Genomic DNA, 72,089 nt, shown 5'->3' with positions numbered 1-72,089 from the left:
AATTTCAAACACATAGAAACTTATTTCATAAAACTCTGACATCTCTAGGTTGATATTTAGAGTTTTCGATTCATTTATTATTATTATTTTTTTAATTCTGGGACAAATTCTGGATTCGTCCCAGATTTGGCGACAAATTTAGAAATTCGTCCCCAAATCTGGGACGAATCTCGAATTTGTCCCAGAATTAGAAAAAATAAATTAAAAAATTGGAAGCCCTAAATATGGATCTAAAGGTGTCAAAATTTTATGAAACAAGTTTATATGTATTCTTACTTTTCTCCTGATCATAAAAAAATTATCATCCATAATTTTGACCTAATATATTAACTGTGGTGATTTTTTAATATGAATTAAAATTCATGTTAAAACATAACTACACTCAATATATTAGGTCAAAATTATGGATGATGAATTATTTAAGATTAAGAGAAAATTATGAACACATAGAAAGTTTTTAATGAAATTCTGACAACACTATATTCATATTTAGTGAAACTAATATAATTACTATTAATTATTTTAATGTTCTAACGCATATTTGAATATATGTCTAAAACTTAAAATATGGATCTAGAGATGACAAAATTATGGATAAAGACTTTTCTTAAGATCAAGTGAAAATTATGAATACATATAACCTTATTTCATAAAATTCCGACATCCCTAGGTCGATATTTAGGACTTCTTATTCATTTTTATTTTTATTTTTATTTTTATTTAATTTTGGGATGAATCCTATATTTGCTCCAGATTTGGTGACAAATTCAGGAATTCGTCCCCAAATCTGAGACGAATTCAAGATTCTTCTCAAAATTAAAAAATAAATCAAAAGCCCTAAATATGGACCTGTTGAAATTTTATAAAACAAATTTTATGTGTTCTTAACTTTTACATAATCATAAAAAATTATCATCCATAATTTTCACATAATATATTAATTATGATAATTTTTTAATATAAATTTAATTTAATTCATATTAAAAAATCATTCCAGTGCTTATTCCGTCGACTTCTGATGTTATCTTGAATTTCTTGCAATTCCATTTTTGCAAAATCCTAAATTGTTTCAGACCAGATCCATATAAAACAAATCCTTAGTTAATAGTATTGTCATATAAATTTAAATTTTTAATCTTCCTTTTAAATTTTCATCCTAGGAGACTACGTAATTATCAATTTAATTATTAAACATAATTAAATATTCAAATTGATCATGTGTCCTCATATATATATATATATATATATATATATCTATATATCTAGATAGAGAGAGAGAGAGAGGTGTAGCTTGTGAGGAGGGGTGCGAATGTCCCCTCTAGAATTAAATAGAAATATTAATAGTATATATTTGAAAAGTCCTTATTACTATTTTGACCAATTGATTCATCATGGTTCATTGTTGAAAAATTAAAATCATATATTTGAAAACCCCTTAACCTAAGTTATCCATTAGTACCATTTTTATGAGAAAATATCACATTTTAAAATGTTAAATATTATATTTTAAAAATAAAATATATAATAATAAATGAATAAATTTAAAATAGAACATAAAATGAGGGTGCTAAATTAAAATTGAATCAGATTTGAAATAAATCCAATGAGTAGGCACAGAGATAATGATGACATTGGTCCAATGATTTGATCAAATTACAACCAAACTAAATTTAAGGTTTTTTATAAGTATTTTTGAGAAATTTTCTCTTCTATTTTTTTCTCCCTATACACACTGCAGCCTCTGCCGTGTTATACGCCATCGCTGATATAGGAATGCTAAATATTATAAGAAAGTGATATCATAAATATTTTTTTGACTTTGAGTTGTAAATAAGTTCTGCGGATCGACAGATTATTGTTTCAATTAGAAATTAGGATTACTGAAGAAATTTTCAAATTTAAGTTCATTTTTGTTATCTTAAATTCAAATTTTAGATTTTAGATTGTGACAATCAACCCTAAACTTTGAAAAATTTTAAAAATCATCCCTCCTAATTTAAAATCCTAGCTATGCCATTGGATATATATATATATATATATATGGTAATCTAAAAATAGATTAATAAGCTTCAAATGTGGATATAGCCAATCGAAGTCTAGATCCTCTGGTCTATAATCTCTGGTTTTTTCTGATCTCTTTCATAATTTGTACATTGGATTAAGGTCGGAATCCAACCAAAATTAAATGTGATCTCCCCTAAATTTACCTTCTCACTTAAGTTATAGTTTTAGGTCGAGTCAAGCGGTCGGAGGCCGCTAGTAGTAGACAGACTGTATGGTTCCAAGCAGGGGTGGCCCGCTCACCGTTGGTGGTCTCCGACCGCTTGACTCGACAAAAAACTATAATATAAGTGGGAAAGTGAATCTAGAAAAGATCGAAGTCAATTTTAATTAAATTCTAACCATGATCCGATTGCACCGCGATCCGATGTGTAAATTTAAAAAAAAATTAAGAAAGAGATCAGTAATTACAAACCAGTGCAATCTAGGAAGAAAGCTGTTTTAGAACTAATTTAATTTCTTCCATCTAAATTCTTGTTGATAAGAATGAAATTGATCCATCTATAAAAATTTGTATGGTTAAAAGATTAACATTTATAATAAGTTGATCAATTGCATGATTCCTTACTTTGCTCTTTCCTTAAATTTGTTTCCTTTTTATTTAAACTTGTGCAAAGCTTTTATTTTCGTTTCCTTGATCTTAATACCATTTCTTATTCCCCATCAATATCGCTGATTCTTCCTATATAATTACTTCACAGTTATAGAATGAATATGAATTAAAATATATCAAACATAGTGAAAAGTAACTCATAATGTCTCTCTTACACTGTGTTTGGATGGGCTGAGGGAATGTTCATTAACGGAAGGGAAAGGAAAGGGAAGTGAGGGGAAGTAAAGTATTTAACTTCCCCTTGTTTGGGAGGGAGGGAAGATTTATTATCGTAGCATATGTTATTTTGTTTGGGAGGAAAGGAAAGGGAATGCAGGTTAAATAGATAAAGTTATAAAAATATCCTTACTTTTTAAATTAGATATTTCTTATAATATTAATATTTATTTTATAAATATAAATTAGATCTTTTTTAATAATAAAATTAAAATTTTATATTATCGTTTAAAATAATTATTTTTTAATATAGAAAATTAATTTTTAAAAGATAGGTTATTATCAAGTTAAGATTAACAAATAAATCTATCTACAGATATTATAAGATAGGTTATGCATTCAAAGGTGAACCTAGACTTTACATATTAAATATCTATTGTGAATTTCCATATACCTCAAATGAAAAAAACATCTACAACAAAAATAATAATGAAAACCATTCTTATTTTTATTTTATAAAACAGAAACAAAATATATCCTATTTTTATAAAACCAATCCACCATAAGTACAAAATATATTCAATCATCAAATAACAAGTCTTACATTAAATAATAATAATCTAACAAACATCCAAGATCATCCAAGTGTTGGGACCGAAATGTAGTTAGAGGGGGGGTGTGAATAGTTCGTCGCGCGCTTCGTGTTCTTCGTTGTTTGTTTCTTTGATGGTGTGCAGCGGAAATACAAGAAACAAAAACATACAACGCTAACACTTAAGGATTTACTTGGTATCCTAATCCAAGGATCCACATACGCACGCACCCTCCACTAATAAAACACTCATTTACGGTAACTACCGAAGGCGGAGAAGCCCTACAAGACTCTCAATACAAGAAGAAAGAAAAAGGGCAGTAAAGAACAAGCAAAAGCTTACAAGAAGTGTAATAAAAGTCCTAACCCTAACTTCTCTTCTTCGCCTCTTGACTTGGACAAAACTTCCAAGAATCTTCAAAATCTGGCGTGGAGAGCTCTGTGGAGAAGCTGTGGAGTCGCCTGTGAAGATCGGAGCTGTATGCGTGAAGTTCTACCGAAGAAATCGAACGCCTGCAGCTAAATACGACGCCAACAGTCGGATCCCGATCGATTGGAACGCTCCCAATCGATCGGGGAGGCTTTGGATCGATCGACCGATCGATCCAGAGCGCCTCTGTGCTCTCTGGAATAGCCTGGATCGATCGGCCGATCGATCCAGGGCTTATTGCGCGAAATCGCGCCTCCCAATCGATCTACTGATCGATTGGGAGCTCTGGATCGATCGCCCGATCGATCCAAAGGGGCTCTGTTCGTGCGACACTTCTCCCCAATCGATCCACTGATCGATTGGGATAATGCCTATCGCGGGGACTCACCCGATCGATCGACCGATCGATTGGGCATGATCCAATCGATCGGCTGGTCGATCTAGATCTTGGTTTTTGCCCAAAACCAAGTCCAAAGCCCCCTGAACCAACATCCAGTCAACCATGACTTGTTGGTACATAAAACCTAGCATCCGGTCACCCTTGACCAGTTAGGACTCTCTCACCAAGTGTCTGGTCAATCCCTTTGACCCACTTGGACTTTTCTCCTTTTGCCAAGTATCCGGTCAATTTCTTTGACCTACTTGGACTTTCACCAGATGTCTGGTCAACCTTGACCCATCTGGATTTCCCCGTGCCTGGCTTCACTCACCAGGACTTCCCTTCTGTCTAGCTTCACTCGCTAGGACTTCTCTTCTGCCTGGCTTCACTCACCAGGTCTTTCACCTAGCTTCACTCACTAGGATTTTCACCTGGCTTCACTCACCAGGATTTTCCTCACCGCCTAGCTTCACTCACTAGGTCTTTCACCCGACTTCACTCACCAGGATTTTCTTCTGCCTGACTTCACTCACCAGGACTTCCTTTGTCTAACCTCCAAGTTAGGACTTTCACCTGGCTTCACTCACCAGGATTTTTTTCCTGCCTGGCTTCACTCACCAGGACTTCCTTTGCCTAACCTCCAAGTTAGGACTTTCACCTGGCTTCACTCACCAGGATTTTTCAGTCAAGTATCCGGTCAACCTTGACCTACTTGACTCTCCATCACAATCTCCACACATGAACAATTGCACCTGCAATCTCCATGTGTTGTCTACATGTATTGTCAAACATGTATTGTCAACATGTATTGTCAAACCATCAAAACATAAACATTAAGACTCGAGCTTGACCCAATTCAAGCTCAGTCAAACTAGGTAAACCTTGACCTGGGGAATATTGCACCAATAATCTTCCAACAATCTTCCCCTTTTTGATGTTTGACAATACCTTTTTTAAGTTAGGCTAATCCCATAGCCTAAACCTCCTTCATGCCACTAGGTAATGAAGGCATAAGTTAAACCCTTCATTCTCCTCCTAAGAGGGCAAACTCCCTCTTAGATAATGAAGTCCTAACTTAAACCCTACATTTCTCCCCCTATTGGCACACATCAAAACAAACTCTCCCCCTGAAGAGTTACTCAACGTTGTTTACAACTTCACTCGTTGTGATCAACCCGATAATGAAAGTCTCATACCTTTCATTTTTCTTTAACCCTACATTCTTCCCTAATGTAGACAAATGCCCATCCTTGAGCATTTTTAACTTAAACAATGAAGATATCCACTCTCCATTGTAAACAAATGCTCAACCTTGAGCATTTTTACTAAAGAAGGTTAATCACCTTTCAAGGTGTATGAAAAATAATTTTCATGTCCTTAAAGAGTAACTCCCCCTAAAGACATGGTCGTGAACTTCTATCATTGCACCAACAATGACTTGGAATCCCTAAACCTTTAGGAAACCCAAATTTAGAAGTTTGAGGTTCAAAAATTCAATATTGAAACCAAACCTCAACCTAAACTTCAATTTAGTCTTCCTCAACTAATCCATTCTTGTTTTCAACATGAAAATACCATTTTTATGTATACAAATGTATTTTGAGGGGTTATAAATGGTTTCCTAGACTAAACTTGATTTGGAATGCTGAAATCAGGCTTTCCCAGCCAAAATCAGCTTCCTCAATCAATTGGAGTTGGGTCCCAATCGATTGAACTAGCTTGAATCGATCCACTGATCGATTCAGGAGGGCTGGATCGATCGGTGGATCGATCCAAGAAGCTTCTGTTCGCGAGAAGCTTGCTCTCAATCGATCGCCCGATCGATTGAGACCCTTCAATCGATAAGGTATCGATTAAATGCCTAATAGTTCTGAAATTCACTTGCGGTGAATTTCAGAAACTCTCCAAAAATTCCTTAAAATTATAAAAATCATGAAAATTTGTGTAGACACTATTTAGGGCATATATTATCATGGAAAAATAGTTTTATAAGAAAATACTTCATATTTTCAAAGATTTACACAAACTAGAAAACTTGCAAAAACTTTAGTGTCTTCTTCTAGTTTGTGCCTAACTATTCAATGGTGATTACTATCAAACGATAGCCTTCACCAATGGTTTTCCAAAAACATTTTAAAGCAATTTTCAAAAACCAATATCCCACCATGTTCCTTGGGCTTAATGCACATGACTTGTACATTAGCTTTCCCAATGATGGGAAAACACATAACTATGTGTTTTGATGAACTTAAAACTCAAAAGAATGCACTAAATCAACATCTTGAGTTTTGTTCATCATCCTAACATCTCACTTGTATCTAATGTGCACGAAAATACATATAAGTCACCTTATGAGTCTTTGTGAGATGTAAAGTTTGGTTTTGCCCTAATCTAGGGATCATGCATATCTATCTAGGCATTTTTGAATTATAGACATCCACCAAGGATGTTACTTGTTAATTAATGACATTAGTCCTTAATAAACAAGGAATTAAAATGATGCATGATGATGTTATGACATACATCAAAAAGAAATAATTTTCAAAAGAAAATTTCCTATAACTATATGATGTATGGATGACATGACATGGTATTTTTGTGTTTTTCATAATAAGGCATGAGTGCTGATCCTGTCCGAATCGCTAAATCAACGGACGCTGGGCACGTGGCGCTCTCCTTGTCGCTGTCGTAGATCTTCGACCGGTCGGACGGCGCTCCGGCGAACCTGCAAAGAAGTCGGGCCGGGAAGGGGTTCCCGGCGGCGACCCTCCGACGCTCAAGTCAGGTAAGCAAGTGGTGGAAAAAGCAGCTCCAAAGCTTGTAGAACGCGTACCTCCGGCAAAGTCTGCAGCTCTTTATATAGAACGGTGGAAGGGTTCCTGTGCGTCCACCGAGGCACATACATGTCCACAGCCCATACTTGGGTATGTGTCTGTCAGAAAGCTTACCTGACGATCACGTCTTCGATGGGACAACAGAACACCTCGTTGTCAGATCTAGAGTATGGCCTAGCCATAGGACTTGACGGCTGTCAGAAGATGTTCCTGTCCCCCTTTACCCCCAACAGGTCGGGACGTCTGTCCGTCCGGCTGAACGGGGAGTTCACGCGCCGGCCGGACGGACCTCATCTCATGCGCAGTCCGGGAGGCACTCTCCTCACGTCCGGACTGCCATTTGCAGCGATATGCTGGAGAGAATTTCGGTAGGGTGCTATGTAAGAACTGTTAGCAGTACATCACCTTCTATTAGGCCTTCAGCTCGGCTCTTTGCTACTGTTCCATTGAGCGTCGGAACCCCAACTTTAGTCGGGGCGCCTATTGCCTCAGTTATTCACCGGTCGGTCTGCCTAGCCGGTCGGCCACTTGGCCTTTTGACTCCAGCGTGGCATGGACCCCTCAGAATGGGGGTCCCCTGTTCTAACCGCCGGATCACTTGCCTTCCCTTCAAGTCTAGTCGAAGGAGGCGAAGTCCGACTGACTAGACTGCCGATCTGATCGAGGGACAACCGATACCTTAGTCCGCTCGGACGGGTTAATGGATGCTCAGCCGCTCGGCGATAGCTTGCCCGTGCCTAGGAATTTATGCCGAAGCTTCCGTCAACCACGCGCGTTAACCCGTAACTTGCTGACACGTGGCTACCTTTCTCTTGTCATGGTATGGCGGTGGCTTCACATCGGATGGGACAGCCGCCGTTTGAAATGAACGGCTGGATGATGACCTCGTTATCGACGACCTGGATCGGACGGTGGAGGTTGCTCCCGGGAGGCGATATAAAGCCCGCGACTCCGCTTCTGCCGCATTGTTGCTTCATCCTCCTCCGGCGCCCTTCTGCTCGTTTTCTTCTCCGGCGACCTTGCCCCTCAACTCTTCGGCAACCCCCAGGCTCCCGTCGATCATCTCTCTTGCTCGTAAGATCCTCTTTCTCGTTCCCAACGTTTTCTTCTTTCTGCTAATCGTTTCCTTCAGTCGGTCTTCCTCCATTCTTTGCTTGAACCTTCCCTTTTGGTCCCGTATTCTTGTCTTTCAACCATGACTAGCACCTCGCAGTTGACCGGCGGCGCTCCGGGTCTATGGTACACGACCATGGAGAGCCGTTTTGACGAGGAGGACGTGTTGCGTCTCACTTGGGCTTACGACATTCCTTCCGACCACCAAATAGTATTAGCCACACCGGCCGATCGGCCTCATGAACCGCCGTCCGGCACAGCTCTTTTCTTCTGAGACCAATTTTTGGCCGGGCTACGCTTTCCACCTCACAAGTTCTTCTTACAAGTCTGCAATTATTTTCGCATTCCGTTCGGCCAGGTAGTCCCTAACTCCATTAGGCTGCTGAGCGGAGTGATAGTCCTTTTTAAACTGAACAACATTCCCCTCGACCCTAAGATTTTTCACTACTTTTTTTATCCCAAGCAAGCCGAGTGGGGCACCTTTGTTTTCCAGTCTAGGATAGGTTTCGTCTTCTTCGATAACATGCCGAGCTCCAACAAACATTGGAATGAGCACTTTTTCTATGTGCGTTTTCCCGAGCTACCAACTTTTCGTACCAAGTGGCAGACGGCGATGCCGGCACAACCGGAGCTCGGCAAATTAGAGGCGACGCGACATACCTTCATGCAGCCGAACGGCTGGTCGGTCAACGCTATCACATTGACAAGTTGCTACTCCCGGGAGTAATGCACATATTCGGCCTGTCTTCTACCCCAGCCGATCTGCCCTATAGCATGAGTAAGCGATTCTTATCCCTCCTTTTTCTTTTGTTCTAATTGATTTAATCTTTGTTTCTGCAGCTGAAGTTATGTGGCGTGCTAAGGCGACCGAGAAGCTCAAATTGAAAGCCACTCAGATTGAGGCGGTGAAGAACAAAGAGGTCGCCGAGCGGGGCCTTGATCCAGCCGATCCGACCGGCGAATTAGGCGAGGGGACTCAGGATGCCCCTGAAGACTTAGCAGCTACTATCTCTCACGAGGAGGCAGCGGGCGGCACAGAACCTTCTACCCAAGCCGAGGTGGAGGGTCGTCCGGCCGATAATGTTCCGCTAATCACTCGGAAACGCCGACGACAGGAATCTGCATCGGCCTCAACTCCACTTGATGAGCCACAGCCCGAGCGGGGCGCGGATGCTCCGGTGTTGTCCGGGACGGTTTCCCTAGAGAGTACCCCGACTCCACATGGCTCTCCGAGGGCAAGCTCCGAGGTGCCGCCATCCAGCCCTTCAAGAACTCTGCGCCGTATCAGGCGTTTGGGCGAGCTTCCTTCCTCGTCCACCGGTGGGCCGTCCGGTAAGGCCGATGCTTCTCAGAGCGAGCCGGGCGGCTCAAATTTAATTAAAACCGTCCTGCGCCTCCCATCAGAGGAATACATGGCTGCTGCTGATCGGCCAGTGGTCCCCGAGCAGCAGATCACCTTGACGGGCCCTCTTGCAAAAGCTTGGGAGGACGCTCGGCGCCGAATAAAAGCGATGACTCCCGGGCAGCTCGGCGACAGCAACCTTCAACAGGCCACCGGGGTATGCTCCTTTTATTTGTTTGTGTATTTGAATTAAGTTTTTAACCTGTTCACTTTTGCTTGTAGAACTGGGTGGAGCAGATTGCCGTTAGCAATCGGTTGGCCGAGCTGGAGGATGAATTAAAAAAACTCAAGGCCGCGGGAGACAGCCGACAGTCGACGACCGCTCTGGAGAAGGCCAAAAAATTACTGGAAGCCGAACGGAAATGAGCTTCCGATCTAGCGAGCAAGGTCGTTCGGCTCGAAGCGATGATCAAACAACGGGATAAGGAGATCAAGACGGCGACCACCCGGAAGCGTCAGGCCATCGATGACATGGACCAAATGAAGGTGGAGATCAGAGGGCTGGAGCAACGCATCAAGGATCTGGATGCTCTTCTGGCCACCGAGAAGGAGAGCCGCTCGGCCGATCTTCAAAGATTTGATGGAGATTTGAAGGATCTCCAAGCTGCCAGCGACGCTGCCCACGCCGAGCTCAAAGAGTATCAAGAGGGGGAGTCGGCTCGCTCCGACGAGGTGAGGAAGACATTCGTCCGCTCGGATGCCTTTGGGGAGAAATTTACCGACAAGATCTCCCTCACCTTTGAAGAGGCGATCAAAGCGGCTGTGGATCACTTAAAGGCCAAAGGCCACCTGCCCGCCGAGCTGACCATCCCTCCCGAGGACCTCGCGACCGTGATGGGCACCATCCCTGATGCTCTTTTTGATTTCGACGCATGAGGAGTGCTTCTTATGAACTTTTTTGTATCTCCGCCGTTCGGCCAAACTTATTTTTGCTGTAACTTTTTTGGTTAGCCCTGTGCTTAATAGATAATCTTTTCCTTTCCTTCAACTTTTGTTTTGGCAAGAAATTTTTCTCTCGTCATAACTTAAGTGTTCTTTAAAACTCCTCCGCTCGGCATCACGCTCTATCAGACTAAAGTCGATTGTCTTTAATAACATCTTTCATCATGCGACTGAGCAGCCGCTCGGCGCGCGAACGTCATTCGTTCACTTGCTCGCATTTTTAATTCTAATTAACCATCTTTTGCTTTGCGCCTTGCCTCCAAAGGGGTTTTCCGTATATTTTTGATAAGCGAGCCGCTCAGCCGTATGCTGGTCTTAACGACCAGGCTATCGTTGATTGTATCATGTGGATGGCTATCCGCTCGGACATTTATAGACGCCGGCTCGTCTCTCGATATTTAACGTCGGAGCTCGACGGTCTTCCGCTCGGACGTTTATAGACGCCGGCTCGTCTCTCGATATTTAACGTCGGAGCTCGACGGTCTTCCGCTCGGACGTTTATAGACGCCGACTTGTCTCTCGATATTTAACGTCGGAGCTCGACGATCTTCCGCTCGGACGTTTATAGACGCCGGCTCGTCTCTCGATATTTAACGTCGGAGCTCAACGGTCTTCCGCTCGGACGTTTATAGACGCCGGCTCGTTTCTCGATATTTAACGTCGGAGCTCGACGGTCTTCCGCTCGGACGTTTATAGACGCCGGCTCGTCTCTCGATATTTAACGTCGGAGCTCGACGGTCTTCCGCTCGGACGTTTATAGACGCCGGCTCGTCTCTCGATATTTAACGTCGGAGCTCGACGGTCTTCCGCTCGGAAGTTTATAGACGCCGGCTCGTCTCTCGATATTTAACGTCGGAGCTCGACGGTCTTCCAGGCTAATTTCAACACGGTCCGAGCGGCACGTGGCCTTCGGTATCGAGCGTGCGGCTCGTACATATACTTCCGGCCGAACGGTCCGAGCCTTTGATATCGAACGTGCGGCTCGAACAATATACCTCCGGCCGAACGGTCCGGGGCCTTCGCTCCTCGAGCGTGCGGCTCGATCAATATACCTCCGGCCGAACGGTCCGGGGCCTTCGATCTCGAACGTGCGGCTCGAACAATATACCTCCGGCTGAACGGTCTGGGGCCTTCCCATCGAGCTCTTGGCTCGGCTTATACTTCCCGCCCGGCCGAACGGCACGGGGTCTTCCCATCGAGCCTTTGGCTCGGCTTATACACTCCCGGCCGAGCGGCACAGGATCTTTCCATCGAGCTCTTGGCTCGGCTTATACACTCCCGGCCGAGCGGCACGGGATCTTCCCATCGAGCCTTTGGCTCGGCTTATACACTCCCGGCCGAGCGGCACGGGGTCTTCCCATCGAGCCTTTGGCTCGGCTTATACACTCCCGGCCGAGCGGCACGGGGTCTTCCCATCGAGCCTTTGGCTCGGCTTATACACTCCCGGCCGAGCGGCACGGGGTCTTCCCATCGAGCTCTTGGCTCGGCTTATACACTCCCGGCCGAGCGGCACGGGGTCTTCCCATCGAGCCTTTGGCTCGGCTTATACACTCCCGGCCGAGCGGCACGGGAGTTTTTACTCAAGAAACTATAAATTTATGAGCACCAGATAATTAAAGAACTGACCGGCCGACCAGCAGGGGCTCTGACCCAATTTCTCGACTCCCGAATACCCGTGGAGTGAGGAGCATACGCTATACTCGTCGAAACTCATGGACAGGTGCCTCGTCGGATGAAGACCCCTTCGTCGGACCGGTATCGGGGCAGGAGTTGCTCCCACTTAAGTGCTGGTCGGACCCTTATTTTGCCTCCATTTCTAATGCTTCTCCGGTCGCTCCTCCTGAACCGCTCGGATATCCGCTCAGCTTGAGCCTTCTGTTTCTGTTGCTCCACGAGCTTAGCTGCTCTTGCCTCTATTAGAGCGTCGAGTTTCTCTTGGGAGAGCATCATGGTGAGGTCGTCCAGCTTCGTCCATTGTTTCTGTTCGGATGCAGGAGCGTTCCCACAGACGGCGCCAAATTGATCCTGCCCGAATCGCTGAATCAACGGACGCTGGGCACGTGGCGCTCTCCTTGTCGCTGTCGTAGATCTTCGACCGGTCGGACGGCGCTCCGGCGAACCTGCAAAGAAGTCGGGCCGGGAAGGGGTTCCCGGCGGCGACCCTCCGACGCTCAAGTCAGGTAAGCAAGTGGTGGAAAAAGCAGCTCCAAAGCTTGTAGAATGCGTACCTCCGGCAAAGTCTGCAGCTCTTTATATAGAACGGTGGAAGGGTTCCTGTGCGTCCACCGAGGCACATACATGTCCACAGCCCATACTTGGGTATGTGTCTGTCAGAAAGCTTACCTGACGCCATACTGCTACAGTCCAATCACGTCTTCGATGGGACAACAGAACACCTCGTTGTCAGATCTAGAGTATGGCCTAGCCATAAGACTTGACGGCTGTCAGAAGATGTTCCTGTCCCCCTTTACCCCCAACAGGTCGGGACGTCTGTCCGTCCGGCTGAACGGGGAGTTCACGCGCCGGCCGGACGGACCTCATCTCATGCGCAGTCCGGGAGGCACTCTCCTCACGTCCGGACTGCCATTTGCAGCGATATGCTGGAGAGAATTTCGGTAGGGTGCTATGTAAGAACTGTTAGCAGTACATCACCTTCTATTAGGCCTTCAGCTCGGCTCTTTGCTACTGTTCCATTAAGCGTCGGAACCCCAACTTTAGTCGGGGCGCCTATTGCCTCAGCTATTCACCGGTCGGTCTGCCTAGCCGGTCGGCCACTTGGCCTTTTGACTCCAGCGTGGCATGGACCCCTCAGAATGGGGGTCCCATGTTCTAACCGCCGGATCAAGTGCAAACACAAATAAATAAATATAATGTCATGGCATTTGATGGGCAAGCAAAGCATGACAAGTTAGCATAGATAAAATACCTAGATTACCTACCTAAGTATCCTTAACCCTTAGCTAACTTAAAAATTTAAACCCTAGATTGCCCACTATTTCCCAAGAAAATGTCAAAAATCAAATTTGACATTTCTTTTGCTTTTCCTAATTTGTGCCAATTTAAATTAAGCATATTCCTCAAATTTTGGCACAATTTACTCTTTTAAAGAGTAATCAATTGAGTTAAGGCTTAAATTTGCCTTTAACTTCCTAAGAACATACCAAAATCCCAATTTGGTAGTTCTTATGATTTTCTCAAATTGTGGCATTTAAAATTTCATCCAATTTCTCAAAATATGACACATTTTACTCTTTCCAAGAGTAAACCCTTTATCCTTTTCATTTTCAAAGGTTAATAATAACCTTGAAAATGCTCCTTGAGTGTCAACTTCATCATGATTGGGTTAACTACCCCTCCACTTAGAGTTGACACTCTCTAACCCATCTATGGGGTAGAGAAGATGCTCCTAGGAACCCAAAACCTATTGGCGCTCCTTGGATGCTCTAGGTACTCACTAGGAATAACTTCCCTAGATACCTTCCTAGTGATCCTGTTTGGCTTCTTAGAAGCCTTAGTCACATTTTCTAGGTCAACCCTAGGGATTGCTTCCCTTGTGACCTTTTTTGTGACTTTTTTGGACTTCTTAGAAGTCTTAGTCACATTTGTTGCAAAAATGCTCTTAGGAATAACCTCCCTAATATTCTTGACTTGACCACTAGACCTAGGGTTTGTTCCATAACTATATGGAACTCTATGGTAAGTAGGTACATCCTTTTTGGTTTTAGGTTTGTATCCCAAACCTCTATGGCCCTTGGATAACCCTTGTTGTCCTAAACCTAGATTTTGCTCATTTTGCCCTTTAAGGATATTTTCCATCCTTTTTAGGGTCTTTTCTAGATTTTTCCCTCACTAAGTCCTTAGTTTTTGGTTTTCCATTAAGTCCATGAGCATTTTTATTTCTAGGCTTGTAGCTAAAATCCTTATAGTTCTTGCCTAAAATTCCATCTACCTTCCTAACCCTAAGTGTGGTAGTTTTAGCATGGAGAGCCATGTGTTTTTCCTTAATGCTATCATGCTCTCTATTCTTATGGTAAATAGCATTAAAATGATAAAGACTTGACTTAACATGCTTTTTACCATTGTTCAAGGGAGTAGGCTCAATAAATGATACATTTCTTTTTACCTTGGAGACTCCCCCTTGAGGTGTGCTTCCTCCTTGAGCCTTGACCGCCTTCTTCTCCTTGGGACATTGACTCCGGTAATGTCCCTTTTGATTGCACAAAAAGCACACAATGCGCTCTTTGCTCCTTTTTGTTCCGGGAGCGGTCTCCTTGGGCTTCTCCTTGCCCTTTTATGCCACTTGGCCCTTCTTCTTGGCCAATTTAGGGCATTTACTTTTGTAATGCCCTTTTTCCCTACACTCAAAGCAAATGATATGATTTTTGTTATTTTCCATTGAAATTGTTATACCTTTGCTTGTAGGGGTGGCATCTTCTCCTTTTGATCCGGAGGTAGAAGCTTCCTCTTGATCCGAACTTGATACTCCTCCAATAGATTTGTCTTGACTTGTGGAGGTGGAAGCTTCTTCATCCTTTTCTTCTTTTGACCTGGATGTGGAGGCTTCTTCTTGCTCTTGATCCGGTGTCAATGAAAATTGCTCCCCCTCAATCCTAGAGGTGGAGGCTTCCTTATCCTCATCTTGTACATGGAACAAGGAGTATGCTCCGTCCTTGCCTTCTTCATTGCATTCCTTTGAAGATGAAGCTTCTTGGACTTCATCTTCTTCGGAAGTTGAGCATCTCTCAACTTCGGAGTCCTCTTGCTCTTTATTTTGATCCAATGAGTCACCCTCTTTGGATTCTTCTTGGTCTGGAGGGGATCTCGTGAATTGATGCCAATTTGCTCCAAAGCTCCTTGACATCCTTGAACTCTCCAATTTTTCCAAGAATGTGGATAGGCAATAGATTGACCAAAAGCTTGGTCACTTTATCATTGGCCTCACAACTTTGGATTTGTTCTTGGCTCCATTCGCTTTTCTTGAGGACTTTGCCCTTGGAATTTGTTGGAGCCTCGAAACCTTCCATGAGAGCAAACCATTGCTCTATATCCACTATCAAGAAATTCTCGATCCTTGATCTCCAAAGATCGAAGCTTATCATGGTGAATGGTGGAGGCACCCTCGTGTCGAATCCGAGTCCATCTCGGAATTCCATTTAAAGTTGAGCTTCTTGTGATGAAGTCTTCGACTTGTAGAATTGCTCCAACTTCTTCACCCTCTAGCTTTGCCCCTTCCGGCGATGATTCCGGTGAAGAGCGGCCTCGCTCTGATACCACTTGTTGGGATCGAAATGTAGCTAGAGGGGGGGTGAATAGCTCGTCGCGCGCTTCGTGTTCTTCGTTGCTTGTTTCTTTGATGGTGTGCAGCGGAAATACAAGAAACAAAAGCATACAACGCTAACACTTAAGGATTTACTTGGTATCCACCTCACAAGAGGTGACTAATCCAAGGATCCACACACGCACGCACCCTCCACTAATAAAACACTCATTTACGGTAACTACCGAAGGCGGAGAAGCCCTACAAGACTCTCAATACAAGAAGAAAGAAAAAGGGCAGTAAAGAACAAGCAAAAGCTTACAAGAAGTGCAATAAAAGTCCTAACCCTAACTTATCTTCTTCGCCTCTTGACTTGGACAAAACTTCCAAGAATTTTCAAGATCTGGCTTGGAGAGCTCTGTGAAGAAGTTGTGGAGTCGCCTGTGAAGATCGGAGTTGTATGCGTGAAGTTCTACCGAAGGAATCGAACGCCTGCAGCTAAATACAACGCCAACGGTCGGATCACGATCGATTGGAATGCTCCCAATCGATCGGGGAGGCTTTGGATCGATCGACTGATCGATCCAGAGTGCCTCTGTGCTCTTTGGAATAGCCTGGATCGATCGGCCGATCGATCCAGGGCTTATTGCGCGAAATCGCGCCTCCCAATCGATCGATTGATCGATTGGGAGCTCTGGATCGATCGCCCGATCGATCCAAAGGGGCTCTGTTCGCGCGACACTTCTCCCCAATCGATCCACTGATCGATTGGGACAAAGCCTGTCGCGGGGACTCACCAGATCGATCGGCCGATCGATTGGGCATGATCCAATCGATCGGCTGATCGATCCAGATCTTGGTTTTTGCCCAAAACCAAGTCCAAAGCCCCTTAAACCAACATCCAGTCAACCATGATTTGTTGGTACATAAAACCTAGCATCCGGTCACCCTTGACCAGCTATGACTCTCTCACCAAGTGTCTGGTCAATCCCTTTGACCCACTTGGACTTTTCTCCTCTTGCCAAGTATCCGGTCAATCCCTTTGACCCACTTGGACTTTCACCAGATGTCTGGTCAACCTTGACCCATCTGGATTTCCCCGTGCCTGGCTTCACTCACCAGGACTTCCCTTCTGCCTAGCTTCACTCGCTAGGACTTCTCTTCTGCCTGGCTTCACTCACCAGGTCTTTCACCTAGCTTCACTCACTAGGATTTTCACCTGGCTTCACTCACCAGGATTTTCCTCACCGCCTAGCTTCACTCACTAGGTCTTTCACCCGGCTTCACTCACCAGGATTTTCTTCTACCTGACTTCACTCTCTAGGACTTCCTTTGTCTAACCTCCAAGTTAGGACTTTCACCTGGCTTCACTCACCAGGATTTTCTTCCTGCTTGGCTTCACTCACCAGGACTTCCTTTGCCTAACCTCCAAGTTAGGACTTTCACCTGGCTTCACTCACCAGGATTTTTCAGTCAAGTATCCGGTCAACCTTGACCTACTTGACTCTCCATCACAATCTCCACACATGAACAATTACACCTGCAATCTCCATGTGTTGTCTACATGTATTGTCAAACATGTATTGTCAACATGTATTGTCAAACCATCAAAACATAAACATTAAGACTCGAGCTTGACCCAATTCAAGCTCAGTCAAACTAGGTAAACCTTGACCTGGGGAATATTGCACCAACAATCTCCCAACACCAAGTACATATAATCCAAATTCATAATACATAGCATCCAAATATATAATCCAAATACCTAACAAGCAACAAACTAATCATGTCGTAGATTCTCTCCTTCCAACATTTGAAATAACAAGTTTTTGCGATGTTCGAAGGACATCCAAGTAAAGTTCTCAACATCTTCGGGTGTTGAATAAGATACAAATAGCATGTAGATATTATATGTTGCTCAACACCTAATTTAATCAACAAACTCCACACTTCATGCTCAGGAATTGGAAGTTCATTTGACTTAACTATTTCATGTGTTGAGCTCATAATGGCTTGTGCTACATGGTCAATTGCATTGGTTATACTGTCATTATCAACATTAAATTTCTTTGCACTCTTATTCTTTGATGATGTACCAACAAAAGAGGTAGTTTGAGATTTAGTTGGTTCAGAACTAAGAGATGGAATTTGAGCGTCCTCATTAACTGCATTTGAATTGTCCAAATGGATTTCCTGTTGAGATATCATAAATTCAATTTCATCAATGGCTTCAAAATTATGTCCGCCAACATTATTCTCCATTTCCATGTTAGCTTTTCTCTTTCGCATTTCTGATGCAGTTTCGGCATGTTGTCCTGTAGCCCTATCTTTCCCATATAATTGAACTAATTTTTCATAATTTCGAATAGGCTTGTTTTTCCATTCGGCAGCTGCTGGTTTTATCTATAAGTTACAATATAATTGCATTAGATATTCATTCATAAATAGTATTACAAGAGAAAATCAATTATAGTTTTCAAATGCATATTATGAAACGTATCTCAATTAATTGTTACCAAACTTCAGGTTCAGCAATGAAGAATTCTGTGATTGGATCCCAACCAAAACCACTCATTCCATTCTTGAATATATCATAACATGAAAACCAACATCTTTTAATATGTTTCATGCGATTTTGAATCCTGTCCTTATCGATAAGTTTGTCGGGAAATTTTGCTTTCAATTCATTCACAATGTTTTCAAATGCATGTGTAGTAAAGGTTCCACCAACTCTATTACCTATATTATGTTGGTTCAAATATGTATCAATAAGAGCATCATCCATTACTTTAGTCCAGACACACTGATTATTTGTTTTGCTTGTATTTGCACTTTGCAAGTCCTTCTTTTTCGACATCCTTAAAAATAAAAATATAGTAGCAATCAAACAGACAATCACATAAACAATCATTGACATAAAATCAAGTAATATAATAAATTAACATGTCAATATTTACAATCATCCAATTACATGAGAATTTGTCAAAACCACAAGATAAACATATAAACATAAATATCTCATATTATAATCTAACCACATAGTCGCAGCTATGGAATCCCTAAGCAATTATCCCTTTCTTGCATCTTCATTGTCATCTATATTACTATGATTTTCCACTTGATGCTCACTATTATTATTAAGTTCAGCATCAACCTCGGTAAGCAATCTCTCATCTGGATCAGTATTAATCAAGTAATTGTGTAAAATACAACAACAGATAATATTTTTTTTTTGAGTTTCAATTCCATAATGTGGCTCTGTTGAACTTCTTATAATAGCAAATCTCTTCTTAACAACTCTAAAAGCTCTTTCAATTGCATTGCGCAAAGAAGAATGTCGAAGATTAAATAACTCTCAAGCATTTCGTGGTGGATTGCGACTATATTCTTTCATATGATAGCGTTCTCCTCAATATGGTGTAATAAGACTACTTTTCAACATGAATCCAGCATCAACAAGATAGTATTTTCCTAAAAAAATTGTGTTATTAAATTATAAAAGTAAGGAAAGTCTAATCACAATATATGTCATTTAATTTACCTTCTAGAATTTTAAGACAATCTTTTCTGGTCAAAGCATTTTTTATTATTCTCGAGTCAGATGCTGTTCCTTCCCACCCAGCTAAAATATAAGTGAATTTCAAATCAAATGTGCATGCTGCTAAAACATTTTGTGTTGGAAAATCCTTTCTACCGCGAAACTTTGGGGCATCAAAGGGAGAAACTTTAACTTGAATATGTGTTCCATCTATTGCTCCAACACAATCCTGATATACCATGTCTAAATTATTAATACTTATGAATATATAGACATGAATCTTTAGTACTCAAAAGATAAGAATAATATTTTCACCTTAAAAAATGGATAGAATCGATTGCTATTGAAAATTTTTGAAGAAATTTGTGACCCATCCGGTTGTTTGAGAAATTTATCCTCCAACTCCATTATAGCTCTTAAAACATTATGGAAATGACAACTCACTGTTTCTCCTGATCGATAGAAAAAGAAGCCAAGTCCACGATTTGTAACACATTGTGACCTAGTAAATAGAGTGATTTTGCTACTTGTTCTTCCACAGTGATCCTTGTTGTAGGTCGTAAACCACCTTCTTTAACTAAAAGAGTACACAATTCCACAAATGCAGAAGGACCCATTCTAATTATACTACGACATTGATCATTAGTTAACACTTTTGTCATTAATTCATTTCACACGGGTTCCCCTTCTAACAGTGCAATACAAGGAATTTTGATATTTTGTTTGTGCCTATTTTGTACATACCAAGCTGCAAACAAATAAACACTTGTGCTGCTGCGAGTTGATGCATATGATGCAACTTAATGAAATCATTATATTTCCCACTTTGATCACCCATCTATAATCAAATAAATGAAAAATAAAATAAATTACAAAGAAAACACTAATGAACATTGAAAATGAAATCACCTAGGTAAAAGAAAATTAATTTAATTATGTAAACAAATTGAATTCAATTATGTGCATGAAACATAACTTTTGTTGCATCTGCTGATCAAATCCTTAAGTGCCTTTGAAATTATATACAAGTTGATATAGATTTATAAGGTAATAATAACTTGATTGGAGTTGGCTGTATCAACTTTGTCAATAATGATGGAGCACAGATGTATTGATTAAGGAGGTCAATACATTCCATTAATAAATATGCACAGATGTATTGATTGGAATATTTACTTTATTCCAATACACAGATGTACAGATGTATTGATCTATTTACTTTAAAAAAGTAAACCAATACATCATGCACAGATGTATTGATTGGAGTTGGCTGCATCAACTTTGTCAATCACTTTTAATATGTTTCTGTGATGCATCAACGTTCACTCATTCCATTCTTTATTTGTTGAACTATTCAAATAAAGTAATGGTTTGCATTGAAGTAAAGAAAAAGGAGAAACAACGAAGTAAAGAAAAATACAAGGAGAAGAAAGAACGAAAAGAAAAATACAAAGACACGGAGAAAAAGGATAAAGACAAGGTTACTTGTCCTCGAGGTGAAACGCCGGTGTCGTGAAGTGGGAGATGTTGGAGTCGACGGTGCATGTGTGGTACCTAATAAATCAAAACAACGAATTTTATAACTAATATAATAATTGAGGGATAAAATTGGAAAATAAAGTTTTTTTAATTTTCTTTACCTTTCCTTACACCCCAAATCGGGGTGTAAGAAATTCTTTCATTTGATGGGTAAAGGAGGTTAAAGCTTACCTTTCCTTTTTCTAACTCACTTTTTCCCAAACAAGGTTTAAATTTTCCTTCCCCTTGTTTCCCCTTCCCTCCCCTCGCCTCACTTCCTCCCAAACAGAGCATTAAAATAAGATGCGTTAATTCTTAACATTTCTTATTCCCCATCTTATCGCTGATTCCACTATATAAGATGCCCTAATCCAACTTTTTCTTGATCCCCAACTCCTGATAAATCACTAATAATGTCTCTCTTAGAATAATTATATTGTTCGTTGGATATTTCATAGAAACAACTCAAGCATGTGACCTTGCATTTTTTTTTAATCCAATTATCCAATTCTTACTATCAACTAATCCTAGACTCATCTAGCCTCACGAAAGTTTTCCATCGACCATCAAAATAAATCAAAAAGTATAAATGAATCTTGATGAGATGGTCTATCATCATAAGTTTTTCAAACTTCTCTAGTATAATATATCTTAGATGAGATTTATGATAGAAGTTGTAAAATCTAAATTGCATGATCTCTAGAAACCAAATAAGAACTCAACCTAGGAATTATAATAGAAAACATGAATCTTATTTCAACAAAAACATGACATAGCAATTAAAAGCATAAATACATAGCGATAAGGAATTAGATTAAAGAGTCATTATCCTTGTACTATAGAGTCAACTGAAAGATTCAATCCTTGAAGAAGAATAAGAAGCAGAAGTAATAGGAAAAGTCTTCCAAGGGGATTAGGGTTGACAGCGTCAAATCCTCTTCATCAATGAGAAACAAAGAGACATCTCAAAAATATGATATCCTAAACCCTTGGGGACCTCCCCTTACATAGGCAACCAATCCGTTATTAGCCCAGATGATAATGAATTGGTTCTACACATTCAACTTAGATCAAATAATCTAAAACTCAATAAACTTAAGTTTGATTACTTTATATGGGTTCAATTTGTATTCATATGTATAATTTATAATTAAGCCTACTAAATAGAGATAATATCTAATAATTTTTCACTTGAGTTATATGCGAGTTGTATACAAAATACAAGTAAAATTTTAGTTGATGTCAAACTTTTTTGATACAAAATACCCTTGTAACATTCTGGTTCATTAACTTCATTAGTTTAAGACTAAAGAGGTCATAGTTATTATATATGTTTGAAACAAGCTCTAACAGTAATCATAATACTAATATCATTAATGACATATATCAAGATGTAGATGTGTAAAGTAAAAAATTATATGAAATGTGATCAGTACATATCAATTTCCAACTGTCCTAATTGATCTAAAAGGGTCTGATCATATTCGCTAAAACTATACTAGCAAATCATGATTTGAGCCTTACGATTCCTAATGAAATTCATATCATATTTACAAACACCAAATGTTAAATAACAATAGTAAATCATGATACTTTATTTCATAGTGTCAAATAAAAAAAAAATACCCATTAATATTTTGAATTTAAGTATATACAATAATCAAAATAAAATATTTGTCAAAAATTATAGAGCAATATAAATTCCCACTAGATGAATTCTTTTATAATAACTCTCATATCCACAACATGAATATGAAACACCTTAGGCATCAAACCCTTGATGAGTAGATCTGCCAATATGGAATCTATGTTGATGTGCTTTATTATGACCTAACAACCTAAATTCTTTCTTTAACTACCAGAAACTTGATGTCAATGTACTTGGACTTCGACGAATTGTGATTTTTCTTGGCAAACAATTTTACGACTTTATTGTCACAGTTGATCCTCAATGGTCTGTCAATGGCATCAACAATCTACAATATTATGATGAAGTTTCGCAACCAAATACTATGATTGGAGGCTTCATAGCATGCTACCAACTACTCTGCCTTCTTTGTAGAAGCGGCTACAAGTATCTGCTTAACGTTCTTTTAAGATATAAACCTTCCAACGAGTATAAAAATATAGTCTAAAGTGAACCTCCTATTGTCCAAGCATTCAACAAAATCGGAGTTTGAATATCCAATCACCTCCAAGTGATCTGATCTCCTATATGTGAATGGATCCTTTAGTTCTTTGTAAATACTACATTACTTTCATTACTATTTTCCAGTGCGATGGCTCTGGGTTACTTACATATATCTGTCCAATATCTCCACTATAAACGTTATATCTAGTCAAGTACAATCCGTGCATACATGAGACTTCCCATCGCTGGCGCATAAGGGAATTGTTCATCTCCTTTATTTCAAGTTTAAGACATGGACACTGCTATAAATTGAATTTGTCACCTTTAGACACAGGTGTATCATCAGATGGACAGTTTTACATGTCATACCTTATAAACACATTTTTAATATATCTATTATGAAAGTCCAAGAATGTCTCTTGAACGATTATGACGGATCTGTATGCCTAAAACAAATGATACTTCACCAAGATATTTCATTTCAAAAATACCAGAAAAAGTGGCTTGGTTTCATGCAGCAGACCCTTATTATTGCTCGTAAGCAGTATGTTATCCACATACAGAACAAGTATAACAAATTTTCTCCTACTTGATATATATACACTAATTAACAGAGTCTTCTCTAAATCTAAATGAATTGATTACTTGATCAAATTTCTGATACCACTGACGGGATGTCTGTTTCAAACCATAAATAGATTTCTTTAATCTACATACCAGGTGTTTTGAGTTTGAGAACTTAAAGTTCTCCTATTGCATCATATACATAGACTTCCCAATGTCTCTATTGAGAAATACAGTCTTTATGTCCATTTGGTATATCTCTAAATCATAATGAACTATAAGTATCATGATTACCCTTAGGGAGTGTTTCGTTGATAAGTGAGAAAGTTTTCTTGTAATCAATGTCATTCTTCTAAGTAAATCTCTTCGCAACAAGGCGAGCCTTATACTTTTCGGCATTGCTCCTCAAATTCCGTTTGATTTTAAATATCTATTTACAACCAATAGGTTTCGATCCTTCAGACAATTCAACAAGTTTTCAAATGTCATTGTCTGTCATAGACTTTAATTCTTCTTATATGTCATTAATCCACCTTTCAGGGTTAGAGCAATGTTTGACTTCTTAGAAAGATACATGATCACTTTCCAATCCTATGTCAAAATCATGCTCTTAGAGATAAACATAATTACGAGAAGACGTGGTTCTCCGTTGCCTTGTGGAACACCTTAAAGACACTTATACTTGAGGTGGTTGAGGTATGAACTTCTTAATATGAGACAATACCTCAATTTGAGTGGTAGACTCCTATAATTGCATTGGAGATAACACGGGAATATCTTGACTCACTACTCATACTGATGTGTAATTTCCATAATGTGTAGAATGGAAATCATACTGCTACTTATTACACTAGTAGTGGCCACAAGAGGAGTGCTCATGTTTTCTCAAAAGATACTTCTCTAACCTTATCAGTATCACTATTCTTAATAAATTTAGCATTTCTCATTTTGAAGAATGATATATTAAAGGGATTATAAAATTATACCCACTTGATTTATTAGAGTTGTTAGTACCCCGAGGTAGTTTTGATGTAGTCAATCGAGTTAAGTTAGGTCCTGTATGCATTTGATGCCTTGAGTCTAAGTATGCAGGAACTTAGAATAATAGGAAGTCGAGCGAAAGACGCAGCTAGCAAGAAAGGCGGCACAGGAGAGAGTCAACAGACTCAGTGCCTCTGAGGGATGAGGTGTTGCGGAAGAGTACACTTGCGGACGAGAAGGAAGCGCGTGACATTTTCGAGAGACGAGAAGCCGAAGCAGAAGCTTGCTCGAGAAGAAGATCAGAAGATGAGTCCGAATGAGCCCAACTCCGAATGAACGAAATCACCCAGATGAACATAGCAATGGAAGAGCAAATGGAATTGCTAGAGCTGCTGGAGGCGCCCTCGAGTTTTTCTGGTGGAAGGCGCCTTCAATCTCTTGAAGGTGCCTTCGAGCCTTTATGGAAGACGCCTTCAACCACTTGAAAGCGCCTTGGACTGAGCAAAAAATAATCGTTAGCGAAGATAAAGTTTTATCTTGGCACGATAGCATTTGCCACACTAGAGGTGCCTTCAAGCTTATTAAAGGCGCCTTCCAAGGTCAGATAAGATTTTCTAGAGGCTATAAAAAGACCCTTGAAGTTAGAAAATATTTAACAACTTTAGTATTCATTTCTTAGTCTTTTTCTGAGCGTTCAACGAGTATAAGAGGCTTATCCGCCTTCACCAAAGGATATTTTTAATGCTTTCTTTTATCTTGGATTAACAACTATCTAGATTGTAACCAAGTAACTTTCTACGTCTCTTTACTTTATTAGTTATTAAATTATTTTAATTTAATTGTGCTACTAATTTTGTCTGAAAGATCGAGAAAGGTCTGATTTTATTTTATAGGCAATTCACCTCCCCCCCCCCTCTTCTTGGCAGCTATATGGGTTTCAATAAGTGGTATCAAAGTCATGCTCGCTTCAGAAGGATTAACCGTCATTCGAAGCAAAAGAAATGGTCGGATCCAGCATCTACCTGCTAAAATTTGAGGGAAACTTCGCAACATGAAAAAAGCGCATGGAGGTATTCTTCAATACTGACTTTGAAATTTTATTAATTATAAAATACAGTTTTATAGCGCCTACGGATCAGCACGGAGTCAGAAAAGAAGAGTACACGTGGACAAAGAAAGAACAAACCGACTTCGTAGCTAATGGAAAGGTAGAGTTTCAGCTGCTTAGTGTTCTTCCGCCCTAGGAGGTAAGCTAGATCGGAAGCTACAACTCCACTAAAGATCTCTGGGAAAAATTCCTGAAACTCCATAAGGGTACTTCGAAAGCCAAACTAGCGAAGCGGGGCATTCTTTGAAGCCAACTGACGAACCTCCGGATTGAACAAACGAGAAAAGATAGCCCAACTCCATGCAAGGATCAAAGATCCGATCACCTAGCTCAACAACCTCGGAGAAAAGGTAACAAATTGTGACTTTTGAAGGTACACACTTAACGCCTTTCAGAGAACTCAAGAATGGTCAGCTTTAGTAGATGTTTACTACAATTCTAAGGACCTTGAGGTAAGTACTCTTGAAAATTTATTTTCAATTTTTGAACTTCACGAATCTCATTGTGTAGATCAGGAAAAAGAAAAATCTAGCAACCAAGCGCGAGTTATATGTGAGTATGCTCTCGTGACCAACGACTTCTCAGTTGGTATTCCAGACTCTCGTCCTAGCGTGAGTTATAAGTGAGCATACTCTCACGACCAATAACCTCTCGGTCAGCTTTCTAAATTCTTGCCTCAATGCGAGTTATAAGTGAGCATGTTCTCGCAACCAATGACCTCTCGGTCGGGCTACTGACTCCCACCCTGGCTCAAGTTATGAGTCGGCACTGTTCTTGCGAACACTTGTCAACAACCTAAGCGTTGGATTGTCTGCATCTGTTCCAACATCGCCGAGCCAATGGCAATACTATGACTCGCCACCTTCGCTAGGCCGATAGTAGCACTGTGACAAGATACAGGTTTCAATCTTTGCAAAGATAATCGGCTACACGCCAGTCCCTTGTACACAAATGGAGTTACAAGCGTGCTAGGGTCTAGTCAATAAGACTTAAGCTTCCTTCGACTAGACTTAGTGGAGAGGCTTGTGATGCGGTGCATAAAGGTGGGGCCCGATAAGGCCAGAAAGTCAGAAGTCAAGGGGGCATAACAGTCAGATGTCAAGAGAACGTGGCAGTCAAAAATCAAAGAGACGTGGCAGTTGACAGTCAAAAGAAGGAGGAAGTTAGACCGCCTCACTTCGTCAACCACATAATTCCAGGTCGGTCATAAGCAGGGCAGGTTCCTAGATCTGATGTGTGAGACGAAGCTTGGACTAGTTCCTGACCTGTCCCCGACTGATCGGACTTCCCCACCTCGGGCTGTGTAGACAGGCCTAGTACTTTCACTAAGACAACTCTCGATCGACTCTTCAACGATTAAGGCGTGAAAGATGGGTCTCTCGCCACAGTCTCAGATAAAGCCCGGGCGAGTCGCCGCGACTCATCCTCCGCATCAAGACTAAAGTCGGGTGGTACATCTGAACGGTCATCTCGAGCTGTTTGTAGTGTTGGTTGCTACTCGGAACACCGTTCTGTTTCTCCTGTACAAAAATTTGTACAAGCACAGAACTTAACCTAGTTACCCATGTGCTCTACTGAAGTTAAACTTGGATTGCAAACAATACTTAACATTATTAATCCAAGTTGCTCTTCAGAAGTTAAATTTGGATTGGAAACGATACTTAACATTTTTACTCCAAGTTTAACCTATGTGTTCTTCAGAAATTAAACCATATTACAAAAGTTAATTGAATATCTATTTCAAAGATTGGCTTCCAGGTTAAACATGGCGAGGCACTAGGCCTTCTTGGTTATGAGATTATCCACCACTTTCTAGACAAAGTATTTTAAAGAAATTTGATATTTATCTTCTTACAATAACCCTAGGTTTAACTAAAGAGACCTCAATAGAAGCACAAGATCGAAACACGAAATCAAAAACCTAAAAATGATAGCCTCTTGTGTTGGTATTTCAGGATCCACGCAATGAAAACAAACTATAGTACGCAGCGGGATAATAGACTAATTGTACCTTTCTTTGTAGACAAAAGACCTCTTGATCTTCTGTTGTATTCCTCTCCTCCTCTTGGACGTTGTGTGAGCGACGATCTACTAAGATGAAATCCACCCAAATCACTTTTTCTCCTTCAAGACTCTCGGGCTACCAAGGGATGCCAAAATAGGAAATTTCCTTCTTCTTCTTCTCCTCCAAGCAATTGGCCACCAAGTGCTTCTCCTCTTCTTCTTCTTCCTTTCGAAGCAACCAGCCACAAGGATTTTTTAATCCTTGATGCCGCCGGCCCTAAGGAAGCAAAAGAGGAGACAAGAAGAAAGGTGTCGCCGACCCTTATGGAAAAGAAAACAAAGAAAGAAGAAGAAGGGAGAGGGTCGGCCACAAGGAAGAGAGGAGAGGGGGCAAGGCTTAGGTTGTGTATCTCATGAGGCACCCTCTCCTTCTCTTTTATAATCTTGGTCATGTCAAAAAAGAAAAGTTTTAAACATAATTAAAACTTCCTTATTTGTGGCCTCCCCTTAAAAAAGGAAATTTTAACAACAATTAAAATCTCTTTTTTCTAAATTTCCTATTGTACATGGCAATAAGGGAAAGTTTAAAAATTAATCTCTCTCTTTAAAACATGTAGACAACTACAAAAAAGGAAAAATTAATCAAAACTTCTCTTTTTAAATTATGGTTACAAAAAAAGAAAATTTTATCAAAAATTAAAATCTCTCTTTTAAACATTATAGATAACTATAAATAAGGAAAGATTTTAACAAAATTAAAATCTCTCTTTAATTTTTTGTAGATAGCTATAAAAGGAAAGATTTTTAAAATTTCAAAACTCTCATTTAAAATCATGAGGATGACTATAAAAGGAAATTCTAAAAATTAAAATTTCTTTTTTAAATCCCTTCATGAATGACTACAAAAGAAAAGATTTTAACAAAAAAATAAAATCTCCCTTTAGTTCTAATAGTGTGGCCGACCCCATGCTTGGACACCAAGCATGGCTTGGTCGGCCACCTCTTGGGCACCAAGCAAATGCTTAGCCGACCCCCATGCTCCAAGCAAGAATGTGTCCGACCCATTACTTGGATAAGAAGTGGACTTAGTGAATACAAGGCTTTATAGAAGCTACAACAAGAACCGAGAGGAGAAATTAGTTTTGGTCTCCCAATGAGCTTGAGCTTCCTGTGTTCGCCCCGAGCACTCAACTCAAGTTCATCAATAATAACTCATACCACTAAAGAGTTATTATTGAACTACCGCACCAATCCCAAATTACATTATGAGCTCCTTCTTATCATGAGTGCATTAATCTCCCTGTGTTTAAGATATCGAATGTCCACTAATTAAATGAGTTACTGACAACTCACTTAATTAATATCTAGCTCCAAGAGTAGTATCACTCAACTTCATTGTCATGCCGGACTAGGTCCACCTGCAGGGTTTACATGACAATCCTTATGAGCTCCTCAAGGGCACATCATTAACCTAGATTACCAGGACATAATTTCCTTCTACAATCAACAACACACCATATAAATAATATTATTTCCCAACTTATCAGGCCTATTGATTTAACGAACTAAATCTCACCCATTGATAAATTAAAGAAATACATACTAAGTATATGTGCTTGTTATTATATCAGGATTAAAAGTACGCACATCCATAATAACAGAGGTTTTATTCTTTTATGTAGTCAGTATAAAAAGAAACAACCTCAAATGGTCCTGCTCAATACACACATAGTGTACTAGTGTAATTTTATAGTTAAGATAAACTAATACCAAATTACACTACAACCATTCCAATGGTTTGCCACATTCCATCTTAGTTGTGAGCTACTATTTATAATTTATAAGGAACTGATAACATGATCTTCTGTGTGGTACCAGACACCATATTATCTACAATATAAATTAAATGGACAACTACATTTAATATAAATGTAGACATTTGATCAATGTGATTCTTAAATAAATGTTTACAAAAAGCTAGGCTTTTAGTATACATCCTAACATATAACTAAAACCCGGGCGGAACGAAAAGCGCTAAGTGACAATAATGTCAGGGAATCGTAACCTTCTGTCAGAGAATGACTGTCTACGTCAAGGAATATTCCCATGGTCGGCTATCACCCGCGAATGGAATCTTCCTTTCACCAATGAGGGGCCACCGTACATCCTCTCTCATCCGACAGACCTTGACACCCGACATTCTCTGACAACCGATTGACTCTGAAGGTATGCAACGTCATATAAAAAGGGAGATCCTCTTCCTTAGTCAGGTACGCGCACATACACACTCATCTTCAACGATTTTTTTTCCCATTGTACACTATTCTTCTGGGAAAAAAAAACCTGACTTGAGCGTCAGGGGGGCCTACGCCAGAGACTTTTTCCCTGATTTCTGGTCTCTAACGTCTGGGTGTTTGTCTAAGTGTGTGCAGAGTTTACTTACTACTAGTTCTCGTATTATACATCAAGGACTTTCACATGGGGGTGGGCTTTTTGGATGTGTATACACCGGGTGCATCAAAGTTGTCTCTCCGTCGACACCAACGTCATCTCCGGCGGCCTCCGTCTAACTCAGATTCTGGACAGGATCACACAAGAAGACACTGCTATATCATGAAAGTCAACAAAATAAACTTTAACAACAATATCGTCAAATCACTCTAAAATTATTGCTATGCATGAAGTAAGCCGAGAATGTAAAATATTAAAGGAGATAGAACAAAACATATTTTACCAAAATTCTTTTACATATAAACTTTAGAAGAAATGTGATATTGATATTCGACAAATTCGTTCTACTGATAATGTGGCTAATTTATTTATAAAAGTACTATCGACATCAACATTCAAAAAATTGATGTATAAGATAAGAATTAATCAATTAAAAGATCTTCGGTTATTGAAATTAGGAGGAATATTTGTATTTTTTTCCCTTATTTTTTTCCATTGAATTTTACTAGTAAGATTTTAATGAGGTATCATTGGATTCTTCATCAATTATCTAAGGGAGAGAGTTATAATAACTGATTGATTTGATTTGATTGTTAATCGATGAATTATTATATTCTTCCGGCCATTTTTACACTACTTTACTTATTTTATTTTTTTATTTTATAAATAGGAGTCAAATAAAATATAAGACAATTTTCTTTTTAATTTTCTGTTCTTCTATTATTAATTATAACATAAATAAATTTATATTTTCAATCTAAATAACCAATCAATAAGATTAAAATATAAAATTTTTAAACAATCAAAAATAAATTAAATGAAGGACTTAATAGTATCTAAATGAACTAAGCTAAGCCAAATTTAAATTAAATTTAAATTTATAAAAAAATTAAATTAAACTTGAATACTTAATTTTATAGTTTAATTAATTTTAAATTAAATTTGATTTGATATCATCGAACTTGACATTATAAACTTTAATTCTATTTGAATAATTTCATCGACCGAAAATTTAACTCTATTTGAATAGTTTCACCTATTTTCAGCTTTTTGATTTGGGATTTATCTTCTTCCGCATCGCCGGTGATAAATGGATAGTGCGGAATCGTTAGGTGTGCAAAAAGATGATAATTGGAGACGTTGGATGGTTCTCGAGGTACCCAAAAGTAAACGTGGCCGTTGGATGGTTCGCAAAGTGTATCTTAAAAAAAATATAAATCCACTATATTAACAATCCCTGTATCAATCCCATGAATATAGAGGGAGGTACATGTAGATACACAAATATCATGTACATAGTAGAGTAAATTTCAAATCGTCAATTCTCGAGAATCGATCCCTGATCTTTACATTAGAGATAACATGTGTCCATCGTTTATATTACACGCTGAGGGTAAAAATTTTCAAGAAATCATGAAATTAATTATAGATCTTTGAATAATTTTTGATTTGATATATTATAAGTTTCGTTGTTCAATCTGAGTTAAAAGTTATAGTCACTCAAAGCTTTCACCGATCCCGTTCTGATTCTGCTTCGATCCTATTACGATTCTACCGATTCTGCTAAGATCCTATTGTAAAATTGATTATGCACGATCCAAAATCGATTTGTGCTTCCAAATCATAGGATTGTACGATCCTACAATTCAAGATCATGATTTTACAAACACCGGTTACACTACAAGATGCGACTACGTCATAACCTTTCCATGGCCGCAACAAGCTTGCCACCCCTCTCCCCTCTCAATTTTTTAGTACAAAAGATTCTCTTGTAGAGGTATTAAAATGAGAGGTGAATGGAATACAGTCATCCTCTCTCAACATAAACATACATCTTTAACCTTTCAATATGAAATTTTTGATTCCGTCTTCACTCACAGTGAGGCGTACCCTGTGTGAGGTCAACAACTTTGTTTGGACGTTATGAGTCGTTTTGTTCGTTTTGTTGGTTCGCTCAAGATGACCAGATATTAGCTAGGTTTGACCACAAAAATAAAATTTGGATTTAAAAGAGCAGTAATGAAAGTTGATTTTAATATATGAAGAAAAAAAATGAAAGAAACTTTCATATAATTTTTAATTTCACCATTTGTAACTGAGGGAAAGTATCTCAACTTCTACACAATTAATTATTTTCTTCATTTGTTCTTAGGTGGAGATATAGAATAACAAGTTTTTTACAATCCCTAAAAAAATAAAAAATTTATAGTGTATAGAAAACTCCTTGAGTTAATGAATTAAATTTATCGAGCCTCAGACAAGAGAAGCGTAGAGGCTGATGGGTGCAGCGGTAAACGCTCAGCATGATACTTAAAGGCTAGAATGTAGGGTATTTTATCTGATAAAAATAGAAAATTTAGGATGTTGGCCATGGACGAGGAGCCATTCGTGCTGATTTACCCAATGAATGGGTCAGGAAAAAGTCGTCCATCTCTGTAATTAATCGGATCTATAATTTTACCTGGATGAATCATGAGAAAACTGTCCACCTCCCTGATTAATTGATTAGTCAGATTTACCTGATGAATGATTGTAGCACTGTAACAGTGACTACGTTCATCTGAGCGTCCTTTAGAGTTCATCTTCAAGTTATATAGATAAATTTAGAGTTCAATTTATATCTAACCGTCAAGTGATTAAAGAACCTGATAAATGGTGAATGAACCAAAGCAAGATAAATCATCTCCATTAATCGGATACGTCATATGTTAGTGCACTACAAAAATGTATGTCATTACCGACGGGAGTACCGACGGAATTCCTCTTCCGTCGGCGTTTGGCAACTGACTCTAATTCTGACAGTAAATACCAACGGAAATAAGTTCCGTCGGTGTTTACCGACCGAAATCGGTTTTCCGTCGGTAATTACCGACGGAACTATAATATCCGTCGATAATTACCAACGGAAATTATAATTCCGTCGGTACCTACCGACGGAAATAACGTCAGTCGGAATGCCGCGCGACGAGACAACGGATTTACAAGATCCGGGTTTGCGGGTTTATATATTAACGACGGAATTAATACTCCGTCGGTAAATAGGTCCAGTTAACGGGCGCGGGCGTAAAATCTACCGACGGAAATAGGTTCCGTCGGTGGTTTTCCGCCCGTACCCGTTATCTTTTAAATCCGTTAAAGCTGACCCCGTTAACCGATTGTATTTACCGACGGAACAGTTTTTCGTCGGTAACCCTCTTTAGAATTAGGGCACCGATCGACTTTCCTCTTCGCGCGACCCTCCCTTTTCTTCTCTCGGCGATTTTCCAGCGGCGATCTCGGCGATTTTCCGGCTGCGATCTCGGCGATCTCGTGGCCTCTCCTCCTGTTCACCGCGATCCGGCGATCTCTCAGGTATGCTCCTCTCTCTATGTTCGTTTTCACACGGTCGGCAGCCGCCGCGGCCTGCTCGGCCTCGCAGCCGACGGCCTGCTCGCGGCTCGCAGCTCGAGGCCGGTGGCATGCTCACGGCTCTAAAAGTCGGTGGCCTGCTCGTGGCTCGCCGACGGCCTGCTCGTGGCTCGCCGACGGCCTGCTCGTGGCTCGCCGACGGCCTGCTCGTGGCTCGCCGACGGCCTGCTCGTGGCTCGCCGACGGCCTGCTCGTAGCTCACGGCTCGCGGCCGGCGGCTTGCTCGCAATTGTTGCTGTGCTTTGCTACTGTTCGTAGCTGAGTACATTCAAAACCCTAGAAAATTTTAGTACGGTGATATCTTTTTGATCCATATCGCAATTGTACTAACATAAACTATAGTGCCCAACAGGTGTTTGATCGATGCTTCTCAAACAATAAAATTTCAACAACATTAAGAGGAATTGAATTGAATACCACATTCTTTTGAAGGAACAACACAGTTAAGCACGCATAAATAGAGAAAATATACTGCGACCTGATTATCGCTATCGAATGTTGACCCAAAATGGATGTGAGGAAAGTGAGCTCACTGCCAAAGAAAAGATCATGCTTTATTATTTATTGTAAACATAGTTCTGATTACTCTTTAAAAAAAATATTTTACTCTTTAAAAAGAAGAAAAAGAGAATTATTTACATTCTTTGCTGCAGTGCAGAAAGCTTCTCTGTGGCTGATGTCTGGATTGTTAGCCTTTATTCTTTGTATTTCCTCCCTGCATAATTGGTATCGCATTGAGTTGTTTGGACTGTAGATTTGGAACAGATACAACTACTGTACAACTACTGTACAACTATTGCATGTTCATTATTGTATATATTAGATTTGTTTTACGTTCATATATGTATGATTATTTCATTTGATGATGCTATAAGGATCAACATATTTATAATAGTTTCATTAATTTGCTTTAGTATAGAAGAGATTTTTAGTAATATGATATGATGATCGTGAGATAAAATTGTGCACATAATTCTTTATTTAAGCTTATTCAAGTGATACAAGTTTAATAATGTTTCAAATTATATTCTCTTTAGGTTATAACAATGTATATGAACAAAACTTGAATGTACAATCGATTAGACAATGGTTTTATCAGAGATGATTTTATTGCTGAAGTTGAACAGTTTGTGAATTTTGTTAAAAGTCATCCAAAATGTATGAATGGTGCTGAGTTACGGTGTCCGTGCAATCATAAAAAATATCAAAATAGAGCATTTCGTGATGAGGATACTGTAAAAATGCACATATGTAGAAATAATTTTGTGCCAAATTACTACAATTGGTATTGTCACGGAGAGCCTTATTTATATGAACCAATTGGGTCATCTAGTGGTTCGTCTTCTGAGACTACTGTTACCGCTCCTGAAGCATCAAATAATATTAATATTTCAATGCAATCAATGGTTCAAGATGCGATGAATGCAATTGATTATTCGAATATAGATGAAATACCAACTCCTGAATATCAGCAACTATATGAAATGTTAAAGGCTAGTGAAAGAGAAGTGTGGGAAGGCATTCCTTCTGGTCATTCACAACTATCAGCTACAGCAAGGTTATTGAATATGAAAGCAGAACATCATTTTTCAGAAAGATGTTACGATGACATTTGTCAATTGATGTCAGAGTTGCTCCCTGCTGATAACATAATGACTGATAGCTTCTATGAAACAAAGAAATTGATCAGAGGTTTAGGTTTGCCTGTAGAGAAGATTGATTGTTGTATAAATAACTGCATGATATTTTGGAATGAAGATAGTGATTTGAATGAATGTAAAATCTGTACTCACCCTCGTTTTAAGCATCGTACTCGCATACCAGGGAAGAACAAGAAAAATATTGCTTGGAAAGTGATGTATTATTTTCCGTTAACTGCTAGACTTCAATGCTTGTATGCATCTGCAGCTACAGCTGGCACATGTTGTGGCATCATGAGCATGAGCATGAACACGAAGGTATAATGTGTCATCCTTGTGATTCGCCTGCATGGAAACATCTTGATACTGTGTTTTCCTGCTTTGCAATGGAACCACGAAATGTGAGATTGGGACTTTCTGCAAATGGATTTCAACCATTTGGTCAGTCGGGACAACAATATTCATCTTGGCCAGTTATATTAACACCGTACAACTTACCACCATGGATGTGCATGAAAGATGAATTTATGTTCCTTACTGTGCTTATTCCTGGTCCAGCCAATCCAAAAGATAAGATATATATTTTTTTGCAACCTCTAATTGCCGAGCTGAATGAATTATGGAATGTAGGGTCGGTTACTTATGATATTGCAAGTAAAACTAATTTTACATTGCATGCTGCCTTATTATGGACGATCAGTGATTTTCCAGCATACTCAATATTGTCGGGATGGAGCACGGCTGGTAAATTAGCATGCCCACATTGCATGACAGAGTCCGATGCATTTTCATTGCCTTGCAGTGGGAAGGTATCTTGGTTTGATAATCATTGTAAATTTCTACCACTGGATCACCCTTTTAGGCGAAATAAGAAAAATTTTCTAAAGAATGTTGTAGTCAGAAAACCTCCCCCAGCAGTCTATGCTTCAGGTGAAGAAATAATTGAACAAATAGATAGTTATGGATTTTTCCCAGTATCTCAGCCTAATTCTGATGAGATAAATAAATATCTTGTTCGGATGTGCAAGTGTGGTTGGAAGAAAAAGAGCATATTCTAGGAGCTGCCTTATTGGAAGTATCTACTCATTCGACACAATATAGATGTGATGCATGTTGAGAATTTTTTTTTTTTGATAATATCTTCAACACTGTGATGAATGTACCTGGAAGAACTAAGGACACTGCAAAATCACGTGAGGAATTAAAAGAATTAGTCAACATACCAGAGTTGCATCAGAATGAAACAACCAACAAGTTTCCAAAAGCTTGTTATACATTGGACAAAGATGGTAAACAAACTTTATGTAGTTGGTTAAAAGAAATCAAATTTCCAGATGGATATGCTTCGAATATGGCTCGATGCATTGACATGAACAAATTAAAGATGTTTGGAATGAAGAGTCATGACTGTCATGTGTTCATGCAAAGACTTATTCCAATAGCTTTTCATGATTTACTTCCCAATAATGTTTGGCAAGCACTTACAGAGTTGAGTCTTTTTTTCAGAGATTTGACAGCGAGGTGTATTATGACGGTTGATATGATTCAGCTAGAGATTGACATTCCTCTCATACTTTGTAAGTTGGAGCGCATATTTCTACCTAGTTTTTTTGATTCAATGGAACATCTACTGGTACATTTACCATATGAGGCACGAATGGCTGGTCCTGTGCAGTACAGATGGATGTGCCCATTTGAAAGGTTTTTGAGAAAATTAAAAAATAATGTTCGTAATAAAGTAAGAGTTGAAGGGTCAATATGTAATGCTTATTTAGTTGAGGAAGCATCTTCTTTCTGCTCTTATTATTTTGCTGATAATGTTAAAACCAGACATCGCAAATGTCCTAGAAATTCCGATGATACTCAGAATATAGATCGATCAATGCTTTCTATTTTCAAATTTTCTGGTAAACCAATGGGTGCATCTGTTTCTAGATGGTTAACTCAACAAGAATACCATGCTGCAAGAACACACATACTCTTAAACTGTGATGAGGTCAAACCCTGCATAAAGTAAGTTAACTTCTCTAATCAAGCTTTTATTTCGTTGTACTTATTTGCTTGATATCCTAATTTGCTTATAATTACCTTCTTTCAAAGCTTGTATGAGCAACAATTATATCTTCAAAATCCATCAATGACTGTAAGTGAGGTTGCTGAAAAGTTAGAGACCGAATTTGCATTATGGTTTCAAATATATGTGAGTTATAGAAATTTTCATAATTCTTTATTAAATTAAGTTCGGTCCTAATTTTTCTTATTACTATTTTGATAGGTGAAAGACCGAAGAATATCTAATGTACAAGATGATAGAATATTGAATCTTGCATCTGGACCCCTATGCCAAATAATGGTCTATTCGGGTTACTATGTTAATGGTCTCAAATTCCATGTGAGACAACGAGATTCACAGAGATTAACTTTTAATTATGGTGTCTGTGTTAAAGGATATATCGACACCAATAACACTGAGTTTGATTACTATGGTAGACTTGAGGAAATTATAGAGGTTGAGTATCCTGCATTACCGATAAAAAGGTGTGTGTTGTTTAAATGTTCATGGTATGATCCCACTCCAAGAATAGGTACCAGAATACATCCAAATTATAATTTAGTAGAGGTTAATGCAAACAGAAGGTTCAATAAGTTTGAACCTTTCATTTTTGCAATACAAGCGGGTCAGGTTGTTTATCTTGAATATCCTACGAAGAGAAGAAGAGCTACTGAATGGTTGTCTGTTTGTCGATTGAAGTCTCGTTCTACCATAGAAATGCCAAACACTATTACTGCTCAAAACCATGATGCATTTCAGAATGACGAAGTAGAGAGATATTCGGTTGATTCACAACTCCAATCTACATCACAATTACTTGTAGATGGTAATGCCACTGACGAGGAGATAGATGATGGAGAGAAATCCAGCAGCGAGGATTTTGTTGAACTAATAGAGTCTAGCGACGACGACTTACAAACTGTTAATGTTGAGTAGCAATGCTTTAAGAGTCTAGCATTGATTAAATTTTAGCATTATTATTCATCTAGTAAGTTATGCTTTAATAATGTTTTGTTGCTTATTTATCATGTTATTAAAGACTTATTATGATGTGCTGTAATATGTTTTTGTAGATAAAAGGTATCATGGCAGATCTTCCAGCACCACTCCGTGGATCCACCGTCCTTAGGGTTGTTGGAGAGTCGTAAGTATTTTTTAATTACTACTCCGTGGATCCACCGTCCTTAGGGTTGTTGGAGAGTCGTAAGTATTTTTTTATTATTAGTAATTCAAGTTCTTTATTTATAACATATATCTTATGTCTTAATATTGCTTATATGTAAGTTTACTCCCGACGACCATCGAGTATCCACATATATCACACGGAAATTTAAGGAAAGAGTCTGCATATCTGGGACTACACGGAGACATGTAGATGCTGCAACTAAGGATTTCTATTATTAAGAATTTGTGGTAAGTAAATTTAATATGTACATTATATTTATCCTTTAATATACTAAAATTTTATTTTTTTAATTGCAGAAAAAATATACATGGGAGGAGGGGCACGAGATAGAATTTGCAAAAACTTGGAATATTTATTGTGCCAAGTTGTACAAAGACCTATTATACTATGTGAGAAAGGATGGCACACAGCCTGCTTATGTATCCGACGAGATTTGGAGTGCATGGACGACCACTTGGTCTGCAGAAAGATGACAGACAAAGGCTCTAAAAGCTTGAGTGAATAAGAATACAGAGCCGGTGGCCCGAGTACCGGATCTGCTCGACATACATCAGGATCTCGATCCATTGTTAAGCACGTTGTAGATCTGATGATTTTAATTTAAAGTTATATAAATTAAATTTTTATTTATTAATAAACTTGTATAATTTTAGCCAAACTTATTTGTGCATGTAGGAGCGTTCTTTAGAAAGACAACCTACTTGCTTGGAGATCTTTCTCAAGACTCACCAAAGAAAGGATGACACATATGTTGATGATCGATCAAAGAACATTGGGATTTGAATTATTAACTTGCAATTTATATTTAATCTTTAAAAATGATTAATTAGCTTTAATAATTGTGTATAAGATATAAATTGTATATTTTTTCTACACAGGAGGAAATGACAAGCAGGGTTGCTCAGGCATCTCAGCCACCAGTAGAGAGAGGGGAGTCACAGGATCTATCCACCCAGGAAATAAACGAAATTTATTATGATGTTGTGGGTGGAAGGACAAAGAACTCCTCCCTCTACGGCCTTAGCTCCCAGGCCAAGGTGGTATTTGATTGCTTGAAGACTCCTAGGGGCCGTGCGAGTTCCTCTTCTTCTGAGGTGGAGTCATTAAAAAAAGAAAACCAAGAATTGAAGACTCAGATGACTACCATGGATCAGAGGTGGGAGAAGAAGTGGGCTACTCAGGAGCAGACATTGGCCCAGATGCAAGCAATCATTGCTAGATGGGATCAATCACAGCAGCCCTAGTCACAACAACCGCAGTCAGAGGAGACCCCAGACCCATCAGACCCCGCAGCTGATTAGATTTTTTTGAGGTAATTAAGTTCAACTATAACTATTGGGATATTATTAGCTGCTTATCTTAAAGTCTTTTACATTTTTCAGGAGTTCATACTGATACATTCACCATCACTACTATTATTGGTTATCCAAAATATAATCCAGGTATTTTTTTTACAAGTAAAATTAGTTATATATTGCAATGTTTGAGTTATATTACATTTGTATCGATTCATTCTAATCATAATTTCTTGTATTTGACTTTTACAGGATTATATTTGGATATATGTATAGGTGATGTATCATGGTATGTATTTTGGAAATTTTGTATTTGTCGTTCACTTATATACTTTTAGATACTTATGATTGTGAGCACTTGATGCTTGGAATTTATTATATTTTGGATATTTTCTATTTACCGTTCACTTATGTTTATGTATTTATTCTATGTTGTATTTTGGAGATTGTGGATTGATTTATATTGTGATCTTGTTGTTATATGTTGTGAGTATATTGTGTGGATTGAGATATATGTATGAATTGTGTTTGTGATGCCATCGCTTGTGATGACTTGTATTTGTATTAAAATTGTATATGGGAAATGAGCAAAACAGGAGCAGATTTTCAAATTTTTTAAAATTTTTTACCGACGGAATTATAATTTTCGTCGGTAAAATATCGCAAGTACAGTAAAATTTTCGATATATTACCGACGGAATATATGTATTCCGTCGGTAATTATCGACGGAATCAGTGTTTCTGTCGGTAATTACCAACGGAATACATGTTTTTCGTCGGTAATGTCCGTTATCTGCCATTTATTTTTTGTCGACGGGGGGAATATTCAGTCGGTGCTTTACCAACGGAAAATATAATTCCATCGAGGAGTACCGACGGAAATACTATTCTGTCGGTAAATTGAATTGCCGACCAAATTACTCTCGATACCATGAATTCCGTCGGTATTCCGTCGGTAATGCCAAATACCGACGGAATATTCAGTCGGTAATAATAGTATTTTTGTAGTGGTGAAAATAATCTACTATCAAAGATTTAATTATGAGGTATTAGATGAATTTAAACACATTGAATTAAATTCACTTATCTGTCAAATGGCTTGAGCTGATAATCTCAGACTGTCAACAGGGGCTGGTATTTACCAAGTGCTGAACAAAGGTTGCACAGTGGCCGAGCGGGCTAGCTGTTGAGCAAACTTGAGACTGGCCGAGCATAGTGACCGAGCGAGCTTATAGGCGGTCGGGTGAGCAGAGAGACCGAGCGAGTTGAAGGTCAGCCGGGCAGCTTAGCCGAGCGAGCTTAGCGATCGAGTGCCGAGCGAGATACAGATCAAGGTCGGTCGGGCAAATAGACCGAGCGAAGCAGCTAAGTGGTCAGTCGGCCAGAGCAGTAGAGCAACCAACTGAGAGAAAGACCAACAGCCGAGTGAATTGGAGGTCGGCCTAGCGAAGAGGCCGAGCGAGCTGGGGGCCAACCGGGAGAAGAGGCCGAGCAAGCTGAGGGTTGACCGAGCAAAGAGGCCGAGCGAGTTGATCGACCGGGCGAGTTAGAGGCCAGTCGGACAAAGACTATAAAGCGACGGGATGAGCACAATTCCGAGCGACCGGGCAGGCGAATTGCTGAGCGAAGCGACCGGTCTAGAGTTGAGTGAACTGAGGCCTGTGATAAATATAGTTTCCTTGAAATAGATTTGCCCCACCTCCGGCTGTGCTTCGAGACTTTCTCGGGATGTTTGTTTCCCAAGATACAACGGTGAACCATGATTCCACCAAGCACTGGTGGTCATGGCGAACTGAGTGGTACCTGAACTATCACGAACACTCTGCCGAGCAAAAGTTGCATGACAGAGGAGGAGGGAACGTAGGTGGGCAGCTTCTACTACTTTTCTATGTGCGTAACCTTTTGCCTGTGGTCACAACCTCCTTATATAGGAGCTCAGACTAATGGTAGCGTTAATGATCGTTTAATGATCATTATTTGCCAGCTATGTAACGCCAACGTTTCACTCGGTTGCATTAATCTTTCTTTAATGCATCCGTTTCACAAGCAACAAAAAGGTTTACGTGGCAAAATATTGATTGTTCCGCTTAGGCAAATTTTGCCCCGATCGGTCTGACATTTGGTCACTCAAGTCATGCCCACACACGAGTCAACATGATTTAGTGCAATCTGGACCCTGCATTTGCACCCCTCTCACACCCACGCGTGAGAGAGAACCTCTCTCTATGCATTTGTCCATATCCTCTATGCATGTGAATAAATATAAACCAACCTATTTACTTTGGAGCTCCTAATGTGGGACTAAATCTCATTCACAATGGAGCTCCATGTCTCTTCCACTTCTTCTCCATTCACAAATCTCCAACATCATATTTATATATATAAAAAAATACATACTAATTTATTTACTTTAACTTTAACTTTTAATAAAAAAATCTTTTATTTTGACTCCCTATGTACCTTATATATATAAATTTTTCTTTACTTTATCTCCTTAATACATACTAATTTATCTAATTACTTTCATAATTTTAGATAAAATAAATATAAAATAAGATATTTACTCAAAAATTAGCATCATTTAACTCGAATATAGTACATTTACTATCAATTAGGAATCGATAATTGATTGGTTTATTGTGAGGGAATAAAAATCCTCATTATTTTTATAGGTATAAAAAATATAAAATGAGGTATAATTTTTCATAAATTAAATATTATTAAATTAAAGTATGTATATTTTCTATCCAATTAAGTATGACTTTTTTTTTCTATCTATCAATCAATTAGGAGTCATATCAATTAATTAAGTTAGATTGAAAATCTAAATCAATCGATTATAATTAGCTCTCGTCAAGTGAAAAAAATATATTTAATTTAATAGAAAATATAATAGATTTTAATTTGAACGTGTTGAATTTAAAAGAAATTATATTTAATTTAATTTTTTTTAAAAAATTGAGAGCATTTAAATAAATTAGGAAGTTGAAAGAGGATTGAAGTAAAAATATATATATACAGGAATAGGGATAAATTGAGGGAATAAGTTGGTTTTTTCTAGGGCAATTTGCCCTCTTTATTATTTACCTTTTTTATTATTATCTGCGTCTCAAAATCGACATCTAATTCCAGTGCACTAATGATTAATGGGACCTGAACAATAAAAACGAATAATGAAAAATTCACAGCCCCGGGCAACGTGCGGCGAACGGATGTTTTTTTAATTTCTTAAACATCTAAAATGAGTCTTAGCTGATGGATCATTTGTCGAAAAATTTTATGATTAATCGATGTAGGTTGATGCCAACTTAAAAATAATAATAATAATAATAATAATAATAATAATAATAATAATAATAATAATAATAATAATGAAAAATTCACAAAAAAGATGAAAAAAAAAGTAAAATAAAAAAGTAAAAGTTAATCGTAAAAAAAAAACAGACTGAACTGTGGTTTTGGCAGCGGGCTCGCCCGCTGAAACCAAATGCGACCCTAAACGTGGCACAGTCCACGTGGTCGGTCTTCATTGGACAATACACGTGTATTTTTGCCGAAGCCCCAAAAGTTTTCCCGTCAAAGGCTTCGAGGATTATATGCGCTCGGCGATTCAGTGACCGTGTTGCTCTCCACGATCAGCAAATACAAATCATCGCGATCGGGAGAAATGTTGGATGCTGTCCTCCTCCTCCTCTTCTCGTCTCTCGCCTGCATCGGCGCGCCGGCGAACGCTCTCTATTCGCCTTCCTCTCCTGTCGTTCAACTCAGTCCCTCCAACTTCAAATCTAAGGTTTATCTCCATCCATCTCTCTCTCTCTCTACGTGATAACGAATTTTCGTGTTTCGATCGCTGCCTCTAGTTCGAGTTTATTATCTGATTTTTTATTTCGGGGTGACGAATTGGGCGCAGGTTTTGAATTCGAATGGGATCGTGCTGGTGGAGTTCTTTGCCCCATGGTGCGGCCACTGCAAAGCTCTGGCCCCTGCATGGGAGAAAGCTGCCACCGTTCTCAAAGGTGTAGTCACAGTGGCTGCTCTCGATGCGGATGCTCATAGTGCCCTTGCTCAGGTAAATATCATCGTGCCCAATTTCTGCATTCGAGATCGCTTTCGCTGATGATTTTCCCCTATAGTTTTGGTAATAAGTTGGTGGATCTTGTCTGGTTGAAACTTGGTCACTGGTAGTATACAACCCTTTTAGTTACACCATCAATCTATTTTTTGCATACAGTTCATTTGTTAGTGGCAATGCATAAAGCTCATTTCAAAATGACTGAAACTTGGTCTCTCCTACTGTATGATCATTTTTTATAAAATTATTATAGGCAGCAGGATAAGATATCAGATCTAATCTACACTTTGGATCCGAAAGCAAATGCTAGAGAAAATTTGGTGTCTCTAAGAGCATTTTCTCTCTCTCACATGTGGTCGCAATCTCTAGACTTCCTTCAACATAATATTAAACCAAGTAGTGAGCGAAGCATACATTCAAAAATTCAAAGCATCCATGAGAAATATGAGGAGGATTGAGAGTGTAATCTCACAAGAAGCCAAAGGTAATTGACTGGACTCACCCACAAGCCACGATTTAGACCTATTGATTTGTTACTCGGAGATGTCTCACGTCTCTTCCAAACCATGAGATGTCTCAAGCCACTTCAAGTTATGTTACAAGCCAATCCACACACAACAAAACATGTTTTCTCCACCTCCACCAAAACTTGTTTTCTTTTCCCCTACCCTCCGATATTGAAAACCAAAAACACACTTTTTTTGTTCTCTCTTCTTACCACACGCTTATGGCTGACTCTTTCCAATACCTACCAGTACCAAGCAACTCAAAAGATATTTGCAACTCCCTTCCCTCATCTCTACTTTGACAATTTCTCAAAATAAGAATAAAGTTTAATGCTAAAAATAACTCCAATACCCAATAAGCTTTAGCCGCACCAGCCTAATTGTTTTCGCACCCATCGAAGATAATGCATCAATGTTATAGTCACAGTTGTGATATCCCATCTAGGAAAGACAAGGAGATGGATTATCCTCATCTAGATTGTTTGTGGTGCTAGAAGGAAGGCTCAAGGTTAGTCCTTGTTTTGGCTGCTATGTTGCAATAATGCAGACAAGAGGTGGGTGGATCAATATTCAGAGAGAAAGAGAAATGTGGTAACTAGAGAATTTGAGAGGAGTGACGATATACAAAAACTAGAGAGACAAAGATGTAAAAATTGGTAAAGAGGACACAAATGAGAGGAAAATAAATTGTTTTATCTCATGTCTTCTAATGCTACATCACGATCATTTTATTGATAAACTACATTTCAGTCTTATTGAATTTGCCATTGCTTTATCTCATTCACATCAATGAGTTATCCAAATTTGTTTGTTTTGCCAAGTTTGTCTTGTTGAATTCTCAGTTTATTGATATCGATTTGGTTGTGCCATTGGTTGCTACTAGAATCGTAACAATCATATCAATAAATACATCAAATTGGCAATCCATTCATACAAGTGCATACACAATTTCTCTTCTATCCAAGAAAAAAGACAGATAAAAATAAAGAGCTTTTGAATAACCACACCTAACCCTCTCTATTTTCCCTCATCTTGCATGTCATTAAAGAACTTGTCTCCATTCTGCGATTTGTCCGCTAGATTAATAACTATTCCCTCCTTTTTTCCCCCATCTTCTAGGTGAACTAGTCTACCTCTCTTGTTTGGTACGATCACACTTTTCTTTGCTATTCATCACACTTAACTCCCTCTATTTCCCTCCTCTTGCATGTTTGTGAGTATTCCCTTCCCTTTCTTTATCTTCCATAGATGAATTACTCTATTCTTTATCTTCCATATATGAACTAGTCTATCTCCATCGTTCTAAATGATCTTACTTCTCTTCCTTCTTCCCTACATAAGTCTCTCTCTTGCTTCTTTTCTGCTGCAATAGTTCTCTACCATCTCTCTATGTCATTAGCAACTCAGTTGAGGCGCATCAGCAACCCATAAATCATGTCCTCTTCCCTCCTCTCTTATTCTCATATCCTCTTCCAAGCATCATACTTCCTCTCCTGTTATAGTGTTGTCACTGTATGTGACAACTACAGCCTAGAGAGTATCTAAAAGGGTAAATATTTTATAGCCATGAAGATTACTTCACTCCTATGTCACATATTTGTTTTGGACATATTTATATTCCTTTGCAATAAACTTATGCAGCAAACATATATTACTTAATATTCCCATTGAGTTTGTAATCTATGCAGAATGCTTTTTTTGTCAGTTTAATATGCTTGAAATGCAATTGTCATTAATGAAGTGTTTTTGCATTAATAGTTTGCTGCAATACATAATTTGTATGTTTCACTTTACTATCTTCTTTTTTCACTTTGTTTGATATCTGTTGGTTGCACTTTTTTAGGAATATGGAATTCAAGGATTTCCTACAATCAAGGTGTTCTCACCTGGCAAACCACCAGTAGATTATCAAGGAGCAAGGGATGTAAAACCCATTGCAGAGTTTGCTCTCCAGCAGGTCTTATATTTTGTTCAGAAATTCATTCTGTTTTTTTTTCTTATGTGAACTTTCAAAGGGATTATGTATACTATGCATTATTTTTCCTACTTCCAGTGCTTTCAGACAATGTTTTTACCATGAAGGGACCCTCAAACACAGCTTCAAATTTATTTATGTGATGTATTCTTCAAAGGGGAGTCTTGGCGCAACGGTAAAGTTGCTGCCATATAACCTTAAGGTCATGGGTTTGAGTCACGGAAACAACCTCTTGCAAAATGCAAGTAAGGCTACGTACAATAGACTCAATGTGGTTCGACCCTTCTCTGGACCCACATTGGCAGAAGTTTCGTGTACCGGGCTGCCCCTTTATTCTTCATCCTTGCTTGACCTTTTGTCATTCTATCATTCATGAAACATAAATTTAACTATTGCAGTAGTTTTCCACAATTGCGTGAATGCTATCAGTCATTCAAGTAAACTAAGTTTAATTTTGAACAAAATTGTATTTGGGAGATTTACAAACAGTTAATAAAGTCAATTTTTTAAATCATGCATGTTGTTCAATGAATACTATTTCTTTATCCAATTATGTCATAAATAGCCAGTACATCCTGAAGGTAATAAGGTGTTATTAGAACCATATATCCTTTAGCATAAAGGGTAAACTAATGATAGGTAAGGAAGAAATAATTGTCATCATTTTCTTTGTAATTTGTATATTTGCATAAAAGCAACTACTTGCTTGTATACCTCATGAAGGAAAAATGATAGAAGTGTAAAAGTGAGATATTATATAAAACTTAAGAACATCAATCTTTGTTAATGAGGAATATTATCAAATGGATGATATTTATTTCTCTATGAAGTCATAATGAGGAGCAACCATATGCTATGATATAAAGATTAAAGGGTCCTAATCATATACTAAGTAAGAAATAACTGATATGTCTTTCATGCTGTGTTTTGCCAAGTTTGTATAAGTTATGTTTGCAACAAAATGAATGGCACATTCAATTGGCAGCCATTCTGTACAATGAAACATTACAATCACTGCACTTTAGTTACCTGAACTCTCTCATCACTTCATACATAAAATAGAGCAGTTTCAATAATTAGTTGTTTTCTCTTGATCCATTTAATGGGATGAGTCCATGTTTTCTTTCTCTAGATAAATTTCATGGTTTATGTTAATACAAAGTAATATTGTACATTGTTTCTGTTCCCTTAGCTTAAAGCTGAGCAAAAGAAAAATCTGATTATTGTAAATTATATTCTTTATACACCAGATAATCTTCAGAGAATGTCTTTTGACTTCATCATTGGTAGTAGTTATTTATTTGTTTGCTAACAAAATCCTTAGTTTTGTTCAAGGGGACATTTCCAAACGCAAATCACTTCCTTTTTTTAACTACTAATAATTAACTTGACAGGTGTTTAATAGATTTATGTTTGTAGCTTCCAAATACTTCTCCCTATTTCATTTTCATTCTCAAAAACCATCCAATTTCTGCATATATTGTGATTGTAATGATATGATGATTGCAGCAATATGTATTTGTTGAAACCTGACAGCTGTCCAATTCAACCAAACTAGTAGGTGGTAATCTCTGATCAGGTTAAGTAATCTCAACCCAAGAATGCCTACACACCTGTTAAGACCCACAATCATAGGCATTTATTAAGATCCTGGAATACTAAATTTGAATGGCTACCAAGTTAAATTTCAAGAATGACTCAATCCAACCCAGTTTGGACAATGCAGAATTAAGTAATCTTTCTTTATTTTGTTTGATGAATATTACTTTATTTTGAAGGGGAAATTTCCATAACTCTAACTCGTGATTCTATGTCTTTTTATTTGACCAATGACTAAAAATTCGGAATTGTAAATATCCTTAAAAATTGATGGTTTTAGGTTCTTTATTTGAAATTTGGTGTGTCAATAATAAGCTTTTCTTATCACATAAGGGTGACTATACAATTATATGCAATTATCTTGGGTCCTAGATCTGCCACTACTTCCCCACTAACCGTTGGGTCCTAGATCTGCCATGATTAGTAACAATGTTTTCTTACTTAACATTATAAAGAGCACCTAGCCTATAATGTTCATGAGTCAGAGTTAGTTGATTTGGAATTTATTTTCATTTAATTATTATAAATGTACCTACTTGCCTTAGAAAAGGAATAATTGGTTATGCTTACATTTCAACCTTATGGTAGGTTAAAGCACTTCTTAAAGAGCGTTTGAATGGAAAGTCATCAGGTGGTTCAAGTGAGAAATCTGAACCAAGTGCTTCAATTGCACTGAATTCTCAGAACTTTGATGAACTTGTCTTGAAAAGCAAAGAATTGTGGATTGTGGAATTCTTTGCACCATGGTATGTTTGTGCATGTGCTTACCCTAGTTTAGCTATAAGATACTTGTATTCTATAACTTTCTATTTTTTTCACTTAAATGGTTCAAAATTTACTATATCTGCGCTTTTGTCTGTATCTAAGAGAGGATTCTTAGACAAGGATGAGTGTGCTCAAGCAAATGATCATGAAAAGGGAATTTTTAACATTCAAAATGCCTTTTTTTTTAACTGACTTTTTTGTGGCTGGTTTTTAGAAAGGTCAACCGAAGGTGGTGTTTCTTTAAACAGGCTGCAAGAAGTTTCCCTCACTCATGAGGTTCTCCTTAACTAATTATGGATTTGACAGGATAAAGTCAGAATCTGTTCATCTTTGATGCATTTAATTAAAATTAATTAGAAATTTGAAGTGTAAAAATTGCAACTACCATCCTAGAATGTTCAAGCATAATAATTGCATTCATTCGTCACTTTTTACTGAAGAAAGATACGTAATCTAATAGGCAAACCATGACCAACTAGCTCAAATAAGCATTTTAATTATTGTAGTTACCAAACTGAAATTACTATAAAAATTTGGCACATGTTTATATAGTATAAAACTAGAGGTATTGTCAGTCTATGCATGGATAACATGCTGTAACAACATGAATTTAGATATAAAAGTTATCTAATTGTGAAAACACAGTGAGTTTACAAAGAAGTGAATATTGACTTGTTTAAGAAGTGAACTGTTGCCTTTGGTCCTCATCCTGAAACGAAGAAAGAACTGATTGATCTTAAAATGTTTTTGTATTTTTCAAAGTAAAGTTAAATGTGAAAAGGAATATTCAGAAGAACAAAGATCAAATTTCTATGCACTTAAGATCAATTTGAAACTTCTAGATTCTGTATTCTATTATGGGATTTAAAATCAAATCATGGCATTAGGTAGTAAATTATGTACTATACTACTATTATAGAAGAATGTTCTTAAAGTCTATAGATGGAGAAGGCTGTTAATACCTTCAAAGTTCTTCCATCATGTAGCTTGTGAACGCTCTATATCAAAATCTTCTTTTCTTGGTAAATTGATACCTTATGTTTGATAATCTTGGTTGTCTTGCACTTAGAGTTTCCACATCAATGAATCAGAACTGTTAGAATTTGTACTCATTGTCTTTTGGTATTCAGGTGCGGACATTGCAAGAAACTAGCACCTGAGTGGAAAAAAGCTTCAAATAACCTCAAAGGGAAGGTCAAATTGGGTCATGTTGACTGTGATGCTGAAAAGGTCCGTAATATCACTTCAAACTGCTTTCTCTTAACTTTTCTTATGTTATCCTTTCTTTCTATGATTAGTATCCATAGTTTTGTCTTTTTGGGAGATTCATTGTTTTTTCCCATGCCAATGCCACAAGGACATGAGGGTCAGTTACATATGAGTGTGCTGGCCTACTATGCATACTTCCCCAATAGCACAAATCCATGTGTTTTATTGGCTGGTCCATATGAAGTTAGTACATTATTCGTAAATGGAACAATGGTTAATACTTTGGCAGAATTCATTAAATTATTTTAAATGCTCATTGTGTTTACAAAGACAACCATGTTTACTTCCTTTGTAGCTAAAACATGAGCTGGACTATCAGTCAGTCAATTATAGCAGTAAAGTTAGCTAACTACAATCTACAATCACATAGATGATAAATTAGAGGTGTACTTTGAAGTACAAATAGATGCTATCATATATGGTCATATTGCCTGAAGTACTGGAATCCTTATTGTACTTCTGCCATGCACAAGATGTTACAAGTATGAGTCTGAACAAGCAAATGGTCAATGTTCTGTATTATGAATTGATGAAGTGATAAATTATAAATTTTATCTAATATGATAATTAAACCTGAATTACGTGGACTGCTCTAAAATGCAATCCGGGCAGTCATTGATGAGCAGATTTGGTGTACAAGGCTTCCCGACCATCTTGGTATTTGGTCTTGATAAGAGCAACCCCTATCCTTATGAGGGTTCTAGAACTGCTTCTGCAATTGAGGCATTTGGGCTGGAACAACTTGAAGCCAATCTTGGTCCTGCCGAGGTGTTTGAATTGACTGGTCCTGTGAGTATAATCGTAGTTAATTTGTCATCATGCTCACAGTATAGTATTCTGGTAACGAATTCAACCTGTTTTATATTGTAGGATGTGATGGAAGATAAATGTGCTTCAGCTGCTATATGCTTTGTATCTTTCCTTCCTGATATCTTGGATTCGAAGGCAGAAGGAAGGAACAAGTACTTAGATCTTCTGTTGTCAGTTGCTGAGAAATTTAAAAGGAGCCCATACAGGTATTCGAGCAACTTCCTTTGGAGAGAATTGTATTGCTCTATTTTATAAATATATTTTAAGAGCCTCTCTATTTGCCCTCTGTGTGATAATTTTGAATACCAAACAGAGAATGAAGCAAATACATAGTTCATTTTAAATCATTGAAGACTAACATAATTCAGATTGATTTTCTGATATCAAAATCTATTAAAGTGTTTGTCGATCTGTTTGATTGCTCGGTATTAAGATCTATTCAACTATTTGTTAATCTGGTGATTGCCAACATTAGTTGGAGTATTTACAAGGATTATTTTTTGATAATTCATGGTGTAATGGCAATTCAAGTTTTTGAAACCATCATGAAAATTTTATACTGAAAAAGAGATCTCTTTTAGAAGATATAGTACATGTTAACATTTCACTGAGGTTGGGAAAATTGAACTTTGGTGGGTTGAGGAAAAAGATGGAAGTATATTGAAAATGTTTCAGCAGGTAGGATAAGCAATCAGTGCTTCATGGTTAGTTGGACTTAAAACTATAATTTTCTTAATTTGGTTTTTTCATAGTAGTATGAGCTCTTGAATAAGTGGCTATCCAACTGAGCCTTGAATTATTTAGAATTGTTATCTTAACTAGGCAGACTACTAATTAGAGCTTCTAATATTTACCAGCATAACCAATGTTTCAGCGTTATTTGTTGTTTTTACCAACTAATAGTCTGAAGTCTCAACAAAGAACCTATATTTTTTTTTTGTCTGAGATACAACAAACAAAAATACTGCATGGGATAGGTGTATCTTTTGAGCAGTAATCCTACATCCATGATGCTAATGTTGTTCTCCTTGCAGCTTCGTTTGGTCAGCTTCTGGCAAGCAGGCTGATCTTGAGAACCAAGTTGGAGTTGGTGGTTACGGTTACCCAGCTTTGGTAGCTTTGAACGTAAAGAAGGGTGCTTATGCTCCACTCAAAAGTGCTTTTCAGCATGACCAAATCATGTAAGTCCATCTTAGACGTTCTAAAATCGATGCTCATTTTCTTCTATTAATTTACCATCGAAAGTTCCCCTACGAGACAAATATTTCACTTTTTCAAGAAGCTAATGAATTGTTCTTTCAGCGAATTTCTCAAAGAAGCTGGTCTTGGTGGAAAAGGCAACCTACCCCTTCAAAACGCTCCAACTATTGTTAAAATAGAGCCATGGGACGGTAAAGATGGAGAAATTATCGAGGAGGATGAGTTCTCCCTCGATGAGCTTATGGGTGAAGAGAACAGAGATAAAGATGAATTGTAACAGCGAGAAGCATGGTTTAGATGATTTTTGAATGATTCGCGAAGTTTAGTTGAGTTTCCTTTGTAATCCCCCTGTGGCAAATTACTTGAACTAATCTCTGGAGATTTACATGGGCTTAGCGTTTTGTGATTTGTAGTAGTCACCGTTTGCTGAGTGATCCACTCCCATTCAGGATTTGGACTTTATTTTATAAGTCATTGCAAGGCAAGATAAATTTGGTACTTAAAGTTTAACACTACTGGATATATTAGAAAGGCTTCTTGATAATGTTGAGTTTATCAAAATCAGCGGACGGCAAATGTGACCAACCGGAATCTGATCGGCAATATGACCACAACTTTTCTATCGATAGAGTTAAAATTAAAATTTTCATATTGCCAAGATTTTTTTTAGCGTTTATGATAATTTTTTTTCTAGAAGTATTTTTACATTTATTTTATTTTATTTATTTTTATCGTTATAATAATGCTCTAAAACTTCATGAATTAACAAAAAGTAAGAGATTTTGTTCCTTTTTTTCCATTAAACTTGCAGTTAAGGTGGAGAAAAGTCTAGGCTTTTTTTTTTTCCCTCTTACCGTCGGCTTGTGGTGATTTGAGCTCCATCTCGATTCTTAAAAACATTGCAGAGGAAGCGACGTTTCTTTTATTCTCCCCAGTCTTCCCTCTATCGATAGATGGCGGCTGATTCGCCCACGGCTGACCGAAAAGGTACGACGATGCGCAAGGTGGAATTGGACAAAACTCTTCCTCTCCTCGTGTATCGTTTCTCTCCTGCTTTCTGATTCCTCTCCTTCCGTACTCGATTGCAGTGGTTGTTCATCTGAGGGCGACTGGCGACGCTCCTATCCTTAAACAAGCCAAATTCAAGGTACCTGTTTTGACCTTCTTGCTTTTCCTTTGTTATACAGTCATCGAGAGAAGATCTTGTCAATTGAAAGATTTTCTTCTTTGATTATCTGAATATAGCCCAAACTAGGGAAGCAAAGTTACAGTGTGCTATTTTTGGGGTACGATATTCAGATCCTTCTCTCCTTCTCCGAGGTCCCTTTTTCAAAGATTTTCATTATCCCAACAATTTGGGATAATAAAGTCCTTTAGTTTAGGTTGTTCCATCATGATTTTTGCTTCTCAAAGCTTGCCGTAAATTTAAGTGGTTTTGTTTTGCTGTTCATGATGGAGCAGGGATAGCTTTTCTTATGGACTTAGTTACAGTTAGATTTTAGCCCATCTCAACTAAGAATTTCATATAATTCTTAAGTCACAAGTAGCCCAATTAATTTGCAGATTTCTCAACTATGTTGAGGCAATTGTATGTAATCTGAAATGTGATAGAACACAAATCTGAGTTCTTGGGGGTTAAGTGGATTCTGAGGTCCCATGGTAATTGCTGAAGAAGGCTTTTCTTGTTGCCTTGCCAATGTGCACCGAAGGTTATTTGCGGTCTACTATTGGCATTGTTTGTTTTATGTGGTACCTAGCTTGCCTACCAGGACAGAAGTCAACTACTATGATGCTGCATTGCTGTTAACAACTAAGGGTTTACTACTCCGAAGCTCAATACAAATGTTACCTTATTTTTGTCAGGATGTTATGCATAATTCCTTGCACAGGTTCCACATGCAGTTTTTCTTAAACATAAGGATTAGATTCATTGCGGGTATCATGGAATTTTAGCCGAATTTATGATGCAAATTGTAGATGATTTATACTAATTGAATTCTTTGAGCTCATTTACATACACTGGAGAATCAATTGGTTTGAATTATGAATTAGGTTCCAAGGTCTTAGAAACTGTTGAAAATTGAAATCATGTTTTTGCTGCTCTTTTTCCCCTTTCATATATACTAATTGTCTTTTTGTATGATAGACTACCTCGAAGAGTTAAACTGTTCTCCTATGAAAAGGTGCAAATATAGCAATAGTTTGCTTCAATACATTCTTTGGCAAGATTGGACATCATACAGCAAGTTGAGCACACAAACTTGGTGCTTTGCAAATGCCATTATGCCCGACAACCATAAGATTTAAGGATTTTCTCATCATAAAACATTGAACAGTCACAATGAAACCTAGCATATCTCACACGGTACATGATCAAGGTTAATTTTTGTGCTTGTGAATCCAATTGTGAGCATGGGTATACTATCCAGTTGTTCCTATTGTTGCCTGGAAATCATTGTTCTGTTCAAATCTCATCATGTTCACATTGTTTTCAAAACCAGCTGATCAAAATTGGACTCAGCCAATTTGAATCAGGATACATCACACCTGCTCTGGCTTTGTTTGAGCAATCAGATCCCAATCCAAAATATATTGCAAACTTCTTGTCTGTCCAATCATAAACAGAAGTATAAAATCAGAGCAATTTTTTTTTAAAAGAATCAGCTTAAGATGATCTATAATTGGATGGTACTTTTAAGGATTGACCAATCAAACCATTTATCTCCAATCTCAAGTGGATGGAGCAAAACAAATGGTAGAAGACTGGAGAATATGTGAGATGGTCAAAGATGGGAAATGAAACCCGTTGCTGCCAGACTATTGCAATTTCCATTATCTGATGCTTAACAGCTTGAATAAGAAGCCAACATAGCTTGAATAAGAAGCCAACATACAAGGATGATATAAGTTGTGGGCATGTTTTGAGAAATAGGAGCAATATTTCTCTTTTTTATTAATGGATTAAATTTCTGATAAAAGTAAGGGCAGTAAATAAGCTAAAATATTCATAGGTAAGATGTAGTGCATAATAAGCAAAAATTTGTATAACAAATAAATATTTAATTAAACAATTTAATTTCAATATTAATTATGATATATCCTGCATTGAGCTTAATGGAGGATAAGGTCGGTCCCAAATGGTTGAGACAAACACCACTTAATGATAAATCTTCAAATTTTGACTAATTAATCCGGGTGACCATTTTGACTAATTTAAAATCCCAAATTTTCAGAAAACTCATGCAATACCTCCCCTATATTTTCTTGATGTGAAAACCTTGTGATAGTTTTTTTTACATATGAAAACACATTTCACAACTAGTGAATAATACTTTGAAACCTTTGAAGTCCCAGTTTATTGTCAGGTGATGATCTAGAACTTACCAAACCAACTTCTAATCCTTTACTCAATTACCTACAACAAATCTGGAGGCAAACAGCAAAGAGTCAAAATAAAGATCATCGTGTGGGAATGCTACAAGTATGCAACCACTGTTAAATCTAAACATTATGTTTAATTATTAAGAAGTGCAAATAAAAACTTAAATTCATGCCACAACTAAGTTATATGCAGTATCAATATGATGATTAATGTGTTAAAGAACACTACTATAACCATGAGCAAGAAAAATCATTGTTTCAACATGCATTCACTTGAAATGGCACTCTATACTTGCTCAATAAGGGTAGACCCATATTTTACAACTTGACTTTGTTGTGTTCAACATTGACACCATACAAGAGTGAATAAAACCAGTATGTCTTGCTTGTGAAGACACCAACGGCTTTAAAAGTTTCAAGGTTTTATCAATGAGTCATGAGTGTTGGAATTTATTTAAACCTTCCGTTGTGTTGCTTTGTGATGTATTGTATTTTGGTATTTATGTTGTATGAATCTTCCACTGTGCTACTGTAAGTGTTTCCCTTGTTAGTTTTTCAATATGAAGTTTATAATTTACAACCAAAAAATATTATTAATTATTTAAGGTAAATACAAAAACTTGATTGGCTGTTAGTCATCATAGTATATAAGCAATGGTTGCCCATGTTCTTCACTGGTACTTAACATGAAGTGGAGAGGTAGGGAAAAAATCTAAAGCAAATTTCTTTTTCTTTGTAGATTTCCGGAAGCGACAAATTCTCAAAGGTCATTGAATTTCTCCGCCGACAACTTCACCGTGATACTTTGGTACCATGATTCTCTTTTCTCATACACTTGGCAGCTTATAATGTTGTTTGTGTTACCTTTCTAAAGATTATCTCATTTGTAACAGTTTGTATATATCAACAGTTCGTTTTCACCAAACCCAGATGAATTGGTGATTGATCTCTATAATGTAAGCATATTTCTTCTATCACATTATGCTGCTGATTTAGTTCCGTATTTGATTTTTTCAGAGCTTAACAAATAAAGACCCATCTTCTGATTGGAAATTTGATGCCATGCTTTAACTGTTTACTCGAGTTGTATCGCTTGTAGTTCCAACTCCCTGTCTCTTAGTTACAACAGAGTTTATGACAACAAAAACTTCTGCTGCAGGATTTTATATTAGAAATATGTCAAGTTGGGAAATTGTTTCCTTTATCACATCACAAAATAACCTGTTGCACAACTAAATGATTAGACTTTTTAGTAAGTACCTTTTTGTTTTGTTGTAATGAAGTAATTAACAAAATTGTTCTGGCCAAAAGGTATAGTTCTCACGCTCTTATGAACGATGTGGAAAATTAACATACATGGAATATGATGTTAATCATTTCATTATTTTACTCAAAAGGATTTTTACTTATTTATTTCCACATGTCATATGACTATAATGAAAGAACTCTATACAAAGAGCTTGACTCTTATACCAAACAGTTGGCTCAGGCAACTATATGAATGTAATACTTTAAGGTTGGCATTCCCATTAATCATTGACACATAATAGTGATAGTGTTACAAGAGCTTGCTATTCTAGCCACCAAGATCTTTCCCTCTCTTTTTCATTTCACTAGTGTGATAACGTTTTAAAAGTGTGTGAAAAAGAGTGGAGGATTTTGGTGGCTGGAATAGCAAGTTTTTATAACACTAAATTTTGTATGTATTGTGTTCATATAGTTGGGTGCAAGTATATCAAGATACTTCCTATTTGGAGAGCAAACTAAAAGTGTCCCTACTGCCCCTTGCAATTCGCATGTGGAACGTCAAGGTTTGAACTAATGGATACGTATTTCATGGTTGCCTTTGGGTTTGCAGAACTTTGGATTTGACGGTAAGCTAGTTGTTAACTATGCTTCTTCCATGGCATGGGGCTGAGCAAGATCTGCTGCTATATCAAGACAAGAAATGCTTAGTTTTAGCATCCCAAACTTGATGAAAAGATCGTTGGCAAATATTGTTTTAGAAGCTTGGGATTCTTGTAGTCTTGTGTCAGAATTGCGTTTTTTTTTTTTTTGGATATTTCTGTTTTCGATTTTATTCGTTATTTTAGCCTAATTTGTTTTGGTTGGTAACCTGGTAAATGTTGTCATAGTTTAAGTAAGTTTCATGATTTGTTAAAATGGGTAAATATATGGAATTGGCCACTCGTTCTTAAAATATCTTTATAATAAACAATTCGTTCTTGTTTAGTTTGCTCGGATCATTTGACTTGCTTGAAGACATAATTCTTCAAATCGTAACAGAAGTATTGTTGGAATGTAAATCATATTTGAAACAGTCATTTGTTTATTTCTATTTGTTTTCCACGTCTTCACTCAAACTTGGAATTTATACCGTTTGTTTTGACAGAAGTTTTTTTTTTAAAAAAAATAAATAGTAATAGGGTAATAAAATTTTAATTAATAAAAAAATAGAAATTTAGTGATTTTTGTTGTTGTTAATCTTCGAATTGATTAATCCTATCATAGAAGAGATCGATTTGATTTTATAGAAATTTGTTATTGATCATCAGAATAAATTCTAGAAGTACAGATGGATGGATTTCAGTAGACGGATCAACATCACAAGTAATTTAAATATCATAAGTGTAAGATATATTATGTGAGACATTTGAATAGTTGCATAGAAGTTCATTTTATCTTTTGTCGTTGCATTAAGTCTTAGGTGGTAAAAATTTAGGGTTTATTTTTTTATACCAAGTATTCAGATGATACAATCCACTTAATTGTCTCATATTCTTCGTATTCTACCGATCAAGTAAATTCAAGAAATGATTTCCTGAATTCAACTTAATTTCATAACTAGTTCAATTGTCATATGTGTACTCACTTATGAAAATTAAACCATAATTGTTTGAAAAATATACCTTGTTTTTTACCATCATATCCAACACGGATAGTAGATTAGTTAAATAATTATGAATTAGTGGGTTTTTAAAACTCAAGAATTCAACTTCCAAATTTGGATGCTGGGTTTAGCATAATTTTTTTTTTAAAAAAAAATTGTTTAGTAGCGATCGGACATGTGTTGGCTAACATCACTTTATTTTTAAATTTTTTAAAAAAATTATTTAAATTGGAGTTAATTATTATATATTAATTACTAAATTAATAATTTATTAAAAATTATTAAATTAATACTTTATTAAAAATTATTAAATTAAACTAATATATATATATATATATATATATATATATTATTAATAAATTAATTAATATGTATATTATAAATATATATTTGTGATAGTATATAAATGAATATTATAAATAATGATATTAAATAGAAAATGTAGATAATGATATGTGAATTAGTGGGACTCAATATAAAGTTTTTTTTTAAGTTTATGATTGTGAAGAGAGGTTTATAAGAGTTATGAATTTTTTTAGAATGATGTATCATAGTAGATTGCATAATGAAATTGGATTTATAGGTTAGAATTATGGTTACCCATAAATTAAGTTAACAAATTTAAATACATATCCATAAACATAAATTAAAATTAATAATTATAAATCAAGCTTATTTAAAAATGTGAAATATAGGCAATCAACCGAATAAGATTAAATTAAAAAGCTTAATAACATTAGAACAAATAAAGCTCAAGCCAATAAAACCAAGCTATTGCGTGAAGACGTAACGGAGAGAAATCACGGTTTGATTATTTGGTACCTGATGTGCCGAGGTTGAATTTAATGGAAAATTTTGAATTTGTAGGAATTAGTTGTATGTAAAAATTAAATATCTGTATTAACAAAATAATAATAATAAATAAATAAAATCAAGCTATTATTTACAATTTAAGTAGCTTCGACTTGTTTAATTCCTCCTAAACGCTCATAATCGGGGAAACCCTCTTTTGCAGCGCTAGTACTCTCGAGCCTAATCGCGGGCGTCCCATCTCCAACCAGATCTAGGGTTCGTCGCCGTCTCCAACCAGCTGTGATCAAGAAGTTCCCCCAGGTAGATTACGCAGCCTTTTGTGGGTTCATCTTCCGCACGCTCCAGGGTACTACGCGGCCGATCTCGTAGGGTTAGAAGTTCGTTTCTTCGCCCGTCGATCAATTGGAGCCAAAGATTCGCTGGCGTTGATTCCACTGCGAAGGAGAGGAGCCAAATCAAGCGAACATGGGGGAACGCAAGGTCTTGAACAAGTATTACCCGCCGGACTTCGATCCGGCCAAAATCCCTCGTCGGCGGCAGCTGAAAAATCAGCAAATGAAAGTTCGGATGATGCTTCCGATGAGCATTCGCTGCGGCACCTGTGGCACCTACATCTATAAGGGCACAAAGTTCAACTCACGAAAAGAGGACGTCATTGGAGAGGTGAGATGGTTTTCCCTTTAGCTCTTCTCGGCTATATCGCTTTTTCTTCTTTCTTTTTCCACAGTGGTAACTTTGGTTATGTTAATAATCAAATGAACATGAGATCTTGCAATGCTGATCCCCCAAAACTTAGTACGTATTTTGTTATTTTTTTTCTGTTTCCTAGATTTGACTCAGCTTTTGCCCTAGAAATGTCAGTTAATTTTGATCCAGATGCAAAATCTTAGACATTAGGAAATGACTTAAATTCCACGCTCAGATTACAGTGATACTCATTTTCTTCGATTTCCCCCCAGACACCATGATTTTGATGCCGGGACTTTGGGGGTCGTGTGTTATTTTGGATGTTAACGAATTTTTCTTCCACATGTAAGTTGTACCCTTTAGTGCCTTTTTGCAATGACAAAGTTCTATGGAATCAAAATTCTATTTATAATATTGGACCATATACCTGATAGTGTTTGGGAAACAAGAAGGTGAAATTTAGAATTCTATTATCAAAGAATTGGGATTTAGGATCCAATGACATCTGGGTGGTTATATTTTTGTGTTCTGAGATTTTCTGTAAACATGACTGTAATATGTTATAATACTAAACATTCTTATTGTATGATTTCAAACAGAATAAATGAAATTCTGATTCCTCACTCCATTTCAAACTTAAAATTTGCAATTATGATTTTTAGGGACCCTTTTCTTGACATGGAATTAAAATTATTTCTACAGGAATTGGTTTCGGACAAGTTGCTAGGCCTTTCTGTTCCACTATCAGCATTCAATTATCATTATATAGTTGAGCTGACCAATTTCCTTTGTTTGCCTGATTAGTTCAAGCCCGTCATTTTTGTTAAAATAAACTATCAGGCTCAGTAACTCTTCTGTTGTAAATTTGATTCCTGTGGGAAAATTAGCCGTCAATATATTTCATTCTTTGCAGACTTATTTGGGAATTCCAATATTTAGATTCTACATCAAGTGTACTAGATGCTCAGCTGAGATTACGTTCAAGACAGATCCTCAGAATTCTGACTACACAGTTGAATCTGGTGCTTCCCGTAATTTTGAGCCTTGGCGTGATGAAGAGGAGGTGAATGATTGCTTTCTTGCAACAGATTTTTGGCATTGCTTTTGGCTTATTAGTTTGTACTGTATTCTGTTGTTCAACTTTGTAATTTTATATTCTTACCAGGTTGTTGACAAAGAGAAGAGAAAAAGAGCTGAAGAAGAGATGGGTGATGCTATGAAATCCTTGGAGAATCGAGCTATAGATTCCAAACAAGATATGGACATACTTGCTGCACTCGAAGAGATGAGATCCATGAAGGTACTTAAACTTTTTCTTCATTTATGATTTATGGATGACATTTTGAAAATTAGCTTTTTCAGGAAACAAATGGAAGGTTGTCCTAACCACTTTTGTTCCATTGTGCAGTCTAGGCATGCAACTGTTAGTGTTGATTTGATGTTGGAAACGTTAAAACGGTCAGCATATGAAAAGGTAAATACTTTTATGATTGCTGTTTCTATCTCTCTCTTTTTTTTCTTTAGTTTGCTTCATGAAAGCATGCACATTTGTTTTTGGCGATATAATCTATCTCACTAAAAATTGAATCTGTATATAATGCATGTTTAATCATTATTTAAGACTCTGTCTCATGACATCGAGCACTGTTTTGGAAAACCCAAATCAGTGAAAGGATGTTGTATGGCATTATAATTTTACAAATATTAGCAACTTCCTATATTTGGTGAGATTTTCTCCCTTAAGGATGACATGCCACTCATATGATCACCTTCATGTTTATGCAGCAAGTAATAATTCCTATGAGATGAATAAAATTGTAAAACTAAATAGATTCTTCTACTTGCAGTTTAAAAAGAGTTCCATACAATAGAAAATTTCTTAGATGGTATGGTATGAAAAAATGATGTCGATTTTGTAAATGTATTCTGCTAACTGTGACATCCTATCTAGTAATGGTGAGTGAACTTAAGTCACAACTTGAAGATAGTAGATATTCACTGTGTGGCTATATTTTTATGCCCAGAATCTGCTAGAGTTCCTTAAAATTTCTATTAGTATATCTTTCTTAAAATATTTTGACATCATCTGGTATTTATCAGTATAAAGAATTGTATTATATTGGCAACTAATTGTAAGCTTATACTATGATTTTGAATCACATAAGTAATTGTCTTTTTTATTTCTTTTCTTTCTAAATAACCATCTTCTCCACTGACAGGAGAAAAAAATAATGGAAGAGCTTGATGAGGCAGATGAAGCACTCATTAAATCTATAACTTTCCATGTAAGTATCCAAGTATGGTTTCTATTTTGTTATTGCATTTGTAGTCACTATATGTTTTTTTTTCTAGGTGCTAAAGTTTTATAAAATCCATATGCCAAATTGCTATTATAGGGTTCAAAAGATTTTGTTCGAAGAATAGATGAGGAGGAGGATGAGGATGACATTGAGGAGCTAGGCAAGGCATCTTCTAGTCTAAGTGAAAGTTCAAAGGTATTTCATCATTGTGTTTATCACTTGTTGTTGTTCTCTTTGTGCTGTCAATGAAGGTTTCTAGCATACTCTTGCAATATTTTTGTTTTAGTGTTCTAGCCTTGGAAGCTTCAGTTGTAAATATGCAACTAGTATTCAGTGGTTGAGCTGGCACCAATATGATTTGTACTTCTTCATGTCATTCTGCATTCAGTCAGTTTCAACACTTGTATTCTTTTGTGGGATGGGAGATCGACAAACCATTTTGTGCCAATCTCCTTGTAGCTTGAATCTTGGCTTAGGAACTATAGAAGAGTGCCACAAACCTAAAATACATATAGGTGCACTCTGAGAATGTATGATAATGCTTTTTTTGCATTCCCAACTTGAGCAATGACTGACTCTAAGATAATTTCTTATATATATTTTATAAATAATTTACTTTGAACACCAGTCATTGTGTACTTATTATGCTGATTTTATAAGGTAGGTTTGACAACTTGGTGTTTGGGGTCTGTTATGATTTTATGACATATTCTAAATGATTGGTTTCCCCATTGCTGCGTCAGTAGTTAGAACCACATCACATTTGTTTGTAGTGTTTTATGATTGTGGTTTAAATTGAGGTTGAGCTCATGCTTATTTATGTAGGGGAAGATTACTTTGGAGCCTCTAGCGAAGATGGAAAAAGCAACAGATTCTCTAACCAAAAGTACTGTTGCTGATTATGCTAGAGATGGAGGTATGCTTTAACTACTAGTAAAAGTTTCAACTGGAAGTTCAACTTAAGAAGCTTCTTTGTTGCCATTTAAAGCACGCTATTTATAAATCAAACTCATAATTTGTTGAATAAAGAGGATCTTCCTTGTTGAATCGCTGGTAAATATATATAAAATCCAATATGAATATCATAAGATATGACCGACTAACTCCTTTCCTATGAGGCAAGGAAAGAAATAATGGTAGGGAAAGTGTAGATGTAACCCACCTTGATTCTCTCCTAGTTTCCCCTCTTTGAGAAAGCACAAATGAGGAATAAATCTATTTATCTTTTTCCAATGCACTTATTTTCTCCCTGCTCTTATTCTCTTCTCTATCCTTTGGTTCATAGGAAACACAACCTAAAGTTCCATTTGTTTCATAAAAAGCTGGTTTCAAAAAAATGATTTGTATATTTTTTTTGGTATTTGGCAAAAAGAGAATGCTCTAGTCTATAGGAAATGAATGTGCAAAAATGTAGCTCAACGTGTGGATAATGACTTTCCCTCTTGAAAATGCCATTTCTTGGGTCAACATGTGACATCATTCAACCTTACACATTTATTCTTCCTTAGGGAAAGCATTTTATGGAACCCCGTCCAAGTGCATATTCTAACTTTCCTGGTACTTCTCAGTTTTTTTTCAAAACTGTTGACTTTATGTCTGTATATGTTGAGATCTGAAATTGAAACTGAAGCTCTCGTTTTTTTGTTTTGGTTGTGTTCCATTGCCATCAACTGCCAGTAACATGTAGGTGAGCATTGTTTGTCGTGTTTTCTCTTGCAATTTTTTTTATCATCTTGCTTCTTCCTTGTTTCCTGAAAAAATATTGAAACAATTATTAGTGCAAGCTAAACCAGATATTTCAAATAAAAATTTGTTTGCATTAGCTATTGATATGAAAAAACTTCAGATTATGCTTTTTGTACTAGTTGCTGCAATTCTACAAAATCACCAGAGAGGATATTATTTCTTGCTGACATTTATGAATTCTTCTCGAGTGATTTTTTTATGTTTATGGGGTCTAATTATGATTCTTTTATCTCTGTTATGCGAAAACTAGGTGGATCTGTGAAACGAAAGTTTATAGTGAAACCCAGATCGACATTGGAGGTCACTAAGAAGCCTCAAATTGCAAGTGAAGATTCTGACCCATCAAATAACCACGGAGATGGTGGTGAAAAGCATGATACCAGGGGAACCCAGTCAACAAATGGACTTCAATCTCTCTTTCAAAACTACGGCAGTGATGACAGTGATTAATAGTTGCTTTCAAACTGGTTTATTCTTTTGACACTATACATATTTATACAAAATACATAGTAAGCTGTGTTTATTAAGCGTAAAGGATTTGTTTATTCTGTTATGTGTTGGCTAATGCCGTTTTTTTTTAAAAAAAATAATTTAAAATTAAGTTAATTATTAAATTAATAATTTATTAAAAATTATTAAATTAATATTTTTTAATAAATTAGTAATTTATTTAAAAATATTAAATTAATAATTTATTAAAAACATATTAAATAAAACTTATATATATTATTAATAAATTAATTAATATGTATATTATAAATATATATATTTGTGATAGCATATAAATTAATATTATATATAAAGATAGTAAATAGAAAATATAAATAATGATATGTGAATTAGTGAGACATAATATAAAATTATTTTTTGAGTTTAGGATTATAGGGAGAGGTTTATAAAAATTATGAATTTTTATTTTTGATGTGATAAAGATGAGGTGTGGTAGGTCCCATAAATAAAGTTGGATTAATAAATTCAAAATTACGGTTATCCATAAATATCCATAAACATAAATTAAAATTAATAATTATAACTAAATTAAAATTTATAATATCAAACTTATTTAAAAATGCGAAGTATAGGCAATCAACCGAATAATATTAAATTAAAAAAGCTTAATAACATTGGAACAAATAAAGCTAAAGCCAATAAAACCAAACTACATCTGGACCATTTTTTACCGTCTAGAGAATGCTTCCTTTACTTGTATTTGTAGAGATAGATGATTCTCACTTATTTTACGAATGAGAATTATTTATTTCTACTAATACATGTAAAAGGAGCATCCTCTGAATCGTAAAAGTGATCTAGAGGATCCAGACTGACCGACATGACACAATAGTGAAGATGTAACGAAGAGAAATCATGGTTCTATTATTTGATACATGATGTGCCGAGGTTGAATTTAATGGAAAATATTTAATGGGATGGTCGCAGACCGAAGTATCCATGGACGAAAAACAATTCACGATTGTTGATGAGTTGATTCAGTGTTAGATGATGTTATAGGACGGAGAAGACCGTACAAGTTGACAACTGACAACTTCTTGTAGGAATTAATTGTAGTCCCCATTGGGAAAATTGAAAAAATTTGCATGCAGTCTCCATTAGCAAACATAACTTTACATGCAGTCCCCATTTACACAAATCATTGTTTCCACTCCCTAATCAAATATACTTACCTAATTGACTATGATATTTTAAGTATAAAAAGTCTAAAAATGAATATAATTTCTCATAAATTCAGTACATTAAATTAGAATCCAGTATATTTTTTTTATCAAATTAAGGAAAAAAATTTTCCACAGCTCAATTGAATAGAAAATATACCAGATTTTCTTTAAATGGTACTCAATTTGATAGAAAATATACTAAATTTTCTTTAAATGATGTTGAATTTAGGAGAAATTATATTAAGTAGGAAAAAAGTCAAGCTCAATTTAATAGAAAATATACTCGATTTAGTTTAAAGTACTGAATTTAATAGGAATTATACTTATTTTTAGACTATTTATAACTAAAAAAAATGAGGGGCAATTTTAATAGAAAATATATTCGATTCTAATATAAAGTGTCGGCTTTAAGAGTAATTATATTCATTTTAGTATATTTTCTATCAAATTGAGCACGATTTTTTTTCCACCTCAATTGGATGAAAAATATACAAGATTTTTTTTTTTAATGATACTCAATTGGATAGAAAATATACTAGATTTTCGAATTATATTAAAACATGAAAAAAACTATGCTCAATTTAATAGAAAATATACATTCTAGTGTAAAGTGCTGACTTTATGAAGAATTATACTCATTTTTTTGGACATTTTGTAACTAAAAAAATCTGAGGGGCAATTATGTAAAAATATTTACATGAGAAAGTTGAAATAAATAAAACTTTACATGTAGTGAGTGGAAACAAAGTTTTCTATGAGTGGAAATTACATATAAAATTAAAATTGTGATTGGAAAATTTTCTCTACTTTACTTTTAATTTAATTGTATGTAAAAATTAAATATCTGTATGATAAAAATAATAATAATAAATAAATAAAACCAAGCTATTATTTGCAGTTTAAGTAGCTTCGGTGTGTTTAATTCCTAAACGCCCATAATCAAGGAAACCCTCTTTGCAGCCCTAGTCCTCTCGAGTTAATCGCGGGCGCCCCATCTCCAACCAGATCTAGGGTTCATCGCCGTCTCCAACCAGCTGTGCCACCCCGGTTGCGTCCCCAGCCGTGATCAAGAAGTTCCCCCAGGTAGATTACGGCAGGCTCTTTGTGGGTTCGTCTTCCGCACGCTCCAGCGTACTAGCTTACTGCGTGGGCTTCCTCCTTTCCGCAGGCAACAACAACTCGCGGTCGATCTCGTAGGTCAGAGGTTCGTCTTTTCTGAACCCACAAAGAGGCTGCCGAAAAAGGAGCATCCTTTGAACCGTAAAAGTGGTCCAGAGGATCTAGACTGACCGGCATGACACAACGGTGAAAATATAACGAAGAGAAATCACGGTTCGATTATTTGGTACATGATGTGCCGAGTTTGAATTTAATGGAAAATTTTTAATGGGATGGTCGCGGACCGAAGTATCCATGGACGAAAAACAATTCACGATTATTGATGAGTTGATTCAGTATTAGATGATGTTATAGGACGGAGAAGACCGTACAAGTCGACAACTGACAACTTCTTGTAGGAATTAATTGTAGTCCCCATTGGGAAAATTGGGAAAATTTGCATGCAGTCTCCATTAGCAAACATAACTTTACATGCAGTCCCATTTACACAAATCTTTGTTTCCACTCCCTAGTCAAATATACTTAACTAATTGCCTATGATATTTTAAGTATAAAAAGTCTAAAAATGAATATAATTTCTCTTAAATTCAGTACATTAAATTAGAGTCTAGTATATTTTTTATCAAATTGAGTAAAAAAATTTTCCACCTCAATTGAATAGAAAATATACCAATTTTTTTTTAAATGATACTCAATTTGATGGAAAATATACTAGATTTTCTTTAAATGATGCTGAATTTAGAAAAAATTATATTAAGTAGGAAAAAAGTCGAGCTCAATTTAATAGAAAATATACTCGATTTAGTTCAAAGTGTTGAATTTAATAGGAATTATACTTATTTTTAGACTATTTATAACTAAAAAAAATGAGGGGCAATTTTAATAGAAAATATATTCGATTCTAGTATAAAGTGTCGACTTTAAAAGGAATTATATTCATTTTAGTATATTTTCTATCAAATTGAGCATGATTTCTTTTCCACCGAAAAATATACTAGAAATTTCTTTTAAATGATACTCAATTGGATAAAAAATATACTAAATTTTCTTTAAATGAGGAATTATATTAAAATAGAAAAAAAAATTATGCTCAATTTAATAGAAAATATACATAGTGTAAAGTGCTGACTTTATGAGAAATTATACTAATTTTTTGGACATTTTGTAACTAAAAAAATCTGTGGGACAATTATATAACAATATTTACATGAGAAAGTTGAAACAAATAAAACTTTACATGTAGTGAGTGGAAACAAAGTTTTCTATGAGTGGAAATTACATATAAAATTAAAATTGTGATTGGAAAATTTTCTCTACTTTACTTTTAATTTAATTGTATGTAAAAATTAAATATCTGTATTATAATAATAATAATAAATAAATAAATAAAACCAAGCTATTATTTGCAGTTTAAGTAGCTTCGGTGTGTTTAATTCCTAAACGCCCGTAATCGGGGAAACCCTCTTTGCAGCCCTAGTCCTCTCGAGCTAACCGCGGGCGCCCCATCTCCAACCAGATCTAGGGTTGGTCGCCATCTCCAACCTGCTATGCCACCGCGGTTGCGTCCCCAGCCGTGATCAAGAAGTTCCCCCAGGTAGATTACGGCAGCCTCTTTGTGGGTTCGTCTTCCGCACGCTCCAGCGTACTAGATTACTACGTGGGCTTCCTCCTTTCCACAGGCAACAGCAACTCGCGGCCGATCTCGTAGGTTAGAAGTTCGTCTCTTCTGAACCCACAAAGAGGCTGCCGTAAAAAGAGCATCCTCTGAACCGTAAAATTGGTCCAGAGGATCTAGACTGACGGACATGACACAACAGTGAAGATATAACGAAGAGAAATCACGGTTCGATTATTTGGTACATGAAGTGCCAAGGTTGAATTTAATGGAAACTTTTTAATGGGATGGTCGCGGACCGAAGTATCCATGGATGAAAAACAATTCACGATTGTTGATGAGTTGATTCAGTATTAGATGATGTTATAGGACGGAGAAGACCGTACAAGTCGACAACTAACAACTTCTTGTAGGAATTAATTGTAGTCCCCAATGGGAAAATTTGCATGCAGTTTCCATTAGCAAACATAACTTTACATGCAGTCCCCATTTACACAAATCTTTGTTTCCACTCCCTAGTCAAATATACTTACCTAATTGCCTATGATATTTTAAGTATAAAAAGTCTAAAAATGAATATAATTTCTCTTAAATTCAATACATTAAATTAGAATCTAGTATATTTTTTAATCAAATTGAGTAAAAAATTTTTCCACCTCAATTGAATGAAAAATATACCAGATTTTCTTTAAATATTACATAATTTGATGGAAAATATACTAGATTTTCTTTAAATGATGCTGAATTTAGGAGATATTATATTAAGTAGGATAAAAGTCGAACTCAATTTAATAGAAAATATACTCGATTTAGTTTAAAGTGTTGAATTTAATAGGAATTATACTTATTTTTAGACTATTTATAACTAAAAAAAATGAGGGGCAATTTTAATAGAAAATATATTCGATTCTAGTATAAATTGCCGACTTTAAGAGGAATTATTTTCATTTTAGTATATTTTTTTATCAAATTGAGCATGATTTTTTTCCACCGAAAAATATACTAGATTTTTTTAAATGATACTCAATTGGATAGAAAATATACTAGATTTTCTTTAAATGAGGAATTATATTAAAATAGGGAAAAAAAAATTATGCTCAATTTAATAGAAAATATACATTCTAGTGTAAAGTGCTGACTTTATGAGAAATTATACTCATTTTTTAGACATTTTGTAACTAAAAAAAATCTGAGGGACAATTATATAACAATATTTACATGAGAAAGTTGAAACAAATAAAACTTTACATGTAGTGAGTGGAAACAAAGTTTTCTCTACTTTACATATAAAATTAAAATTGTGATTGGAAAATTTTCTCTACTTTACTTTTAATTTAATTGTATGTAAAAATTAAATATCTGTATTATAAAAATAATAATAATAAATAAATAAAACCAAGCTATTATTTGCAGTTTAAGTAGCTTCGGTTTGTTTAATTCCTAAACGCCCGTAATCGGGAAACCCTCTTTACAACCCTAGTCCTCTCGAGCTAATCGCGGGCGCCCCATCTCCAACCAGATCTAGGGTTCGTCGCCGTCTCCAACCAGCTGTGCCACCGCGGTTGTGTCCCCAGCCGTGATCAAGAAGTTCCCCCAGGTAGATTACGACAACCTCTTTGTGGGTTTGTCTTCCGCACGCTCCAGCGTACTAGCTTACTGCGTGGGCTTCCTCCTTTCCGTAGGCAACAGCAACTCGCGACCGATCTCGTAGGTTAGAAGTTCGTCGCTTCTGAACCCACAAAGAGGCTGCCGTAAAAGGAGCATGCATCCTCTGAATCGTAAAAGTGGTCCAGAGGATCTAGACTGACCGGCATGACACAACGGTGAAGATATAACGAAGAGAAATCACGGTTCGATTATTTGGTACATGATGTGCCGAGGTTTAATTTAATGGAAAATTTTAATGGGATGGTCGCGGACCGAAGTATCCATGGATGAAAAACAATTCACGATTGTTGATGAATTGATTCAGTATTAGATGATGTTATAGGACGGAGAAGACCGTACAAGTCGACAACTAACAACTTCTAGAAATTAATTGTAGTCCCCATTGGGAAAATTTGCATGCAGCCTCCATTAGCAAACATAACTTTACATGCATTCCCCATTTACACAAATCTTTGTTTCCACTCCCTAGTCAAATATACTTACCTAATTACCTATGATATTTTAAGTATAAAAAGTCTAAAAATGAATATAATTTCTCTTAAATTCAGTACATTAAATTAGAATCTAGTATATTTTTTATCAAATTGAGTAAAAAATTTTTCCACCTCAATTGAATATAAAATATACCAGATTTTCTTTAAATGATACTCAATTTGATGGAAAATATACTAGATTTTCTTTAAATGATGCTGAATTTAGGTGAAATTATATTAAATAGGAAAAAAGTCGAGCTCAATTTAATAGAAAATATACTCGATTTAGTTTAAAGTGCTGAATTTTATAGGAATTATACTTATTTTTAGACTATTTATAACTAAAAAAAATGAGGGGCAATTTTAATAGAAAATATATTCGATTCTAGTATAAAGTGCCGACTTGAGGAGGAATTATATTCATTTTAGTATATTTTCTATCAAATTGAGCACGATTTTTTTTCCACCGAAAAATATACTAGATTTTTTTTTAAATGATACTCAATTGGATAGAAAATATACTAGATTTTCTTTAAATGAGGAATTATATTAAAATAGGAAAAAAATTAAACTCAATTTAATAGAAAATATACATTCTAGTGTAAAGTGCGGACTTTATGAGAAATTATACTCATTTTTGGGACATTTTGTAACTAAAAAAATTTGAGGGGCAATTATATAACAATATTTACATGAGAAAGTTGAAACAAATAAAACTTTACATGTGATGAGTGGAAACAAAGTTTTCTATGAGTGAGAATTACATATAAAATTAAAATTGTGATTGGAAAATTTTCTCTACTTTACTTTTAATTTAATTGTATGTAAAAATTAAATATCTGTATTATAAAAATAATAATAATAAATAAATAAAACCAAGCTATTATTTGCAGTTTAAGTAGCTTCGGTTTGTTTAATTCCTAAACGCCCGTAATCGGGAAACCCTCTTTGCAGCCCTAGTACTCTCGACCTAATCGCGGGCGCCCCATCTCCAACCAGATCTAGGGTTCATCGCCGTCTCCAACCAGCTGTGGCACCGCGGTTGCGCGGTTGCGTCCCCAGCCGTGAACAAGAAGTTCCCCCAGGTAGATTACGGTAGCCTCTTTGTGGGTTCGTCTTTTGCACGCTCTAGCGTACTAGCTTACTGCGTGGGCTTCCTCCTTTCCGCAGGCAACAGCAACTCGCGGCCGATCTCGTAGGTTAGAAGTTCGTCTCTTCTGAACCCACAAAGAGGCTACCGTAAAAGGAGCATCCTTTGAACCGTAAAAGTGGTCCAGAGGATCTAGACTGACCGGCTTGACACAACAGTGAAGATATTGCGAAGAGAAATCACGGTTCAATTATTTGGTACATGATGTGCCGAGTTTGAATTTAATGGAAAATTTTTAATGGGATGGTCGCGGACCGAAGTATCCATGGATGAAAAACAATTCACGATTGTTGATGAGTTAATTCAGTATTAGATGATGTTATAGGACAGAGAAGACCGTACAAGTCGACAACTGACAACTTCTTGTAAGAATTAATTGTAGTCCCCATTGGGAAAATTGGGAAAATTTGCATGCAATCTCTATTAGCAAACATAACTTTACATGCAGTCTCCATTTACACAAATCTTTGTTTCCACTCCCTAGTCAAAAATACTTACCTAATTGCCTATGATATTTTAAGTATAAAAAGTCTAAAAATAAATATAATTTCTCTTAAATTCAGTACATTAAATTAGAATCTAGTATATTTTTTATCAAATTGAGTAAAAAAATTTTCCACCTCAATTGAATAGAAAATATACTAGATTTTCTTTAAATGATACTCAATTTGATGGAAAATATACTAGATTTTCTTTAAATGATACTGAATTTAGGAGAAATT

The 72,089-nt window shown here is 36.7% G+C and overlaps 3 protein-coding genes across 3 annotated transcripts; all 3 read left to right on the top strand.

The window, feature by feature from the left end:
* Nucleotides 1–43,232: 43,232 nt before the first annotated feature.
* Nucleotides 43,233–52,396, top strand: LOC121988418 (protein disulfide isomerase-like 2-3). Its single transcript, XM_042541849.1, has 9 exons — nucleotides 43,233–43,446; nucleotides 43,567–43,725; nucleotides 46,078–46,191; nucleotides 48,397–48,554; nucleotides 49,704–49,803; nucleotides 50,455–50,631; nucleotides 50,713–50,858; nucleotides 51,687–51,833; nucleotides 51,955–52,396. Exons 1-9 carry the CDS (start codon nucleotides 43,324–43,326, stop codon nucleotides 52,127–52,129), a joined length of 1,299 nt encoding a protein of 432 aa, XP_042397783.1. The 5' UTR covers nucleotides 43,233–43,323; the 3' UTR covers nucleotides 52,130–52,396.
* Nucleotides 52,397–52,677: 281 nt separating this feature from the next.
* On the top strand, nucleotides 52,678–57,396 carry LOC121988428 (ubiquitin-like protein ATG12). The gene is made up of 5 exons (XM_042541857.1): nucleotides 52,678–52,839; nucleotides 52,941–52,999; nucleotides 55,973–56,041; nucleotides 56,127–56,189; nucleotides 57,092–57,396. Exons 1-5 carry the CDS (start codon nucleotides 52,806–52,808, stop codon nucleotides 57,149–57,151), a joined length of 285 nt encoding a protein of 94 aa, XP_042397791.1. The 5' UTR covers nucleotides 52,678–52,805; the 3' UTR covers nucleotides 57,152–57,396.
* A 1,712-nt stretch (nucleotides 57,397–59,108) lies between these two features.
* Nucleotides 59,109–64,222, top strand: LOC121988412 (splicing factor YJU2-like). The gene is made up of 8 exons (XM_042541837.1): nucleotides 59,109–59,599; nucleotides 60,537–60,686; nucleotides 60,789–60,923; nucleotides 61,032–61,097; nucleotides 61,843–61,908; nucleotides 62,020–62,118; nucleotides 62,749–62,839; nucleotides 63,920–64,222. The coding sequence occupies exons 1-8, from the start codon at nucleotides 59,402–59,404 to the stop codon at nucleotides 64,117–64,119; spliced, it is 1,005 nt and encodes a 334-aa protein (XP_042397771.1). The 5' UTR covers nucleotides 59,109–59,401; the 3' UTR covers nucleotides 64,120–64,222.
* The last annotated feature ends 7,867 nt before the right edge of the window (nucleotides 64,223–72,089 follow it).

The sequence above is a fragment of the Zingiber officinale genome, chromosome 1B (genome assembly GCF_018446385.1).
Source record: "Zingiber officinale cultivar Zhangliang chromosome 1B, Zo_v1.1, whole genome shotgun sequence".
Lineage (NCBI taxonomy): Eukaryota > Viridiplantae > Streptophyta > Magnoliopsida > Zingiberales > Zingiberaceae > Zingiber > Zingiber officinale.
Note: the sequence above shows the minus strand (reverse complement) of the source record. Positions and strands in the feature narration are given on the sequence as shown.

Excerpts from the sequence above, each read along its gene's own strand:
- LOC121988412 (XM_042541837.1), top strand. The coding sequence starts at position 59,402 with ATGGGGGAACGCAAGGTCTTGAACAAGTATTACCCGCCGGACTTCGAT. Across the intron at positions 61,098-61,842 it reads AACGGTCAGCATATGAAAAG|GAGAAAAAAATAATGGAAGA; the intron begins GTAAATACTTTT and ends CTCCACTGACAG. Across the intron at positions 61,909-62,019 it reads TTAAATCTATAACTTTCCAT|GGTTCAAAAGATTTTGTTCG; the intron begins GTAAGTATCCAA and ends TTGCTATTATAG.
- LOC121988428 (XM_042541857.1), top strand. The coding sequence starts at position 52,806 with ATGGCGGCTGATTCGCCCACGGCTGACCGAAAAG. Across the intron at positions 52,840-52,940 it reads GCCCACGGCTGACCGAAAAG|TGGTTGTTCATCTGAGGGCG; the intron begins GTACGACGATGC and ends ACTCGATTGCAG. Across the intron at positions 56,042-56,126 it reads AACTTCACCGTGATACTTTG|TTTGTATATATCAACAGTTC; the intron begins GTACCATGATTC and ends CATTTGTAACAG.
- LOC121988418 (XM_042541849.1), top strand. The coding sequence starts at position 43,324 with ATGTTGGATGCTGTCCTCCTCCTCCTCTTCTCGTCTCTCGCCTGCATC. Across the intron at positions 50,859-51,686 it reads TTTAAAAGGAGCCCATACAG|CTTCGTTTGGTCAGCTTCTG; the intron begins GTATTCGAGCAA and ends TTCTCCTTGCAG. Across the intron at positions 51,834-51,954 it reads TTTCAGCATGACCAAATCAT|CGAATTTCTCAAAGAAGCTG; the intron begins GTAAGTCCATCT and ends TTGTTCTTTCAG.